This window comes from Euphorbia lathyris, chromosome 8 (assembly GCF_963576675.1).
Source record: "Euphorbia lathyris chromosome 8, ddEupLath1.1, whole genome shotgun sequence".
NCBI lineage: Eukaryota > Viridiplantae > Streptophyta > Magnoliopsida > Malpighiales > Euphorbiaceae > Euphorbia > Euphorbia lathyris.
The window spans coordinates 83379283-83451371 of record NC_088917.1 but is presented as its reverse complement, the minus strand read 5'-3'; the positions used below and the strand labels follow the sequence as shown (position 1 = coordinate 83451371).

The 72089-nt window shown below is 32.1% G+C and overlaps 2 protein-coding genes and 1 non-coding gene across 4 annotated transcripts; 1 reads left to right on the top strand and 2 right to left on the bottom strand.

Moving 5' to 3' along the window:
• Window positions 1–26365: 26365 nt before the first annotated feature.
• LOC136204953 (small nucleolar RNA R71) lies at window positions 26366–26472 on the top strand. The gene has a single exon (XR_010675763.1). It is a non-coding gene; the product is annotated as a small nucleolar RNA R71 (small nucleolar RNA).
• A 7959-nt stretch (window positions 26473–34431) lies between these two features.
• Window positions 34432–41385, bottom strand: LOC136204041 (receptor kinase-like protein Xa21). Its single transcript, XM_065995235.1, has 4 exons — window positions 40917–41385; window positions 36743–36907; window positions 34923–36605; window positions 34432–34839 (listed from the first exon to the last, which is right to left on the bottom strand). Exons 1-4 carry the CDS (start codon window positions 41383–41385, stop codon window positions 34484–34486), a joined length of 2673 nt encoding a protein of 890 aa, XP_065851307.1. The 3' UTR covers window positions 34432–34483.
• A 12296-nt stretch (window positions 41386–53681) lies between these two features.
• LOC136202433 (probable LRR receptor-like serine/threonine-protein kinase At3g47570) lies at window positions 53682–62698 on the bottom strand. Of its 2 annotated transcripts, XM_065993043.1 has the most exons (5): window positions 62173–62698; window positions 61831–61902; window positions 58888–59031; window positions 54226–56211; window positions 53682–54142 (listed from the first exon to the last, which is right to left on the bottom strand). In XM_065993043.1, the coding sequence occupies exons 1-5, from the start codon at window positions 62654–62656 to the stop codon at window positions 53787–53789; spliced, it is 3042 nt and encodes a 1013-aa protein (XP_065849115.1). In that variant the 5' UTR covers window positions 62657–62698; the 3' UTR covers window positions 53682–53786. The 2 variants fall into 2 exon arrangements, with proteins under 2 accessions (XP_065849115.1, XP_065849116.1); XM_065993044.1 differs by lacking the exon at window positions 61831–61902 and having other exon boundaries at window positions 62173–62697.
• Window positions 62699–72089: the final 9391 nt, after the last annotated feature.

Here is a 72089-nt window from a genome sequence, read left to right as displayed (position 1 = left end):
GTTATGATGACAGTCGAGAAAACAAAAAATGTCATAACATAACATTGTTAACAGAAGTAGAACAGTGAGAGATTAAGAGGGAAAGAAGAATGTTGATACTCTAGAGAGAGAGAGGTCGACGGTGAGAGAGAGAGAGAGAGAGATTGATTGTGTAAAGTCCCTTGATTAGGGTTTCATTAATACGAAGGTATATATATTACAGGTATTGTAAACCTAATTGACTACTTAATAGAATAGTAGAATCCTTCTATACTTCTACTAGTGTAATACAAGTATAAGTCTATAAGTGTTAGGATGATAATTATCCAGAAGATAATAAGTAAAGATAATACCAAATATTATCTCTAACACCCCCCCCCCCCACAAGCCAATGCCGATCTTGAAATAATAGTCTGGAGCGAAGGCGTTCAAACCGTAGAGTAGGCAATGGCTTGGTAAGAATGTCAGCCACCTGATCATCTGTTGGAATGAAACGAACATTGAGAAAACCATTGGATACTTGTTCACGTACAAAGTGATAGTCAAGTTCAATGTGCTTCGTTCACGCATGAAACACTAGATTTGATGTTAGATAGATGGCACCAACATTGTCACACCACAGTTGCACAGGTTTTGGCATCGGGAAACCTAAGTCATGTAGTAGTGACCGAATCTACAAGAGTTCAGCCGTGGCATTTCCAACTGCTTTATATTCACTTTCAGTAGACGATCTTGCTATCGTCGGCTGCTTGCGGGTTTGCCAGGAGATGATACTCTTGCCAAGATAGATACAGAAAGCTCCTGTTGATCGTCTATCATCAGGGCATCCACCCCAATCGCTATCCGAATAACAGTGAACATAATCAATAGATTTTGATGAAATCAAGATGCCATAATTTAAGGTGCCTTGGAGATAACGAAGAACTCTCTTGACACTTTTCCAATGTTCATCTGTCGGACAGTGAAGGAATTGGCATAGTTTGTTGACTGCAAACGCAATATCAGGTCGGGTGAGGAGAAGATATTGAAGAGCACCCACAATGCTCCGATATTCATCTCTAGAGGGGAGATTAGTGCCGAGAGATTTTGATAGCGTCGGGGTTGTTGCCATGGGTGTGGAAATTGATTTGGACTCCGCCATTTTCACTCTGTCCAAAATGTCAGATGCATATTTGGCTTGACAGAGATGAATACCTGCTTTTGAATAGCAAATTTCAATGCCAAGAAAGTATTCGGCCTTCCCTAAATTCCGAATTGGAAATTCCTTCTCAATCGAGGCAATTGTGCTAAGTATGTGATCTGGTGAATTGCCCGTGATAAGTATATCATCCACATAACATAGTATATATGTTTGTGTGTTGCCTTGACGATGAATAAATAGAGAGTTATCTACCATTGACATTTTGAAGCCGAGGGTTACGAGGAAATTACGTAATCGAGTGAACCATTCACGAGGTGCTTGTTTCAGCCCGTACAAGCTCTTACGAAGACGACACACAAAGTTGGGTTTGTCAGTGTCTCAGAAGCCTTGTGGTTGCTCCATGAAAATTGTTTCTGATAGATTTCCATGTAAAAATGCATTTGACACATCCATTTGATTGATGAACCATCCGTTAGCTGCAGCTATAGAAAGAACGGTTCGAATGGTGGTTGCCTTAACCACTGGACTAAACGTTTCTTTGTAATCAATTCCCGATTTTTGAGTGAAACCACGTGCTACAAGCCGAGCTTTGTATCTATCAATTGATCCATCGCTTTTTCTCTTTGTTCGAAACAACCAACGGGAGGTGATAACATGTCTACCAGAAGGTCGAGGAACAAGTTCCCAAGTTCCGTTGTCAAGTAAAGCCTTAATTTCTTCTGACATCGCGCTACGCCATTCGGATGATTTTTGTGCTTTACTGAAGCACGTTGGATCAACCATTCCGTCACTGTGTGAGGCAAGTAACGCTTCAAATCGTCCACGCGAGTTGAGAGTGGTGTCTCGCAATTGCATTCCATGCCGACGAGGCTGAATTGGCCTGCGGTGTCATCGAGTTGGATTTCGGGAAGGGCGAGGCAATGCACCCGAGCTCGAAGCAAGTTCAGTCGTGAGACCATGTTGCATAGGCAGCAGGTTACGTTGGCTGACGGCACGAAACACAAGCGGCATTGTCACGCAGAACTCTGCTGCAGCAGCGGGGCTGGTAGGCGACGTGTGCGTCGGTGACATTGCGGGATCCGCAGTGTTGCTGGTAACTGCAGAGCTGGTCACAGGAGCGGCGTGGATGTTTTCGACATCTTCAACAGGAGCCGCTGATTCCTGCACCAATTCAGCGTCCGTAGTGGGGCGCTCACAATCCAGCACATGACGCGGGGCAGAGTTATTCTGCGGGACAGGCGAACTCGACGTTGCTGCAGGGGCTAAAGCAGTGGGAGTGTCGCGAACAGGGATGGTAACAGATGGAAGGGAAGAAGAAACAGTGATATTTGGGCAAGGGGAAATAGAAGAATTACCTGGATACGGTCCAAGTAGCGATGGAAGCTCATGTGTGTCAGCAATAAAATCAGCGCTAGTAATGGGTGACGGTGTCGCGGTTCGCGTTGCCGGGAAGACGTCCTCCTGATGCCGTACAAATTTGCAGATATAAATTCTTTTGGTTGCGAGATCAAGACACAATTCTCCAGAATGATTAGATGACGGACCTAGATAGACACATAATTTAGAATGAAATTCGAATTTGTGTCGATTGTAAGGTCGAAGCAATGGAAAAATTCCACTTCCAAAAATGTGTATTGACGAATAAGAGGGTTGTTTTTTGTGAAGAAGAAAAAACGGTGATTTATCAGAAAGTACTTTGGTGGGAAGAATGTTTATCATGCGCATGCTATGAATCATGGCATAATTCCAAAGACACAAAGGTAAAGAAGCATTGGCTAATAAGGTTAGACAAGTATCAACAACATGTCTGATTTTTCGTTCAGCAATTCCGTTTTGTGCATGTGTATGAGGACATGCAATTTTGTGAATAATGCCATTTGTTTGTAAGAACAGTTGAAGTGCTTGAAATTCTCCCCCAAGATCAGAGTAGAAATTTTTAACTTTGGCATTGTACTGATTTCTAATCATGGCATAGAATTTTTGAAACGTAATAGCAACTTCACTTTTGTTCTTTAAACAAAATAACCATCCAAAACGAGTAAATTCATCAATGATAATAAAAAAATAACGATGTCCATTAAATGAAAGAACGGGAGCAGGGCCCCAAACATCTAAATGTAAATTTTCAAAGATAAAGGTGCTAGAGCGCACAATTGAAGGTAAAGAAGTTTTGGCTAATTTTCCTAAAGTACAAAATAAACAACTACTAACTGGTGCTGTTGACACAAGTTTATTATTCTTCAAAATTTTGCTAACTGTTTGATTTTGACAGTGCCCCAACCTTGCATGCCACCGTTCAAAAGACACCTTTTCCCCTACTAGCGCCTCTTTTAAGTTTGTTGGAAGCACATATAGTCCATCCTTACTCGGACCGCGTAATAGGATTTCCCCAGTTGCTTGATCCTTTACAAGAAAGTGATTAGGCCAAAATTCAAAGAAGCAAGAGTTATCTCTAGAAATTTTTTTGAACAGATAAAAGTGATTTGGTTAGCTTAGGCACAAGTAGAATATCATTGAGATTAAAATTATGAATATTAGAGTGACCTAAGTGAGAAATTTCCAAACCTTGTCCATTGCCGAACTGAACAGAATCAGACCCTGGGTAAGGATACATGATTTGAAGCTGATGTGGATTAGCCGTCATGTGATTTGTAGCTCCTGTGTCCGGATACCAAGGCTGAAGCGGACCACTGAATGGGTCCACAGAAGTTTGCCACGCTGCATATGCATGTGGTCCAGACCTATTTTGTGTTGCATATCCCTTATGACGTTTGCATTTGTCAGCCTAATGATCAAGATCTCCACAATTAAAACACTTTCCTCCCCTTCTCTTTTTGTTTCTTTTGACAGAAGCATTAGGTGAAACAGTCGAAACATGTGCTTCGAGAGAATTAGCACTCGGGGTAGGTAATAAAAATTCTGCCTTTTTGCTGTTGACTGAATCAAACCTTCAACCATTTTCAAGTTGCTCAATAGTTCATAAAAACTAATGTGCATGCTCTTTTGGGTGATAAGATTTTGAATGGTTGATTTAAAAGCCTCACCAACATTTTTGTATAACAAAGGTGGTATTAGATGCATGGGATATGGACTGCCAGACGCAACAAGATCATCCAGAATGGCTTTTAATTTGTGTATGTATTCAGTTATGGGCATGTCATTCTGTTCAAGTTCTTGTAATTCTATGCTTAATTGAAATTCCCTAGAATCAGTGATAATTCCATAGGCTTGCTCAAGGGCTGCCCAAATATCATGAGAATAGTAAAAGCAAGTGATTAGAGGATAGATCTCCTCAGTCAGAGAATGCAACAATAAACACATAACAGTATTCTCAAGATCATCCCAAACAGTGTAAGCAGGATTGAGTATCATATTGTCAGGACCAGACATAAAACTGCTTCGGTTTAGAAATTTTGGAGGTGGTGGATTGTTGCTAACAATGTGTTCAAAGTAGTGATGGGATTTCATGGTGGAAACAATGGCCATTCGCCAAGCTTTGTAATTATGTGGTGTTAATTTGATATGAGTAGCAGTATGAGTGGGAGCTGGTCGAGTCATGTGAACAGAATTTGTTGTGGAGTTAGAAGAAACGGGATTCATGGATGACGAGGGATGGTCATGATTAGGACGGGTGTAAAATGTTGGTCCAGGGTTAGTGATAAAAGAATCAGAACCATGGGTGTGTAGTGATGAAGGTATTTAGGAACTGTGGTAGGAGGGTGGAGGTCCAAAACCAGGTCTGATAATAGGTTGAGAGTGATTACCTGGTGGAGGGAAAAGTGGAGGAGCCGTATGATTCTGTCTGCTTCAGGGAATTGCACCAGAATCCTTGTTATCGAACAGGTAGGTTGATGTTATGGATGATTATTCCGGGGTCATGAATGGAGACTAGAATCTCCATCCGGATGATGGCCGAAGGGACGACGCAGAAGCCGTGGCCACCGTAAATTCGGTGCCAAACACCGACTGTTCACCGCCGGCAGAGGCAGCCGCAGATAGAGTTCCGGTTGAAAAATTTCCAACCGTTGTTCCGTCGTTCATGTTCGACAGAGACATGGCTGAGGCAGCCGGTTGAACATGTTCGGATTGAAATCTGATTGTTGTCTGTAGCGGAATTGAATCAGATATAGAGGGATCGATTGTTGCTCTTAATACCATGTTAACAGAAGTAGAACAGTGAGAGATTAAGAGGGAAAGACGAATGTCGATACTCTAGAGAGAGAGAGAGGTCAATGGTGAGAGAGAGAGAGAGAGAGAGAGAGATTGATTGTGTAAAGTCCCTTGATTAGGGTTTCATTAATACGAAGGTATATATACTATAGGTATTGTAAACCTAATTGACTACTGAATAGAACAGTAGAATCCTTCTATACTTCTACTAGTGTAATACAAGTATAAGTCTATAAGTGTTAGGAGGATAATTATCCAGAAGATAATAAGTAGAGATAATACCAAATATTATCTCTAACAAACATAACACCTCCATTTTAACTCAATATTTTGACAGATTATTTAAAAATCGTGTCATGAGAACATATATTCCATGAAAGTTGTTATTAGATAATCCGTATATAAGTAGTGGTCAGATGACAGGTTGCTATTTGGTCGCTGTCATGTGAGGCTATTACGGATGACAGAGCGCGACCGTCGTCTGATGCCTTATCATACAGATTTATATCGTGCGGGACGACGGTTTTTAACCGTCGTCTGAAGAGGGTTTTGACGTAGTGATAGATCCTTATTCCAGCTGCTGAAATTGACATACACAAAAGTAAATCGGATGAGGAAAAGAGAGAGTAAGGAACAATGAAAATCAATAGATACTTACCAGTACCGTGTTTCGAGCTCACTGATTGCATTAATCAACTATGGAGATAGAGAGAGATGAGAGGGATCAAGATTGTGTAACCTAAAAAATAGGATTTTGGATGAGATACAAGGTTTATATACGAGCTGAATTTTCAGTCAAACCATCCAGCGCCTAAATTTGGTATATGGCCGCGTAAGTGAAATTTCGTTCGCCGCTTTTTTGTTTTTCTTATATAATGACAGTCATTTATTGCAGGTGTTATTTTAAATCGGTTTGATTTACTTTTAAGGTTTATAATATGGAAAAATCGTTTAATTGTATTTGGTTTTGAAATTGATAGAATAAGAATTAGATTAGAATATGTAGAATGTTAGAAATCAATTCTGTTTTAAGGATGAATTTACAAGACACAAACGTTTAGTGCTTTAGAAAAGTGAATAAATGTATTCGTTTGCATTAAGCAAAGAAAACAACTTTAAACTTTGTATAAATTATATAAATGTAATAATCTAAACTCCTTCAATTAAAAGGCTTTGAACGCAACAATCCCCTAATCTGGTTAGATTGCTTCCTTAACCAAATTAATACTTTATCCAAGATATCAATTTGCCTATGTGTTAACAAAGTTTCCTTGTAAAGATCTCGAATTCAACTACGTTTTAATGAAAACACCAGAACTCACTTCGGATCATTTACCATAAGTGCTACATAAAAATCTATTGAATTGAATAAACTTTATTAGATGAAGTATGAATTTGATACAAGTTTACAGAGAAAAAGAAGCATGGAAGCTCTCGACGACTTTCAAGTGAACGGGTTGTCAATCCTTTCCTTGAACCTCGTTTAGAGTTTGTCAGGCTCCTGGGGCGAATCCTCTACTAAATCTTCTCGCTGAATCTTCGGAATAGTGACGGTTCCTTCGACTACCAAAATATAAACTAATATGAACAAATCTTAATCTAAATCTACATGCTACTGTGTTTGTATTTATTTGATAAACAACTTGTGTACGGCAAGATGCCTTTTACAAAATCAAACTCTAATCTCTGACTCATTTTTGAGTCAGAGTTTCTGCATAAACTCTGCACTAATCTTACAAATCTAACTCTCTCTTTCTATATTTCAACTCTCAATCAACTCTTTATTTATAGATGTTGAAGAGTCGTGATTGAAGTGTCGTGTCCGTTGTGAAGGGTCGTATCTGCTGCGAAGAGATGTTTCTATCCACCCAAACGAACGCGTTTCTTGGAATTTAAACATGTGAATTTAGTGCTGCAAAGGCTGTTGATCTTACCGAGAATGGAAATTCTCGATCGAGAATGAGGAAGTGATTTTTGGTCTTCGAAATGAAGGAGAGAGGCGCTGGACTTTAGCTTGTCGCGACCGATAATTTGGGATTCTCGGTCGCGACCCATAATTCTCTACCGAGAATTTGGATTCTCAACCGAGAATAGGAATTTTTCTCCCGTTTCTGACTTCGTTCTCGTCTTCCTCGTATCGGTGTGCTGATTTCTTCGTCTTTTGGCTCCTAACTTAGGGTTTTTCCTTCGTTTTTGACCTCTTTTCGTTCCTATTTGGATTTTACCAAATATTTAGGTACCTTGCATGAAAGAAACATATTCGGACGTAAAAGTACTCTAAATAGATATAAACAGCACGATTTCATAGCAAAATTGATGTAAATATTAATGATATTTTAGGTATATTTTGGGCTTAACAAATCTCCACACTTAATCTTTTGCTACTCCCGAGCAAAATTTCACTGAATTTATTCTTTAACTAATCTCTTTATGAAAATAAAACATATATCTTTGTATTCCTTTTTAAATTAGTTAAGCCGAAAAGATTAACTTCGCATGGCAAATTTATACGCAAAATATCAATCTAACTAGTATAAAGGCGATATATCATTCGTCTTGTATGTTTCAATTTAAAATTGAAGTATTCGGGACGATATAAGCACGCATGTTATTGAGTCTTTCGTCTCAAGGCATTTCAAAGCACAAAATTTCCTTTCCCAAAACTAAACTATTATATGAATTAAATACTTAGGTTAATTTATTTGCTTAGTTACACCCAAGATAAAGGTGGTCTCGATCGTAACTTTAAATGCTTTTTATTTGCTTTTGTGTTCGCTTAAGAGGTACCGACCATGCCATGGGTGGACGCAATCGTTACTTTAAACACGCTTAATTTATGCTTTTAGACGTTCCTTCCATACCTCGATTGTGATAAGGGTGGTCGCAATCGTGGCCAAAAGTAAACGGTACTTAATTTTCTTCCCTTTCATACCTCGATTGTGATAAGGTTGGTCTCAATCGTGGCCAAAAGTTAAGAATTCAATTAATTGATTAATTAATATGAATTATAAAATTAAAATTGTAAATTGGGAAAAAGAAAGATAGCACATTCATCCTATATTGACTTAAAATTCAACATGTATTATGGCTAAAGTTTCCTTAAAAACTTCAATTGGTGTTAATGTAAGACGAAATCAACCCGAGCTAAAAATTGTTAGTTCAATTTAATGCCTATAAACCTAATTGAAATTTTAAAATAAGATTTATTGTATCATGAATTTCATGATATAAAATAGAGATTGAAAATAAAGAATTGTTTACTTAAATACATTCACTCGAGACGTTTTTGATAAAATCGTTTCGGAGATTTATGAATAATTTGAAAAATATTGCCCGTATAGAAATATTATTTCTAACGATAATGATAACCTAAAAATAATCATAAGTTAAATATAGTTTAAACATATGAAAATATATGTTTTATAAAAAATAATGTTTAAATAAATTGTGTTGCAATATATGTTGCATTTGCATAAAACAAGTGTTGCATTTATAGATGTTGCTTAAAAATTTATTCGTATAAAAAAAATAAAATGATATATGCAATATCTCCTCCCACACTTAATTTGGACCATGTCCTCATTGGTGCAAAAATTAATAAAACACTAAAAATGTACGAAATAAAGCAAAAAGAAAATATAAAAATATGAAATGGATTTTATCCAACATAAAGAGAAATTGAAATTGTACCAAACGTAAGCAAAAATAACATAAGAGATAAATGAGCGGAGAAGAGATAAGATAAAACCTATGCTTGTGAAGGTGAACCCGATGGAGACGGTGTGTTCACAACGTTTTGACGACGGAAAAACGTTAATAACCGGCGTCATGTTGACGTGTGCTTGCTCCTCAAAGTATTTATATTTACATCCACCGCGGTAATTCTAGAACTCATCTCTTAGTTGCTTTCAACAATATCATATAACCGTTAATTCATTTGACGGGTGTGTGCATTTATTCGGTTCAAATTTGTTGCAAATCAACTTGATCATCAACATTGTGCTCTTTCAACATGCTCTTGTGCTTGTGTTTAGGCATCAACATGCTCCTCCTGCTTACTGTATTCATCCTCTGCATCTTCATGCATATCGTCATCCCCACCGAAATTCGCCGACTCAGTACCATCCTCATTAATACTATTTCCATGTGAACTTGAAGTACCAACATCGAACTAGCAAAATTAACCAACATTGGCTATCCACTAAATGAATGTGTAAAATTGTGGCATAATCCAACCACGGAAAATAAGTAGGAGCAAATGATGGAAAACCAGTCCAAAATACTCGTAGCATCCAAAACAAGACCCGTAATCAAAGTACGCATAGTAATGTGCTTATTGGTTGAAAATCGAAACATTGACTTAATTGTCAAAAAGTAATCCACTGCTATCTACCATGAAAACCAACGATCTTTAATGAGCGTGCTAGTAGCATTCTTGGGATTAAGTCCATCCAAACTAGGCAAATTATGTCCAAACCGAATTGGTTTGAAAATTGATGGCTTAACAATAAACTATTTTGTATGATATCCAAACCAAATACTCATCTCATCATCCCCAACTTCATAAAATGAACCAAAATCCCTAAATGTAATCCCTTCATTTTCTAGAGCATAGGAAAGAGTAACATTCTTATGTTTAGGTGTGGTGTATAATAATTTTGAATAAAATAGAAAATTGGTGTAACGGTAGAGAAAATAATAGGGTTAGGTTATGGAGTTTGTGGGATAGGTAAAAATGTGGTAAAAAAAAGTAAAAATGAGAGATATGTGGTGGAATTGATTGTGGAAGAAGAAAATGTGTTTTAAATAGAGTTTGTGGAATGTTTGTGCAAGTGGTAAGGTTATATAGGGGTAAATATATGTGTTAAGAATTAGTGTAGGAATAGGAAAAGATGAATTTTTGTCAAAAATCGGACTCAAACCCCCTACAGGTCGCGACACGTCATTTTTAGAGAGAAAATCTCACTGAAAATTACATGTTTCGCTGAAGTTACCGAGAATTATCAATTCTCGGCCGAGAATCTGTCCCTGGTGGGTGAATTTCGCGCACAATAACTCCGTTTTGTGTAATTTCTGAGCAATTATGTCCTGAAACTAGTTAAATTTGTACCTGTGCCTAAAATCACAAAGTTAAACATATTAAATACAAGGAAAACCAAAGGTTTGTCCTTATTAAGTGGAGAATAATGAGACATTAATACCATAATTAGAGTTAATGAATAATCAATGTTTATTAATTCACATAAGTTTAAATGAATAAGCATTGAATGGAAATTAATCTTCTAAGAGGTAATAAACGAATAGTGAACGTATATCAACTCGTAAATACAAGTAATCATTTAATCATATTAAAGTTGTTGAGCGATTTCCGCAAATGCACGGTATACGTTTGTAGTAATAAAAGATATCGAACCCACATGGAATGCTTTTTAACTAAAACTTATTTTAATTCAGTTTTATTCACGTCTTAGGTTTATCTTAAAGAAAATCGTTTAATTAATTGTATTGGTTCGGAATAATTAGGATTAGACGAGAGTATTATATTGAACTTAGAGAACAATTCTGTCTTGAGATTTTATTACAAGACAGACGCTTACGTATTTGGAATAAATCAAAGGTATAAAAACTTGTTTTTATTAAGCAAAGAAAGCAACTATAACTTTGGGAGTAAATTACACCAATGGTACCTAAATTTTACCCTAATTCACACTTTGGTACCTAGATTATATTTTTTCTCAAAAATATACCCGAAGTAATGATGACCGGACAATTAAGTATATTTTACCGGTTAATGGCCGATCAATGCGATTTTGATGAGTAAATTACACTGATGGTACCTGAACTTTACCCGAATTCATATTTTGGTACCTAGATTTCATTTTGTCCAAAAAAACACTTCAAGTAAAAATGACTCAATATTTTAGTATATTTGACCGATCAGTGATTGATCAACCCGAGTTTGACCATTTTAAATTAAAAATTGAGACCAATTATACACTAAATTAACATAAAATTATAATACTGTCATTTAGCTCATAAATGACAATATTATAATTTTATGTTAATTGAGTGTATGGTAAGTCCCAATGTTTAGTTCATGTTACCCGGTCACTAACCGATCAAATGAACTAAACCTTTCAGTCACCTTTACTTGTGTTATGTTTTTAGGATAAAATAAAATCTAGGTACTGAAGTGTGAATTATGGTAAAGTTCGGGTACCATTAATGTAATTAACTCATAAAACTCGCGTTGACCGGTCATAACCGGTAAAAATATACTAAATTGTCCGGTCATCGTTACTTCAGGTATATTTTTGGGACAAAATGTAATCTAGGTACCAAAGTGTAATCTATGAAAAGTTCAGGTACCATTGGTGTAGTTTACCCATAACTTTGGTATACAAGAATTTATGTAATTAGATGACTTTGAACCGTAGAAATCTCTCTGGATCGGAGCAGATTTCTACCTTAATCAAATTAGTATTTTATATCCGATAAGCCGCGATCACGATCATATCATCCATAAAAACTAATTCTTTCAAGTGTTCAACAAAGTTTCTTTGTGAATTTGATTGTATAGAACGTTTTAATAAAAACACCAATTTATCATTTTGAAAATCATTTTGTCAGAACAATATCAAAATAACAACAGTAAGAATGTACTGAATAAAGTAATTGTATTATTAGTGAATTGTTAATCTTCACAAGTTAACAGAGAGGAAGAAACATGGATAGCATTTTGACGAAATCTTTGAGATCCGGGTTGTCAATCTTTCCCTCAAACTCCGCAGGTTTGTTAGACCCTTTTGCGCTTCAGCTGTTAGTTCTTCTCGTTGAATCTTTGGAATAGAGATCGCTAGGTCCACTACCCGAATGAAAACTTGTCTCTGATCAACCTTTGAAACTAAACTAATACTACCGTGTTTATAACTAATCTAATAACAACTTGTGTACATCAAGTTTGTTTGTACAGAAATGAAATCTAACTTACTGACTCTTTCTGAATCAGAGTTTCTTCAACATAATAACAACTCTCTAATTTCTCTAACTTTTTCCAACTTAACCAACTTTGATTTCTGAAATGGATCACTTATTTATAGTTGGTGAAGGGTTGTAATAGAAGGGTCGTGTCCGCTGGTGAAGGGTCGCTTTTATCCAAATGAACAGACGCGTTTTCTGGATTTAAACATGTGAAAATTGTGCAGATTTCTTCGCTGTCTCATATGAGATTCTGAGAATCTCAACCGCGACAGGGGGTACGGGGGCGAGTTGACGAACATTGAATTTTTAGTGACTGAGATAAGTTTGTCGCGATTGAGATTTTGAGACTTAGGTTTTTCCCTCGTTTTTGCTCCGTTTTAGCTCCTATTTGGATTTAACCAAATAATTAAGTACCTTGCATCAAAGAAGTAAATAAAGACGTAAAAGTACTCTAAATGAATATAATTATCACGATTTCAATGTAAATTTAACGTATTTATATATGATATTTTAGGTATATTTTGGGCTTAACAAACTCCCACACTTAAGCTTTTGCTAGTCCCGAGCAAAATTTCACTGAATTTATCCTTTAATCAATCTCTTTATAGAAATAGAACATATTTCCATATATTCCTTTTTAAATTAGTTAAACCGAAAGAAAAACTTTTCTTGGTAAATTTATACGCATAGTATCAAACTAGCTGGTGTAAAAGAGATATATCATTCGTCTTGTATCTCAATTTTTATATTGAAGTATTCGGGACGGTGTAAGCACGCATGTTTTTGAATCTTTCGTCTCAAGGCATTTAAAAGCACAAAATTTCCTTTCCCAAACCTAAACTATTACAAATATATTATTAAGGACTTAAGTTTAATATATTTACTTAGTCACGCCCGTGATAAGGGTGGTCTCGTCCGTGACTTTATATGAATTAATTTGCTTTTGTGTTCGTTTAAGAGGTACCGACCATACCATGGGTGGACGCAATCGTTACTTAAAACTTTAAACACGTTTAATTTTGCTTTAATTTCTAACGTTCCTTTCATACCTCGATTGTGATAAGGTTGGTCTCAATCGTGGCCAAAAGTAAACGGTACTTAATGTTCTTCCCTTTCATACCTCGATTGTGATAAGGTTGGTCTCAATCGTGGCCAAAAGTAAACGGTACTTAATGTTCTTCCCTTTCATACCTCGATTGTGATAAGGTTGGTCTCAATCGTGGCCAAAAGTTAAGAATACGACTACTTGATCTAATTAACATGTAAATAAAATTGGGAAAGAAAAATAGCACATTCATCTTATGTTGACTTTGAAATTCAACATGTATTATGGCTAAAGTTTCCTTAAAAACTTCAATTGGTTTTTAATGTAAGACGAAAATCATACCGAGCTAAAAAGCTAAAGTTGTTAGTTCGATTTATGCCTATAAACCTAATTGAAAATTGAAAATAAGATTTATATTTATCATATATTGCATGATATAAAATAGAGATTTGAAACTAAAGAAATTTTACTTATATACATTTACTCGAGATGTTTTGATAAAAATCGTTTCGGAGATTTGTAAAAATATTTCAAAAATATTGCCCGTATAGAAATATTATTTCTAACGATAATGATAACCTTAAAATATGTTAAACATTATTTAAAAGTAGAATTATTGAAACATATGAAATATAGACTAAGCAAAAATTTACGTTTATGAAAAATTGTCATTATGTTTGAAAAATGTTGCACTTTATATAAAAATGTTGCATTTCTGTTTTGAAAATGTTGCATTATATACTTTACTTAAACTTGAATAACAACATGCATTTATACTTAAATAAATAGCATTCAATCTCATTCGTTGCATTCATTCGTACTTAAGATTAAAATGAATATGAAATATCTCCTCCCACACTTAATTTGGACCATGCACTCATTGGTGCAAAAATTGATAAAACACGAAAAATAGTACGAAATCAAACCATACGAATTAGAAGTAAAAATATAGTACGATAGCATCCAAACATAATAATAAAGATAATTGTACCAAACTTAACAAAACATAATAACGAAAATGAGTGAAAGATAGAAAGGATAAAACCTATCAAGGTGAACTCGGTGGGGAGGGCGTAGTCTCAACTCCTTAGCGTCGGAAGAAAGATAGCAACCGACGACGAGTAGATTTGTGCTCACGGCTCAAAGTAGTAATACTGGCATCCACCGTGTTTATCCTCGAACTCATTTCGGTATTGTTGGGAACGACTTCATCTAACCGCAAATTCATTTGACGGTTATTCTCGTTCATTTGTGTCAAAACACGTTGCCATCCAACTTGTTCTTCAATATTTGGTTCCTCATTTGCTTGCTCTTGGGTATTAACATCAACATTCTCCTCCTCCTCCTCTTCATCAGATTCCTCATCATTGTCCTCATCATCCTCTTGGGCACCTAAACCTTGAGAACTTGAAGCTTCACCACCCAAAGTAGCAAAAACACGTCTTATACGATCCTCATAGGATATAAATGTGGGTGGTCCCAATTTCTTCAACAAATTGGCCCTTTGAAGAGCCGTGATATCCAAGGAAGGTAAACCAACAAGAGGCATATTTTGATAATCCGCTAATTCGCCCCGAGCACCCAAAACAATGCCGGTAATTAAATTACCCATTGGTATCTTCCTATTACGGGAGGCGGAAGCTCGGACCAAATTAGTAAATATCATCTCAACACTATCAACGGTCAAATTCTTGAATATACTATCCAATACAAACAAATCATGGACTTGCACCTTTGAACTTTCAACCTGACCAAATAAAGAAAATGATAAAAATTTGTGAAAGAAAAAGATACAATTATCCTTAATTAACTTACTAGAAGTGTTCTTCGGATGAAAAACATCTAAGCCGGTTAAAGAGTGCCAAACCGTGTGTGCATTAAAAGTCTTTGGTTTGGAATAAAAATTCCGAGTAGGAAAACCAAACCATCGATTCATTGTCGCATACCTGACCTCAAAACGAACACCATTATTTCGAAAAGAAATAATACTACGGCGCGGGTCATAAGCGAGAGTGACTAAAAACTCCACTATATGCGATTCATCATGAGAAAAACGCATACTAGCAAATCTTTTCCAACCAAGAACTGTTAAAAATTCATCAATATGTTCGGTAAAAGAAAATACGTTTACCGTTTCGGTATCAAGGAAAGGCATGTCGATGAATTGTATCTGGCTATTGGAAAAACGGCGATATTTTCTGCCTTCTACTTCCGTAGCAATATCGAACGGCGCATCATATTGAACCCGTAATCTAGTGGCTTCGGTTGCTTTGGTTTTGTTAGCAACTTTCTTTTGTCTAGGCATTTTGGTGTGATTTTGGTGAACGAGAGTAAGAAATTTGAAAGAGATGAATGGTAAAGTAAAAGATAATGGTGGTGATTTAGGGAAGAAGAAGATGAATATGGTAAAGATATATGGGGAAGGTGAGTGAATCTTTGTGTTGGGAAGAGTAAAAGGTGATTGATTGGTGTAAATAGAGGTGATTTATATAGGTGTAAGTTATAGGTATTGATTAGGATAGATGAATATGTATGTAATTAGAGTAAAAATAGGAAAGAGTGCAAAAATCTGTCCAAATCCCGTCATTCAAGTCGCGTGTCGCGATTGAGATTTTGAAAATCTCAGTCGCGACAGCAAGTACTCCAGAGGGAGAAATTCTGCTGAAAATTTTATTTCTTACTGTCTCAACCGAGATTTCAGAATCTCAACTGAGATTCTGGAATTTCTGGGTAAAAATTGGACTGTTTTCGACAATTTTAACATGATTAATTCAATTCCTCTTGTAATTATGCATCATTAATGTGAAGGTAAGTTCCTGAAACTTAAACAAACAAAACTGAAACATTAAATTGAAGGAAAACCAAAGGTTTTGCCTTAATTAAAAGATAGTAATTATAAAAAGAGAATGGAACATTTTATTCATTATGAACAATAATTACAATAAATACCTTATGAAAAAACGAAACATCTATGTACATAAACACCAAACATATACACAATATATACAATTAAACAAAATAGATTTAAGCAGCATCCCTATGAACTGGAAAACGACGTGCATTGGCCCTGTCAATCTTCGCTTGAATGAAGATTTGCCTTTCTACAGGAGAAAGAAATGTTGGGCCAAAACAAAAAACTCATTTGACAAGTCCTTCGTTTTCCAAAACCTCGTAATCAAGAATAGGAAACGGTTCCTTATCAGTCCAGGGTACAGAAATGGTTCCCTTGGTACCCAAAATGATTCCACATATGATATTTCCAAACCCTACTTCCCGGTTCTTCGAACGTGAAGCGGCAACTAACCCCTCCATTAAAATCTTCGAGGAGTTCACTATGTTGCCTTGGAAAATATCTCCTAACACATAGAGATCGGTGTCTTTCACGACACTGCTTCTGACTCTACCAAATATACTATGACAGAGAAATTTGTGAAGATACAGCATGGAGTTAGAATTTATGGATTTGTTGTAGGCAAGACATGGATTGAATCGCCAAAATCCTGTTAGCATTCTCCATATATCAGTAGAAGTCATATCTCGTCCAGGATGGTGTTGAGTGGTGTCTCGGGGTGGAAGACCAAACCAATTATGAAGTTCAGGATATCCAAAAATGAATACCTTACCCTCACAATGAAAACTGAGACGAACACGCCTCTTATTCACGAAACGAACAGTAGATAGAAACTCTAAAATCCAATTTCCAATTATAGGAAACTTCATGGAAGCAAACTTGGTCCATCCCATATTTGTCAGATAGCGATTTATGTCGTCGCTTATCCCGAGTTCTTCGTTCAGGAACTCGTCCAGATACAGCATGCCACAAAATTGTGCATATCTAAACTGCAAATATCGTTTCCCTTCATCATGATTGTAGATTGGAAACCATGCTCCATAGCGTGAAGAGATATCAACACGCTCCCTTCGAGCAGAAATGTTCTTCCTAGCATTTTTTAGAGATTTGGTCATGTTTCTGAAATAAGATGGTGTCTGTAGGATTTTAGAAGAAAGAAATTCAGAAATCTGAAAGATATGAAATGTTATGAAGGAATTCTGAATTTACAGGAATATATAGGTGACATAAGTGAAAGGTTGTGTCTGTTTAAGAATAAAAGATGTCTTATTGATACCTTTTGGATTTAACCTACAGAACTTTTAAAAATGAGATGTCTGCAATATCCTATAGTTATTTCAAAAATGTATAAAATACTGAAAATCTCAACTGAGATTTCCGGATTCTCAACTGAGAATTTCCAAATCCGGATTCTCTACAGAGATTTCTAAATTTTAACAAAAACACTTAATACTCTAACAAATAAATTTCAAAACATGACTAAATTAGATTTTTATTTTACAAAACCTTATTTGTACACAAAACTAGAAATAAAAATAAATTATATAAAAATGAAAATAAAATAAAAATAAATTAAACTAAAAATAAATGAATAAAAATAAAAATTATGAACAAAAATAAGAAAAAAGAAAAATTAAAAATATGAAAACTAAATAAATTAATTTTCATAGAATTCGTCCACGAATTCAATTGCTTGAATTGGAGCTCCTTCGTAATAAATTTTGCATCGATTACCGTTAACCTTAAATCGATCTCCTTTGGAATTTTCTAGCTCTAAAGTTCCATAAGCAAATGTTTTAACAACCACAAATGGTCCATTGCATCTAGACTTGAGCTTACCTGGAAATAACTTTAATCTGCAATTAAAAAGCAAAACTTTATCTCCAACATTAAAGCTTTTAACTTTAATTCTGGCATCATGCTATTTTTTTACTTTTTCCTTATAAACCCTTGCATTTTCGTAGGATAAATAGCGTAATTCATACAACTCGTTTAAGTCGAACAAACGCTTTTTCCCTGCGCTTTGCAAATCATAATTAAGGGTTTTTATAGCCCAATATGCTTTATGTTCTAACTCTACTGGCAAATGACAAGTTTTTCCATAGACTAGCCTATAAGGTGTCATTCCTATAGGTGTTTTAAATGCAGTACGGTATGCCCATAATGCATCGTTAAGTTTATGTGCCCAGTCTCTTCTAGAAGACGAAACTGTTTTCTCAAGTATCCATTTGAGTTCTCTATTTGATATTTCCGCTTGACCATTCGTTTGAGGATGGTATGGCGTAGATAAACAGTGGTGTACTCCGTATTTTCTCATAAGCGACTCAAAGCTTCTATTTATGAAATGAGTACCTCCATCGCTTACCATAACTCTAGGGACTCCAAATCGACAGAATATTTCATTTAAAAACTTAACAACTACCTTAGAATCATTTGTCGGGGTTGCAATTGCTTCAACCCACTTTGAAACATAATCTACGGCTACTAATATATAATTTTTTCCAAAAGAAGGAGGAAAAGGACCCATGAAATCGATTCCCCACACGTCGAAGATTTCAACTTCCAACATGTTTGTGAGAGGCATCTCATCTTTCCTTCCTAAATTCTCGGTTCTTTGACATTTATCACAACAGATAATAAATGAGCGGACGTCTTTAAACAGGGTAGGCCAAAAGAATCCACATTCTAATATTCTAGCTACTGTTTTGCTTACGCTGTTATGACCTCCATAAGCGCTTGCATGACATTCCCACATTATAGAGTCATATTCAAACTCACTAACACATCTCCTAAGCATTCCATCGCCGCATGTTTCGAACAAAAATGGATCTTCCCAAAAATACCTCTTAACTTCCGAAAAGAATTTCTTCTGTTGCTGAGAATTTAATCCATCTGGTATAACATGAGCAGTTAAGTAATTGGCTATATCCGCATACCATGGTGCTATGACACTTTTTACTTGCATGGGATATTCATCGGGGAAATCATCTCGAATGCCTAACGTTTCACCGATGGGACCGTTCTCATCTTCAAGTCTTGATAGATGATCGGCAACAAGGTTTTCTATTCCCTTTTTATCTTTAATCTCTATGTCAAACTCTTGTAATAACAAGACCCATCTAATAAGACGTGGTTTTGCATCTTTCTTAGCAAATAAATATCTTAAAGCTGCATGATCGGTATAAATGATGACTTTAGATCCTAACAAGTATGATCTAAACTTATCACAGGCAAACACTACCGCTAGCATTTCTTTTTCAGTTGTGGTGTAATGTAACTGTGCACCGGACAATGTGTGACTCGCATAATATATAACATGAAGTTTATTATCCTTCCTTTGACCTAATACACATCCTACAACTAAGTCACTTGCATCGCACATAATTTCGAAAGGTAAATTCCAATCGGGTTTCGATATTATAGGTATACTTACTAAAGCTGTTTTTAGTGTTTCGAAAGCTTTAACGCAATCTTCATTAAAATCAAAGGTTGAGTCTTTCATGAGTAAATTAGTAAGTGGTTTGGAAATTACAGAAAAATTCTTTATAAATCTCATGTAAAAATCCGCATGACCTAAAAATGACATTACTCCCTTAACAGTAGTTGGTGGGGGTAATTTTTCTATAACTGAAGTCTTTACTCTATCCACTTCTAAACCTTTTTCAGATATCTTATGACCTAAAACAATTCATTCGTCTACCATGAAGTGACATTTTTCCCAATTTAATACTAAATTAGTTTCTTCACATCTAGACAATATTTTATCTAAGTTCTGTAAGCATGCATCGAAAGAATCTCCATAAACTGAAAAATCATCCATGAAAACTTCCATGATATCTTCAATGAAATCAGTAAATATTGCTGTCATACAACGTTGAAACGTTGCTGGTGCATTACATAGACCAAAGGGCATTCTCCTATATACAAATGTTCCATAAGGACATGTGAAGGTTGTTTTGTCTTGGTCATCCGGGTAGATGTAAATTTGAAAGAATTCGGAGTAACCATCTAGGAAACAATAAAATGCATGACCGGCTATCCTTTCGATCATTTGATCAATGAAAGGTAGCACTAGTACAGAAATGGCCTATGGCCATGGTCGTTTACCCTCATTAGTCACGGTTTTACGACCGTGGCCAAAGCCGGCGTGGCAAATGCTTGGCATCTTTAGCCACGGTTATTCGACCGTGACCAAAGGGGCATTAGGGTCGGTTTTTACATATAACTGACTCTAATGTCTTATGTTTTAGCCATGGTTGTTACGAAAAACCGTGGTTAAAAGGGGTCTTTAGCCACGGTCTTTCATAACAACCGACTCCAATGCCTTGATCATTAGAGTCGGTTGTAGAAGAACCGTGACTAATTATAAAAGCATTGGAGTCGGTTGTGGAAACAACTGACTCCAATGCTCTAATTATTAGAGTCGGTTGTTTTGCAACCGTGGCTAATGTTATTGTTTTTAACAATTTTACATCAGCAGATTCAAATTACACCTCCTCTATTTTTTTGTATTACTGTAATTAACGGTAAACAAGATTTGTTATCCTCGGTTATTTACTGTAATCTAATTGTCGCATTAAAATTATTATAATGATTTGGATTGAAGGGAGCTACTATACAATGCATCATTGCTCATTAAAAAAAACATTCAAATAAATATATACTGTAATTAATTCAAATTGAAACTGCTCTATTTTACATCAGCAGGTAAAAATGTTAGCCGTAAGATATGTAACTGTTAGCCATTTTGCTATATACTAATGGATGATGCAGACACTGACATATCAATAGCAGCCCCTAAATGCACATTTCATATTAAGAATCTTACCTCAACATTAATCTTTCAAAGAGCTCCAACGTCAATTCAATTAACTTCAGAGTCATCAAGATGACTTCCCAAATCATTAGTGCACCTGCAACAATTCAATTAACTTCACAAGTGACCAGCTGAATGACACAAATATTGCTAAAAGGATACACTACTAGGGACCACTGATGCTTTCACCTTCATGCAAACACTTGCTCCTGCTTGGAAAGTCGATTCAAAAGGTGGTCCATTTTTAAAATGTGGAACAAGTACTCCTCAATCTGCAATGAAACAAGCATGATAAACAGATAGCATATATGCAATGTGATATACATGGATTCTGAAGAGGAACATATCATTTTTTATTAAAAAAAATGTTCTTTCTAAATTCTTAAAAAAATGCCCTTACTTCCTAATAGCTTCAAATATGCAGCTTGTTAGTTGTTACAAGATCTTGTTTTTGCAAAAGCTTAAACAATAGGACAAAATAACAAACTTCCACCATCCAATCGCACCTTGATAGAACATTAAAGTTAAATACCTTTGGAAGGCGAACACGAAAATATGATCTCAACAGAAACTGGGTCCTGTCGAGATCCATCTGGTAAAGTTGAAGGATCTATATTCTCCGCTTCAGATATCTCCACATTTTGTTCCTGCAAAGACCCACTAAATATCCATAAAACTTGTACACAATTTCATACATCTACCCCGCATAATTTCCACTTAAAGTTCACATTATAAAAAAACAATCATCATAAAATCATCGCCAAAAGAACAGGAGTGTAATATCAAATTAACCTTCAAAAGCAATCACTCATTATTTTCATGTTCAATCATATCAAGCAATCAACGCAATTTAATGCAAAGACTCATCAACCCATTCAGTTCCAGTTGAAGTTCACATTATTGAATAAAAAGCATAGTTTACGTAACAAAAGCAACCCTTATAGATATTTACCTAAGGAACATTAGTTTCTCTGATATCTACCTAAGGAAATAACTAAACCAAACTATGCCCCTTAAATGGATCGAACTAGAACGAAAAAAGCTTTCCATCACCATGATCATTCCCAGAACCATGTCCATCAAAGCGAAGGTATCGATATTTTTTCGTGGTGAGATACTACTCCATATCATCAAGAAGCCTAGGAATTGTTGAAAAGAAAAGTACGTGCATGGGCCGTAGCAATAATTTAAATCTCGTGCACTAATCTTTAAATTACAAGTACGAGCCAGATTTTAGAGTTAAACCAATGGAGATTAGAAGTACAGACCACAAATACTTTAACATATGGCAAGGATTTATAAGGGATTAGGGTAAGTATAAAAGGACAAAGTGTAACATCCAAAATAGCATAAAGGGAAGTTGTGCCTCTACATTAATAAAAAGAAAACCACCAACTAAACAAATTAAGTAGCATAAGAATGTAATCATAATTAGATCATTTCAACTAATAATTATCTCTGTTCATATAGGAACTGAAGTAATAGGAAAAAAGTAACTTTTTAGAGCCTAAATATCTCATAGTTATTTATAAGGTTCAAGCAATCAGTAAGAACCTTTCTATATTGACTTCTCTGCTCAAAAATAACAAACAATCACAAGTTCTATGAACATCTAGAGCTCACAGACCTTTTCAGGCATTATAACACCCTTTGGAGGTTCGAGTATGTGTCTATGGCTTTTAGGACTAAGGTATCCGATATTTCTGCAACAGAAAGCGGTGAGCAATATCAAACCAGTCAGAAGTTTAGAGCTTCTTCCGTCTACCTACCCTTCAGTAATTATGTTATACAAAGCATATCAAATTCATCGATTTCTTAGTTTTCGGTCTAGGCTTAGAATAAGCTGCCTATCATAATTTGCCTAACATGGAAATTTTATTGACAAAAGACGGATTGATACCATTGATCCAAAATCAGCAATTCAACCTTCTGATCCATACTTAGTTCTTTAATTTTGACTCCCAGACGGATATAGCCGCTCCCTCTGCGAATCCTGTCAAAACAGAATTGCCTGATGAAAAAAATTAACTTTCTTGTACAATCAATATGAAAATAAGCAACAAGGTGTTGCATAATTACCCTAAAATGAGAGACTTTACAAAAATGAGAAACTCAATTCAAGATATGAAATGGACTTTATACTTAAAAAAGTGCACAAAGAAAGAAAGAAACCTGAAGCCACAAGTAAGTGAGGTTAAGGAAGCAGTTCACCATTGCCAAGGCCATCTTTTAAGTATCGACCAGCGTAATCCACTTCCCTAAAACAGATATATACTTATTAATCTAATTTGATACTAGAATTCCGTAGTTAAGAAGAAAAATCTAAATGAGCAATAGCAAACTGAGCAAGAAAAGCAAACCTTTTGGTCAAAATTGCCATTTGATTTTTCTCCAGCATTAAAGAAGCAAATTGAGGCTGAAGTAGGAAAATTTGATGAGAAATTTGGTCTGTTGAGGAGAAGAGGGTGATTGTGCTTAGGAAATAATATGGGCGTTGAAGGATGAGAAATACAGATTGATGTAAGGATAGTGCAGACCATGATTTGGGTTAAACAGAGATAGAGAAAGGGGAAGATTGAGCCCTTCTGAATATCAATTGGTCCCCTCAAATATAAATTAACAAAATTTCATTGTAAGCTAACCAAACATTAGATGTTAACAAATAACAAGCTGAAAGAAAAAACTAGTGTAAAACTACAGATTATCTATTAGGAAAGAATCAAAATTCGGAACAAAAAATTTAAGTCAAAGCTAGTGATAAAATCAGTATAACAAATAGCAAACAATGAAGTATATAGAATCAATTAAAAGATGGGTACCATAGAATTGAGAGAAACAAACCTGTCCTGTAGCCAAAATGACAGGATCTCTCATTAGTTCCTTGGATAAAGGGCATTTAAAATCCTCAGGGCAAGGCAACGATTCTAGCAATTTAAAATCCTAATAATAAAATATTAGAGACGGTTGTTTGAAAAAACCGACTCTAAAGACCTTCAATTGAATGTGCGTCTAAAAATATGGTCTTTAGTGTCGGTTTATTTAAATAGACGTAGCTAATAAGGCATTTTTAGAGTCGGTTCTTACTAGCGACCGACTCTAAAAACCTTTAGCCACGGTTTTTTAAACAACTGTGGCTAATAAGGCGTGGCCATAGGCCATTTCTGTACTAGCGTAGAGGAAAATGATCGTTCCTAGTTGCTTTGTTTAGGTTCCTATAGTCTATACAAACCCTCCATCCGGTGGTGGTTCGTGTAGGTATTAATTCACCTTCGTCATTCCTTACAACAGTTATGCCTCCCTTTTTAGGTACACAATGGATTGGACTAACCCATTCACTATCCGAGATCGGATAAATGATTCCATTGTCTAAAAGTTTAGTAATCTCATTTTTGACTCCTTCTTTCATGTTCGGATTTAAGCGTCTTTGCCTATCCGCTTTAGGTGGCTTATCTTCTTCTAAGTGAATTCTATGCATTACGATACTAGGATTAATTCCTTTTAAATCTGAAAATTGCCATCCCATACTTCCTATCCTATTTCTAACAACTTCTTTCAATTTTTCTTCTTGAACATTTGTTAATTTGTTAGAGATAATTATAGGTAGAGAATCGCCTTCGCCTAAGAAAGCGTACCTCAAATGACTGGGTAACTCTTTAAATTCTAATTTAGGGGGTATTACAACCGAAGGCGGAACTGGTCCATCTTCTCGAATCAAAGGCTCTGGGTCCTTATCTTCTAATTATGCACCCATTATAGGTTCTATTATTTCTTCTCTTTGAATAACGTCATTGACACATCCCTCAACTAAGTCAAGTTTCATACAAGCGATCCTCTATAGGATATTTCATCGCTTTGTTCATATTAAACTCGATCTTATCTTCTCCTATCCTTAAAACTACTTTCCCTTCCGACACATCAACTAGAGCATCTTCAATTAGAGGACAATTCACATCATATGCAAAATCTAATATAACAAAATCAGTAGGAAAAATAAATTTATCGACTTTGACTAAAACATCTTCAATTATACCATATGGTCTCTTAGTGGTTTGATCCGCTAATTGCAAAACCATATTGGTACGTTTAATATCTTCTTCTAAACCTAACTTGTTAAAAATAGATAATGGCATTAAGTTTATACTTGCTCTTAAATCACAAAGACTACTTGGGAATTCAATATCTCCCAATTTACACGGAATCGTAAAACATCCGGGATCTTTGAGTTTAGTGGGCAAAGTACTTGACACTATTGAACTACAGTCCTCAGTTAGCGAAATGGACGAAATTCTTTCCCAACTAATTTTCTTAGAAATTAAATCCTTCAAAAACTTACCATAGTTAGGAATTTGCGTAATCGCATCCATAAACGTTAAATTGATGTGCAAATTTTTAAGTTTATCCAAAAACGTTAAAAGTTATTTGTCATAGTCCTTATTTCGGACTTTGTGCGGAAAAGGTGGTTTAGGTACAAAATTTTTTGTACTTGAGTCAATTGGCGAACTTTTTGTATTTGATATATCTTCATTGGATTTTGGTAAATCAGTTCCTGGTAAAGTCGAATCTCCGGGCATTTCCAGGCCTAGATAATTTTTCCCCGAACGAAGGGTGATAGCCTTTACATGCTCTTTCGGATTTTCTTCCCTATGGTTGGGAAGACTTCCCTCTTTTCGGGATGGAATTGATTTAGCAAGTTAACCAATTTGGACCTCCAAATTATGGATGCTAGATGAGTGGTTTTTAATAAGCTGATCGAATTTATTTTCGATCTGTTTAAAACCATCGTCGTGATTACTTATTTTTCCACTGATAGCATCTATAAATTTGTCGATTTTAGAAGATAAAGTTCTAATCGTATCTCTTGATTGATTTTGATAATTATTAGTAAGATTTTGATTAGCATTTGCATTATTGTTATTGTTATCTTTCTAGTTAAAGTTAGGATGCTTCCTCCATCCGGAATTATAAGTATTAGAATAAGGATTATTAGTCTGGTTTTGCCCTTGGACAAAATTTACCTGTTCGACCTCACTCATGTTTTCATAATCCACATCCGTTTGGATTGGATTACCATTAGAATCACACGGTGCCATAAACCTATCAATTTTGTGCGATAAGGCAAAAAATTGGGCTTGTAACATCGCGACAGGATCAAGATTCACTATACCTTTAGCGGATGATGTGTTTGAGGATGATGGTTTCGCTACCGGTATATGTCCACGTTCCGCGGGCCACATACTGCTATTTACTGCCATTTCCTCCAAAAGTTCTCTTGCTTGGGCTGAAGTCTTCTTCATAAATAATCCTCCCGACATAGCATCTAATGAACCTCTAGTTATATGATTTAATCCATTGTAAAATGTTCACATTAAAAGTGCATCGGGTAAATGGTGGTGTGAGCATAAACGTTGAAGTTCTTTAAAACGTTCCCAAGCTTCATAAAGAGTTTCATTATCATTTTGAGAAAAAGATGTTAACTCTTTTATGACTCTTGCGGTTTTTGCTAAAGGAAAATATTTTGACAAAAATGCTTGGGCTAATTGTTCCCAAGTTTCAAAAGTTGTGGCTGGCATAGAAGTTAACCATTATTTGGCTCGATCCTTCAAAGTGAAAGGAAAGAGGTGAAGTTTGATTGCTTCGGCTGTCACGTCTGTTATTTTAAAAGTGTCACAAATTTCTAGGAAATTTGTCAAATGGGTGTTAGGATTTTCATTAGGTAACCCATAAAATGTTACATTATTTTGTAACATATTAAGCAAAGCGGGCTTAATTTTGAATTGGTTTGCAGCAATTCTGGGTCTAACTATACTATTGGTCACACCGGCCACACCTGGCCTAGCGTAATCCATAAGTGTTGGTGGATCTGCCATTTTTTCTGGCTCGGTATGTGTTTTTACTGGAGTCTTATTTTTGTTTTTCTTGTTTCTCTTGTTCTTTTTAATGGTTCTTTCAATTTCTGGGTCTATAGGGTCTGGTGGGGTGCCTGATCTTCGAGAACTGTGCATGAACTTGAAATCTTGCACGAACCGAAACTACCTTCAAAACAGAATTTGAAATAAATATGTTAATTAGTAAATTAAATAAATTGCGAAAATTAAAGTAAGTATATTAAAACCTAGATTCGAAATAAAACACGAAAAATCTAAATTTTTGTTAAAAATTTTGGCGTTTCCCGACAACGGCGCCAAAAACTTGTTGAGCGATTTCTGCAAGTGCACGGTATACGCTTGTAGTAATAAAAGATATCGAACCCACATGGAACGCTTTTTAACTAAAACTTATTTTAATTCAGTTTTATTCACGTCTTAGGTTTATTTTAAAGAAAATCGTTTAATTAATTGTATTGGTTCGGAATAATTAGGATTAGACGAGAGTATTATATTGAACTTAGAGAACAATTCTGTCTTGAGATTTTTATTACAAGACAGACGCTTACGTATTTGGAATAAATCAAAGGTATAAAACTTGTTTTTATTAAGCAAAGAAAGCAACTATAACTCTGGTAAGATTATGAACATGTAATAACACAAGAATTTATGCAATTAGATGGCTTTGAATCGTAGAAATCTCTCTGGATCGGAGCAGATTTCTACCTTAATCAAATTAGTATTTTATATCCGATAAGCCGCGATCACGATCATATCATCCGTAAAAACTAATTCTTTCAAGTGTTCAACAAAGTTTCTTTGTGAATTTGATTGTATAAACGTTTTAATAAAAACACCAATTAATCATTTTGAAAATCATTTTGTCAGAACAATATCAAAATAACAACAGTAAGAATGTACTGAATAAAGTAATTGTATTATTAGTGAATTGTTAATCTTCACAAGTTAACAGAGAGGAAGAAACATGGATAGCATTTTGACGAAATCTTTGAGATCCGGGTTGTCAATCTTTCCCTCAAACTCCGTAGGTTTGTCAGACCCTTTTGCACTTCAGCCGTAAGTTCTTCTCGTTGAATCTTCAGAATAGAGACCGCTAGGTCCACTACCAGAATGAAAACTTGTCTCTGATCAACATTTGAAACTAAACTAATACTACTGTGTTTATAACTAATCTAATAACAACTTGTGTACATCAAGTTTGTATGTACAGAAATGAAATCTAACTTTCTGACTCTTTTTGAATCAGAGTTTCTTCAACATAATAACAACTCTCTAATTTCTCTAACTTTTTCCAACTTAACCAACTTTGATTTCTGAAATGGATCACTTATTTATAGTTGGCGAAGGGTTGTAATTGAAGGGTCATGTCCGCTGGTGAAGGGTCGCTTTTAGCCAAACGAACAGACGCGTTTTCTGGATTTAAACATGTGAAAACTGTGCAGATTTCTTCGCTGTCTCATATGAGATTCTGAGAATCTCAACCGCGATAATGGGTACGGGGGCGAGCTGACGAACATTGAATTTTAAGTGACTGAGATTCGTTTGTCGCGATTGAGATTTTGAGAATCTCAATCGCGACAGGGGCATTTTCCCTTGTCTTTCGGCTGCTTCTCGTCTCCTTGAGCCGGTCTTCTGATTAACACGTATTTTTGGCACGTAACTTAGGTTTTTCCCTCGTTTTTGCTCCGTTTTAGCTCCTATTTGGATTTAACCAAATAATTAAGTACCTTGCATCAAAGAATTAAATAAAAACGTAAAAGTACTCTAAATGAATATAATTAGCACGATTTCAATGTAAATTTAACGTATTTATATATGATATTTTAGGTATATTTTGGGCTTAACAAAAGTTTAGGTATTTGCAATGTATGTGAAATAATTAAATTGACAAAGATGTATTCAAACATGATATATAGATTCATGTGAAAAGATATACTGTTTCATTTTGATAAGTGCATACTGATATAGGTTAATAATTTAGCATGGTTAACATAAATGAAACAACAACTAAAGAATTAATGAATCATATAAAATGAATATTCATTATTTTGTTAAATAGTTAATAATGATTATAACCTATTATCATTTAATATATATATAGACAGATTCATTTTAACATTAGATACAGATTTATGTGAAAAGTTATACCTTCCTAAATTAATCATTATATATATATATATATATATATATATATATATATATATTCATTCGAAGAACTTTGCATGGTAACACACATTAAAAATAACCAAAGAATCAAACTTGAGTTTTTATACTAAAAACGATACATATATTCATAACAAGACATAGAATCATCATATAAAATGAATGTTTATTAACTTGTTCAAGAGTTAATAATGATGATAACTAATTAGCATTTAATATATAAGTACAGATTCTTTGATAATGGTGTATAAAAGCAAACATACATAAACCATAACAAAAATGAACTTATGAAAATAAAGTAAAGTTGTATTGCATGAACATATATTTACAAACATTGACGAGAACATATATACAAGGAAAATGAAAAACAAACCTATGTACAAACTATATACACAATTTAAAATCAAACAGAACAAAACAAATTAAACTAAATTCTCATCCCTTTGATTTGGGATTCACATAGCATGGTAACGATCAATCTTCGCTTGCACGAAGATCTGTCTTTCTTCCGCAGAAAGAAATCGCGGGCCTTCATCTTGGTTGTAAATGGGAAATGGTGTGTCGTAGCGTTCTTACATATCAGGATGCATACAGTGTGCAACATCATTCTTTTTGGAAGATTTATGCTTGGTAGTCATGTGTTGGAAAGAGAAAAAAGTCTCTGGAACTTTTTGAAAGGTTTGAATAATTAGAGAAGGATATCAGACTTTATCTGAAAGAGATTAAAAGTATCGAAATCTGATCTTCTCTAATTATTTATAATGATGTTAGGATGAATTAATGTGTCTGTTGGTGGAGAAAAGGTGCAAATTCACACCATTTGAACATGAAGAAGCTTAATTTTTCGAAATATTCGGCAATGGTGCATGAACTGAAGAAGAAAAGAAAGAATACAGGTCTGAAATACGCCCGTGTCGCGACCGAGAATGGCGATTCTCGATCGCGACACGCTGATTTCCACCAGGAAATCACGCTTCGAAACCCCTAAAATGTTGATCTCGGTGGAGAATTTCGATTCTCGGTAAGTTCAGAAAAAAAAAATTTCTTCATTTCCTTTGAAATTTTGGAATCTTGAATTCTCAACTGAGAATTCACATTCTCGGTAAGTTCAGAAAATTTTCCTACCTTCCTGAGACAAACTGAGATTGCTGATTCTCAACTGAGAATCCGGAAATCTCATCTGAGAGTCCTGGAATTCATATATACACATTAATTTCCTGAAAACTAATTAAAAACAGGACTGAAATAAATTCTTATTGATTTTAAACTTGATATACACTAACCTAAAAACTAAAAAGTTTAAGAATAAAAAATTGTAATGTTGAAAATATATCAAGTTAATAATTTGTTGGTTTCAAACCAAAAATCATGACTTATGAAAAATGAAAATGTGTCTTTTGTGCCTCTTGGTGAATAAAATCTAAATTAGAAATTAAATATATAGAGGGGATTTTTGTTTTTCAAAATATGTGTGTCGTGGTCGAAAAATTGGAGTATCGAACGTGACATGTCTTGCCCCTTGGCAAGGAATGCTTTGCATTGGTCCTTCCTAAGTCTATAGAGAATTTTAAAATCTCAGTTGCGAATAAAAATTCTCAGTAAGTTTAGAAATTTATAAGACAGAAAAAGTAAAGATCTCAGTTGAGAATTAAAAATTCTCAGTAAGTTCAGAAATTTCTACAAGGCTGAAAAAAAAAATCAAAAATCTCAGTTGAGAATTAAAATTCTCAGTAAGTTCAGAAATTCCTACAAAACATCAAACAAAAGTCACTGTAAAGATTTTAATAATCTCTCTACAAACAGAAACTTAAATTTTGTGTACTTTTAATTCAATTGATATTTTTTTTTTAAATCTAAAGACACTTTCCTCATCAATTACAAATATTTAAGATACATAACATATCTTGAATATCTTTCAATGAAATTTTTTATTTCTAATCTAATTATTACTTCTAAACTAAAGACTAATGTATAAACTAAACTAAAATGAAATCTAAGAATTTAAAATATGAAAAACTAAAAACTAAAAAAAAAAATTGATAATCCTTAAGAATTCTTAAGGAGAATCAAAATCATGGACATAATCAATTACTTAGACCGGTTTTAAATAATGGTCCTGTCCATTTAACTTACCTAGGAATAATTTCAAGCAGGAATAAAAGAAAGTAGAACTGTACCCCCAACTTTGAAATTATTATTTTTTTTTCTTTTTTAGCATTTTTTAAGCGTTTTCTCAATTTAAGGATCTAATGATTTCGGTTGAATGCCCGAACTTCTAGTTCTGGCCACGAACAAAAAACTACGCACATGAACCGAAATTTTCAACACTAATTTAAAAGTATACAATTCCTTCCTGGCGGATAAGGTAATTTCATCCTACTTCTGATATATCTTGTCTGAAAAGATGTAGGCGTTTAAGGTAATGATAAAAAGGGAATTTATTTGGGTTTAGTGTAGGAATTGAATAAATTTCTTAACAAAGAGATATGATGTCTTGGGGAAGGTTTAAGTGTATAGAAAAGAGGTAAATGTGTTTGGGAAGAGGTAAATTTTCTGGAAAAATCATCTGTCACGTCTGACATCCTGTTTCATAAAATTTTCTTTTCCTTCTGATGTATCTGCATGCTTAATTTCTTTTCTGTAGACTCCTTCTGTGAATTTCATTGATAATCAAATCTGCAGGTTATCTTTGAAAAAACTTGAATTTGTTTATCTGCAAACATCTAATTGCAAACGTTAAGTAACAACGAGGATTTAGTCTTAGCGACCATCCTCAAAATAAATAATAAAAAAAACTATAAAAATAAATAAATATATTATAAACCAAGGTTCGAAATTAAACACGAAAAATATAAGTTTTTGTTAAAAATTTGGCGTTCCCCGGCAAAGGCGCCAAAAACTTGTTGAGCGATTTCCGCAAGTGCATGGTTTCGCTTGTAGTAATAAAAAGATATTGATCCCACATGGAACGTTTTTTAACGAAAACTTATTTTAAATCGGTTTGATTTACTTTTAAGGTTTATAATATGGAAAATCATTTAATTGGATTTGGTTTTGAAATTGATAGAATAAGAATTAGATTAGAATATGTAGAATGTTAGAAATCAATTCTGTTTTAAGAATGAATTTACAAGACAGAAACGTTTAGTGCTTTAGAAAAGTGAATAAATGTATTCGTTTGCATTAAGCAAAGAAAACAACTTTAAACTTTGTATAAATTATATAAATGTAATAACGTAAACTCCTTCAATTAAAAGGCTTTGAACGCAACAATCCCCTAATCTGGTTAGATTGCTTCCTTAACCAAATTAATACTTTATCCAAGATATCAATTTGCCAAAGTGTTCAACAAAGTTTCCTTGTAAAGATTTCGAATTCAACTACGTTTTAATAAAAACACCAGAACTCACTTCGGATCATTTACCATAAGTGCTACATAAAAATCTATTGAATTGAATAAACTTTATTAGATGAAGTATGAATTTGATACAAGTTTACAGAGAAAAAGAAGCATGGAAGCTTTCGACGACTTTCAAGTGAACGGGTTGTCAATCCTTTCCTTGAACCTCGTTTAGAGTTTGTCAGGCTCCTGGGGCGAATCCTCTACTAAATCTGCTCGCTGAATCTTCAGAATAGTGACGGTTCCTTTGACTACCAAAATGTAAACTAATATGAACAAATCTTAATCTAAATCTAAATGCTACTGTGTTTGTATTTATTTGATAAACAACTTGTGTACGGGAAGATGCCTTTTACAAAATCGAACTCTAATCTCTGACTCATTTCTAAGTCAGAGTTTCTGCATAAACTCTGCACTAATCTTACAAATCTAACTCTCTCTTTCTATATTTCAACTCTCAATCAACTCTCTATTTATAGATGTTGAAGAGTCGTGATTGAAGTGTCGTGTCCATTGTGAAGGGTCGTATGCACTGCGAAGAGACGTTTCTATCCACCCGAACGAACGCGTTTCTTGGAATTTAAACATGTGAATTTAGTGCTGCAAAGGCTGCTGATCTTACCGAGAATGGAAATTCTCGGCCGAGAATGAGAATGTGATTTTTGGTCTTCGAAATAAAGGAGAGAGGCGCTGGACTTTAGCGTGTCGCGACCGAGAATTTGGGATTCTCGGTCGTGACCCATAATTCTCTATCGAGAATTTGGATTCTCAACCGAAAATAGGAATTTTTCTCCCGTTTCTGACTTCGTTCTCATCTTCCTCGTATCGGTGTGCTGATTTCTTCGTCTTTTGGCTCCTAACTTAGGGTTTTTCCTTCGTTTTTGACCTCTTTTCTTTCCTATTTGGATTTTACCAAATATTTAGGTACCTTGCATGAAAGAAACATATTCGGACGTAAAAGTACTCTAAATAGATATAAACAGCATGATTTCATAGCAAAACTGATGTAAATATTAATGATATTTTAGGTATATTTTGGGCTTAACAGACGATACGAAAACAAATGTTTGTCATGTATCTTGTGTCATGTGAAAGGGAAAATAACATAGTGATGTTCTCAATTAACTTATGAGCTTATTCCGAGACATGAAATCAACACTTGATAAATTTTTCTAGCGTTATTTTCCGACTAGGTAAATTTATCTTCCCCCTTTTTTCAATTTGTTTATGTTAGATATGACTGGTAATTTTAATGAGAAGGGTGGTTTAGTGGATTTGATCAACATATCTGGTGAGTTTAAATAATAAAGGGTAATGCAAAAATACCCATAATGTTTACAACAAGAGCAATTTTACTCCTAATATCTAAAATGGTACAATTTTATGCCTAATGTTGGCAGCCAGGAGCAATTTTACCGTTGACAAATTTGGTCAATTTGAGAAATAATTCATCAAAGAAGTCTTCTCAATCATGAATCTTGTCATCAATGCTTCACATGTCAATCATTTTATCACTCATTAGTAGCAGATTACAAACATATGATTAGACGTAAAAAAAAAATAAAAAAATAAAATAAAAAATACTATATTTTGTACGAGCTGGAAAAAAATTATATATTTTACCGAATTTATAAATATTAGTCTCTAATTCAATTATTACATCACAAAAAATATGAAATCTTTCTTTAGAACCAACTGATATGTAATTGGTATAGAATAAGAAACAAAATATATGTGTTACATAATAATATATGAAATTGACCCAACTTGTCAACGTTAGGGGTGAAATTGCTCTTACCTGCTAACGTTATGGATAAAATTGTTTCTGACTGTAAACGTTATTGATATTTTTACATTTTATTCCAAATAATAATAAGGAAACACTTTGCAAGACTATGAACAAAAATATTGAAACCAAGAAATACCGAGTGTTTAAAATTCTGTTGATAGTATAAAGCTGATATTTATTTATGACAAATTGCTAGAATAAAAAAAATAAGTAAAGCATTAACACCATAAATTAATTTTAATATATGAATGATTACATACTTATTAAGTTAATTGAACATCATTGAGAAGCTTAACTTTGATCTTGTTGAGAGTAATTAGAACATCTTTGATACCAATCCTCTCCTTAGGTACATCTACACAACATTTTAAGGCTAAGTTCATAATTGAAGATGTGCAATCTATCTTAGCCAAATAATGTCGTTCGTTGACCCTAAGCAAATTGGGATCAACAAGTTGAGTGACTCCAGAAGGTACTGAATCTTTAACCCATTTCTTCATACTCATATCTTCGTTAAACATCTCATCCGTAGGCCTTTTTCTTGTGAAAGTTTCGATCAACAGAATACCAAAACTGTATATATCACCCTTTATAGAAACAAGTCCTTCTGATCCATACTCTGCATCAAAATTTGTTTTAATTAGTGTCGCACAATAAATTACTATTTCAAGTATAATATATATACAGAAAATCAAACATCACCTGGGGCCATGTATCCAATAGTTGCAAGATTTATAGTTTGTATGAAAGATTGATCTTCTCCGACGAGCTTCGCTATGCCAAAATCAGTTACATGAGCAACCACATCGTCATCTAGAAGGATATTACTAGGCTTCAAATCACAATGAACAATAGGAGTCATATAACCATGATGAATATATTCAACTGCTGATGCAACATCAATCATTATGTTCAATCTCTGAAAAATGTCCAAAAAGTAGTTGTGAGAATACAACCACTTTTCCAGGCTCCAATTAGGCATGAAGTCCATGACTAAAGCCTTAAATTCAGTGGTACAACAACTCGTGATTATTTTCACAAGGTTTCTATGTCGAATCTCACGCAGTACTTCACACTCCACATCAAAACTCCGGAATGCTCCTTCTAACTCCAAATTGAAAACCTTAACTGCAACGGACAAGCCATTTGAAAGATTCCCTCTATATACCGAACCAAAACTCCCCTTGCCAAGCAAATTCACCTCAACAAATTTATTTGTTGCCCGTTGAAGCTCATGAATAGAAATTCTTTGCCATATTGGTAAAGGTGGAAAATTCACTTGGTGAGTCAACAATCTTGTTTTCCTTTTCCAATGCCAAATTAGGACAACAATAACAATTCCAAGTGCCAAAGTTGTTAATACAATTGCAACCAGTGTTATCTTGGTTTTCTTTGAATGGTTCTCATTGCTAGTTCTGCATGGATTGACTTGGAATTTAGGTGCCCCACAAAGTCCTTTATTTCCTATAAATGATTGGGTTGTTAAGTTCATAAACGGCCCTCCATTAGGAATTTCTCCTTGTAGTTCATTGAAGGACACATTAAAATCCTTGATATATTTTAATTTCTCTAGGGAATTGGGTATTTTTCCTGAGAGATTATTGAATGACAAATCTATGAATTCCAAACTTATAGCATCACCAAATGATTCAGGAATGGAACCCTCCAATCTATTATTAGATAAAGAGAGACGCTTTAGAGTTTGAAGGAATTCAAAGATGGGTGGTATACTACCTGATAATTGATTTCTAGACAAATCAAGTAATGTAATAGCTCTCAAACTGCCAATATCTATTGGAAGATCACCGCTTAAGGAATTTGATGATAGCTTGAGTTCAAGCACATCTTTAAGCCTCCAAAAAGTTGATGGAATAGTAGAATTGAGTTTGTTAGAATCCAAATAGAGCTTTCTAAGAGAACTGAGATTACCCAAACAAGACGGGATATTTCTAGAGAGCTTATTACCCCCAAAATATATGTCACTCAATCTCTGTAAACCACATAATTCAGTAGGTATGGACCCTTGGATTCTATTTAACTCAATATCTAATATTTGAAACTTCGTCATTTTTCTAATTGTCCTAGAAATGAATCCTTTTAAATTGTTATCTCCTAGATTCAATGAAATCAAGCTAGTTAAGTTTCCAATTTCCTTGGGAATGGTTCCTATTAGTCTAGAACCATACATTTTAAAATATTCGAGGGAAGAAGATAGGTTTCCTATGGAAATTGGTAGAGTAGCCTTCAATGGATTGTTACCCAAGTCTAAAAATGTCAACTTTTTGCAATTCGTCAATGAGGAAAATAAAGTCAGTAAAGGTTGACTATTGAGTTGATTGTTCCATAAATTGAGAAATTGAAGCTTTCTTAAATTTCCAAGAGCAACTGGAATAATGCCAGAGAACATGTTTAAATCCAAGTCAATCTCAGTGAGTTTAGAGGCATTAGAGAGAGATATGGGAATAGGACCATGGAATTATTGTCTCCAATATAAATTCTCTCAAGGTTGGGAAGATAGAGACCAAAACTTGGAGGAAGACTGCCTGAGAGATTATTAGTATCTAACACTAAATTCTTTAATGTTGTAATTTTAAAAATGTTGGAAGGAAGCATTCCATCAAGGTTGTTAACTCCGAGATATAGTTCCTCCAGGTAAGCAATGTTACCCATTTCAAAGGGAATGCTGCCTGCAGTCACAATTCATTTGAAAAATTCTAAATTAAAATTGTGTTTATAAAAAAATTCAACTAAAATTGGAAGGAAGATATATATTTAAACCCAATAACAAATTTAACATCTCATAGAAGTACAAATATATATTTGTCATTTTTCAACATGGTTTCTCCAAAGTTAAGAATTTTGGTTCATTGTATTATCCAAGAGTTATGTATGTTTCCTAAGAAATATGTTGTTTCTTAAGAGTCATGTTGTTTTGTCCAAGAGTTATTTATACTGCCTAAGAGGTGTGTTGTTTATTAAGACCCATGTTTTTTCTAGTAATTGAAATCTTCCTCCATACTTCCAAACTTCAATTTTCTATCCAACTAGATTTCTTATTGATGAATGAACTTTACAATACACAAGGTTACTTGAATAACTTTTTAATAATAAAACAATTTTTACTAATGTAAAATTTTGCAATTCAATTGTATATAAAGTATATAATTTAAATGAAAAAGAAATATGATAAACTTGGTCTCTCATAGACTTAAAATGGCTGCAAATTGGATTTTCTATTAACTAGAATTATAAAAAAAAATTGGGTAATTAATTTATTAGTCCCTATATTTTGACAAAACACACTGTTTAGTCCCTGTATTTTCAAAAACACATGGTAAGGTCCCTAACCTTTTTATCAATGAACTGTTTGAAGACTATGAAAATTAATTATGAAGCTTGCGGACTTGGATGATTAAAAAGATGTTTGAAGACTAGAAAACTAATTATGAAATTTGATTCTAAGAATTTTTTTTTTTTTTTTTCTGAAGGGAAATGAGATTTCTCATTAAATAAAATACAAAGCATCAGAATAGAATACAATGCAGATTCCAGAAAAAGGAGGAATTGTAAAAGAAGTAAAAGGATTAGCATTGGAAAGGGCATTTCTAGCTAAAGTATGAGCTACCATGTTCGCTAACTATGGACGAAAAGACACGCTAATATCATGTCGGTTTTGAAAAAGTAATTGACAATCTTTTATAATATTTCCGAAATCCGAGAGATCCTCCTTGGATGAGTGGAAACTATCCACAACTGTCTTGGCATCTGACACGATCATTACTGACTGAAAACCCAACTCCAGAATTCTAAGAAGTTTTGATTTAGTAAATTTAACTCTAACATTTTCAAGAAATATCAATTTTAGCTTATATTACCAAAATTTTTAAAATATTAGTTTAACTATTATTTAAACATATTAGTCTGTCCAAACAAGTTTATCAATGAACTGAAATAGTTTCGTGCATTTTCTATTGGCTACTTGTAACTATATTAGTAATACGGTAAACGTTTTAGACACTTTTACAATTTTTTTTATGATTAACTTATGTGTCGGACTTAATTATTAACATTTTAACAGGTCTTTTGTAACTATGTGAGTAAGGCCCTGTTCTTTATCACTTAATTTCAGTAACAATCAGTTCAGTTCAGTTAAGTTAAGTTCAGTTCAGTTCAGTTCAGCATTCAGTTTCAGCATTCAGTTTCAGTATTCAGTAATTTATCCTTATTTATTATATTATAATTATTTATATATAATTTATTATAATAATAATTATTATTTAATTTATTATTATTTATTATTATTATTATTTATAGTTTATCATTATCTATAAATTAGATAAAAATTAAGAAATGATAGTCAAGAAATGATAGTTTATTAAAGTATATATCGTTTAATAAAAAAAATTAAAACTAAAGTATGCTTCCATATTTAAAAATTAGGAATTGCACTCAAATTTATTGAATTTATCAATGTTAGGGATAAAATTGCACCATTTTAGATGTTAGGGGTAAAATTACCCATGACCCATAACGTTAGGGATATTTTTACACTTTAACCCTTAATTAGAATAAAAAGTTAAGAGTTTGTATTCATATAAAAATTTGTATTTAATTTCATAGGCTTTAAATTATATGTAAATTTGTGTTTGTATGTAATTTGTATTTTTAATTTAAATTAGACTCATTTTTATTTAATTTTATAGGCTTTTATCGAGCCAAAATTTTATCAAGCCGAGCTTTTATTTGATATTCAATTTAGTTTTATCTTTAATAATATATTTATTTATTTATTATTGATATTATTAAATTTATTGGAACCATCATTATTATTATTATAAGTTTATTAATGTCCACTATTATCAATTAAATTATTTTAAAGTCTAATATCATCATTAGTGTTTAGTTCGGTTCAGTTCGGTAGTATTCAGTTAAGTTCAGTAGTATTCAATTAAATTCAGTTCAGTTCAGTTCAGTATTCAGCAGTATTCAGTTCAGTTCAGTTCAGTTCAATTCAGTTCAGTTCAGTTCAGTTCAGTTTTTTTCAGCAATAAAGAACAGAGCCTAACACATTAAATATTTTCAAAATAATTGATGTCTGATGTGATAGTTAAATAACAGTCAAACAAGTCTTTTCAAATTTTTGATAATGTATGGTTAAAATTGAACTTGCTTGGAAATATTTTAGGGGTTCAATTTGAATCATTTTTTAAATTTGACATTATCCCAGCAAATTAATTATGTAGGGCTTCTTCCATAGTTAATGTAGTAGTTGGTGACAGGATGTTGATATTACTACTTGTGGCTTGCTATTTAGGAAATTAATTAGTACCGTTGAAAATGAAACAGAAAATAGTTTCAGTACTGTTTGGTAAAGAGTTTTTTGGGGTAAAATTAGAAGTTTGAGCCATTTTATAGGTTTTGATTAGTCAATTTTTTATTTTTTTTGTTACAATGGAGGAGCTAACCTTAAGAAAACATCAAATACAGACCGATCTTTAAAGAATGGTCATTCTGGGAAGCCCATACCCACAAAAATTAGAAAAAAGAATGTCATGAATGCTTGCAGGAAGCGCATCACACTCGTGAAGACCTAAACTCAAACTCTCTGCGTAGTTTGCCATCCAATCAGATACCTCGTTCCCTCGTAGGATATGAACGAGCCGCACCTCCCAATCTCTATCATATAGATCACGACACGTCATAATAAGCCAAGAAAAACGATGTCGTTGAACCACCTCATGACTAACAAGCCGAATTACTACCAAAGAGTCCATTTCGAATACTACCATGCGGACCTCTTGGAAAGTCCTCGTGTTGCACCCCTAAACTTTAGAGTCCCTTTGGGGACATCCGATGATTAGTTTGTTTGGTGAATAGATGTTTGAAAGAGCTTGTTGGATCTAAAAAGCTAATTTTGAAAATACTCATCTTATGAGTTTTTTCAATTAGCTTATTCATTGTTCCATCTCTTTTGAATAACATTTTTACCCCTGTTTATTACCATCTAACTCCAAATAAAGACTTTATCATGTCCTTATTTATCATTACGCAAACAACTATTAATAATCAGTTAAGTTTTACCAAACAATTTTACATAATCAGCTAGTCAAATCAGCTAACCAAGAAGATAATCAACTATCAACTAACAGCTAACGATTATTTGCCAAACAGGCCTCAATTTAATTATTTAAGGCTTACTTTGTAAAAAAACTCATAAAAAACACTTTAATCTTAATATTTTCAAACAAGATCAATTTTAAAAGTTTCAAAAGTTTAAATGGACTAGTTTAACGGTTATATGATTAACATATCAAATAAATTTATAGATAAACTGACATCGCTTTGTACATTTTCTATGAGATTATTTCTAATTATTTTAATAACATAATAAAATTTTATTGTTAATGGTATAAAGCAATCAATCAGTGATAAAGTAACATTGAAATTTCATTCCTATTTTGCTTTTATTTATGTTTTATCCAATTTAAATCGATTTATGAGACGTTGTAAACAAGTTTATAAGCAAAATAACACATTTTGTATATTTTCTGTTAATTATTTCTAGTTATTTTAGTAACACACTAAAAATATGTTATCCGATTGCTTATATTGGCTATTTTTTATTTATTTATTTATTATTTTGAACCTGAAAAATGATATTCATATATAAATGGGATTGGCATACTCAACAATAACGTTTGACAGTCATTCCGGCACTACAGTTGACAAAAAAATCGCTAGCATTGGAACAGGCCTGCCTAGCTACCAAATGTGCAGCCCTATTCGCTAAACGAGGAATAAAAGACAATGTAAAAGAAGAGTTGGATTTCAAAATAGCTCGGCAATCATGAATAAGCGATCCAAACTCCAAGATATCTTGTTTACAAGACTGAATTGCATGAACAACAAGCTTAGCATCACATTCAAATTCAACATTCGTATACGTCATAGTAGCAAGCCAAATCAGGCTCGTGCGTAGAGCAAGTGCCTCAATCACCCGTGGTTCTCTTATACCTGGAATGAAGCTACTACTACAAAATAGGAATGCTCCCACTTCATCTCCCATTACTGCGCCCATATCACAACTCTTTATTTCCTTGAAAATGGCGCAGTGAATATTGCACTCTGAACCGGCGGCCGGCGGCTTCCATTTCTGATTTGCCATCGTTTGCAATGAGAGCCTGCTGTACGGGAACACTGATGTTTGTGCTGCTGTTTGGGATATGGCACTGATGTTCGACCGAATTCGCTGGTGTTCCGGGAGCTGGCGCTGCTGTTCCGCGAAAAAACAAAATTAATTCATTTATTTATTTTTGTTTTTGATCAATTTAAGTCGAGTCATCAATTATACACTAGCGCAAAAAAAAAAAAAAAACAAAATTAATTCATTAATCATAAGAAAAAAAATGTCAGCCGAGAGAATTGTGTGGAAATAAAGAGGAAACATCCACATTGTGATAAGCGGATAATATTCATATGGTTGTAATGAAAGATGATGTTGTTAGTCTTTATTTTGTATTATAGTTATTTAAAGGACAAATTAGCCTAATTCAAGAGGTTCATTTATATATCTAATTCACTTTATTTCTATCTCACCAAATTAGACACTTTTATTTATTTTAGACAAAATTATCGCTAGTTCTATTCGATCGATCCATCTGCTCCTGCTCCAGCTTCTTCTTCTTTCGCTTCGTCCGCTTATTCTTCTTCTTTTTTGTTTCAACTTTTTCTTCGGTTCATATTCTTCAATTTCTGATACCAATCATTAACGGTTTTTGAAATTATTGAAGTATTATGTTCAATTTCCCGTAGAAGATGTTGAGAGTCTGGGGAAGAAGGTGAAAGGTATTTTTGTCCAAAGTGGATGAAAGTATCTAATTTGATGAGATGAAAACAAAGTGAGTCAAATATATTAATGGACCTCTTCAAATCAGCTAGATTAATAATTAGCCCTAAAAAAATGTATTGGTGAGTTTTTGAATAAATGTCCCATTAGCTAGATTTCAAAATGTTAATAGAAGAAAAATAAAAAATTTGGCGTTGTATTATTATAGAAATTGCTGGGAAACTCATTTGAGTGAGGTGTAAATATATATGTGGTATTTTATCAAATATATATATATAGTAAAATCTTTATAAATTAATAATTTTGGGATCATGAAATTTTATTAATTTATAGAGGTTATTAATTTATCGAGTATAAAATTAGTGATCTGGTCCAAATCGGGACCAGAAGAAATTATTATTTTAAAGAGGTTATTAATTTATCGAGTATTAATTTATGAAGGTTTGACTGTATATATATAGGGGTGAAGATCTAGTGTGACAAGGGGTTAGGATATGAAAAGGAGCTTATTGTGTTACATAACAAAACTACGTAGTTTTGATTATAATTAAAAAGGGCAATGTGGCAAATTTGTAAATAAAATGAAAGAGAGGATAGAGAAAATTGTTTTATTTCTTTTCTTTAAAATACATTTTCCCAATATCTCTAACATCGTTTTTCAAAATTTTTTATACTATTAGACTCGTCTAAATTAGACGGTCATTTTAAGACCCCTGAAGCTCAAGTAAAAAAAATTCCGGTGAACGGAATCCGGGTGGACGTTTTTCGGCGAGACAAAAAGTTCCAAAAAATTCTCAAAAAAATCCAGAAAATGTAAAACATTATTCTAAGAAACTTTAATTCTTGGGTCGAAGCATAATTTCTTACGGTTTAGTCCCAATAAAACATTTTTCTTAATTTTATCCATTTTACATGCTTCAACAATTTATTGGGTTATAACTGTAAGGAATCTCGTTTTGAGCCAAGAATTAAAATTTTTTAAAATGATGTTTTAAATATTTTGAAATTTTTTGATAATTTTCTGGGCACGTTTTTTGTCCTACTTACATTGTTCAAAATCAGTGTACCATTTGTTCCAACATAATACTTATATTGTTCCAACAGAAAATTGTTTTATTTCTTTTCTTTAAAATACATTTTTCTGACATTTCTAACCTCATTTTTCGAAAAATTTTATACTATTAGACTTGTCTAAATTAGACGGTCATTTTAAGATCCCTGAAGTTCAAGTAAAAAAAATTCCGGTGAACGGACCGGGTGGGCATTTTCTGGTGAGAAAAAAAGTGTTCAAAAAATTCTCAAAAAATTTCAAAAAATGTGAAACATTATTCTAAGAAATTTTAATTCTTGGGTCGAAGAGGGATTTCTTATGGTTTAATCCCAATAAAACTTGTTCCTTAATTTTATGCATTTTACATGATTGAACAATTTATTGGGTTAAAACTATAAGGAATCACGCTTTGAGCCAAGAATTAAAATTTCTTAAAATGATGTTTTACATGTTTTGGAATTTTTTGATAATTTTCTGGGCACATTTTTTTTTCTACTTACATTGTTCCAAATCAGTGTACCATTTGTTCCAGCATAATACTTATATTGTTCCAACAGAAAAATGTTTTATTTCTTTTCTTTAAAATACATTTTCTTGATATTTCTAACCTCGTTTTTCAAAAAATTTTATACTATTAGACTCGTCTAAATTAGACGGTCATTTTAAGATCCCTGAAGCTCAAGTAAAAAAAATTCCGGTGAACGGAATCCGGGTGGGCGTTTTCTGGCGAGCAAAAAGGTGCCCATAAAATTCTCAAAAAATTTCAGAAAATGTAAAATATTATTCTAAGAAACTTTAATTCTTGGGCCAAAGTGGGATTTCTTACGGTTTTGACTTAATAAATTGTTGAAGGATGTAAAATGGATAAAATTAAGGAAAACGTTTTATTGGGACTAAACCGTAAGAAATCCTACTTTGACTCAAGAATTAAAGTTTCTGAAAATAATGTTTTACATTGTTTGGAAGGTTTTGAGAATTTTCTGGGTAATTTCGGGTTTTTTTATCGGAAAACGCTCATCTAACCGCCGGATTCCGTTGATTTGGGACTAAACCGTAAGGAATCTCATTTTGAGTGAATTAAAGTTTCTTAGAATAACGTTTTACATTTTTTGGAATTTTTTGAGAATTTTCTGGACATTTTTTTCTCACAGAAAAACATATCGTCGGATTCCATTCACCGGAAATTTTTTTACCCAAGCTTCTGGGATCTTAAAATGACCATCTAATTAAGACGAGTCCAACGGTATAAATTTTTTTGAAAAACAAGGTTGAAAAAGTTGGGAAAATGCATTTTGAAGAAAAAAATAAAATAATTTTTTCTTTCCTTTTATTTACAAATTTGCCACCTCATTTTGGTTAGTTACAAAATTGGTCATTGTCACATCGATCTCATCTCTCTCTCTATATATATATATAGTCACATTTAATAGAAAATGTATGTGGAGGTGATAGGTTTGATTCAAAATCTAATAATTAGTTATTTTGATTTATTAGTTATGAAAAAATATTTAATATATTTTAATAAATAAAGTTACTAAAATTAATATGTAATAAATAACTTAAGGGTTACCGTAACTAATAGCTACTAAATAGGTTAGTAGTTACTAAATATTGGTCTATATATAGGCTAATTGTTTATGATTTAAAAAGAACCAAGAACCAATATCAATAATAAAATAGAAATTAAGTGGAGATGTAGATCCTTTAATTTTATTAGTTTCCCTATTTATTTTATTTCTTTATTTCTATCTAAAAAACCCAACAAAGTGACATAAATTAGGGATGACAAGGGGTAGGTTACTTGTAGATAATGTAAATCTCAAACTCTTCGTACTCGTTTCATTACTTTAACGGTATACTTTATGAATTCCATTCTCATCCCATTTAAATCGCGAGTAACCGCAAGTAGCTTTACGCATTAAAAATCAATAGATAAAATAAAAATATTACAAAGAATAAATTTAATAATTATCTGCAAATTAACAATTCAAAATTAAAATTAAAATCCTAAATCCCCCAATTATCAATAAATTAAGCAAATATATGACGGGTACCGAATAACATGTACCTAGGAGTCTTCTCATACCTGTCTCATACTTATTTATACAGAGTACACATAATCTCATTAGGATCGGATAGTGTTGGGTACCCACTAGTGCATTCCCCATTACCATCATTAACATAAATTGTACATCTTTCATGGATACTTAAATTAAGGGGGTAATACATCATTTCATAATTAAATAACAGTTAAATCAGCTTATTCAAATTTTAGGTAACATAAGACTATGTTTAAAAACGTTATGATTAAATTTACAAAATTTCATATTTAGAGCTAAATTTGTACTTCTTAAAAATGTTAAGATCAAAATTGATCCTTATTAATAATAAAATAAAATAAAAAAACATTTGCAATCAAATATATAGTCACTATATTAGTCTTAAAACTCTAGTACTCCTTTACCCCATTCGTTAAGCAAACTTGACCAATGTAAAAGTATATGGAAAAACAATTAAAAATATTTAATTTAATGTACTAAATATTAATAAATTACAATATAATTAATGAAAAGTTTATAAAACATATATTAAGACAACTAAAACTAAGGTTAAATGTTGAAAAATATTGTGTTAGAAAATAAAATATTTTTTGGTGTTTGACATAATATCAAAAAACAAAAAAAGTAATGGATGACTATTATTTTGAAATGGATACGAAAAAAATCAAGTAAGGTTACAAAAGTTTATGAAAATGTTTTATTCTCTTCAAAGGTATAAAACATTTCACTTTCTAACAAACACCGAAAATCAGAAAAATATTTTTTTTGCCAACAAACGGCACCTAAATTATCTTTATTTTAGACCGACTCAAAATCATTGAATCTACAAACATAATTCTAATTGTTTTTTTTTTTCAAAAGAATTCTAATTGGTTTTTTTTTTCAAAAGAATTCTAATTGGTTTTTTTTTTTTCAAAAGAATTCTAATTGGTTTTAAACCATAGATTAAATACGTTTTCCAGAAAACACACTTTCATTCTTTGTGGTAAGTATGAATTTGAAAAACCGACAAAAAGAAAGATATAAATTTTATTGGGTAAATTACATCCATGACCACTGAACTTTACCATTTTAACATAGTGGTTACTGAACTTCAATTTTTAACAGTATGATCACCGAACTTTACACTTTTTAATACCGGTGGCCGCTCAACACCTCAAAACGACCGTTTACGGCGTCAAAATAAAAAATTAGAAGAGTTAATGATATTTTAAGGAACTTTAATTCTTGAAAATTTTCATTTTGAGGTTATTTAGGCGTTGTTAGTTTAGGAGAGAGAACGAAAGATCCAAAATATGTGATTTTGGAAAATAAAAAATGTGGTTTCATGGTAAATGTGGTTCTGAACAACTTTAATTCTTAAATATTTTCATTTTGAGATCGTTAACGGTTATTTTAAGGTGTTAGTTAAAATTGAGTGGCAACCGATGTTAAAAAGTGTAAAGTTCAGTGGCCATACCGTTCAGAATTGAAATTTAATGACCATAATATTAAAATGGGTAAAGTGCAGTTGTCATAGGTGTAATTTACCCAAATTTTATTTGAATGTAGTATAATTTGATTTTTTTGTTCAAAATTGATGAATAGAATTTTCCAACTACTCAATTGGGTTGATTTTTCTTATGTTTCTGAAAGAGATGCTTGAGACTAGAAAATTAATTTCTTCTCCCTAATCTGACAGTGCTAAGAGTAAATTATACTAGTGCTACTTAAACTTTAGTTCACGCGCATTAGTACTTAGATTATTTTTTATCAAAAATATACCTGAAGTAACGATGATCGGTCAATACGAGTTTGACTAGTAAATTATACTAATGGTATCTGAACTTTATCCTAATTCACATTTTGGTACCTAGATTTCATTTTGTTTAAAAAATACACCTCAAATAAAAATGACTCAACATTTTAACGGATAAATAAAGTTTAGAATAACTTGAAATATGTCAATGTATTCTATGTCATGAGATCTTTTTAACAGTATATTATAAACTCAAAACGGACAAGTGATGAATGAGAAATGGATGTTCAAAATGAACCACTTGAAATGGTTTGAAAAGAAATGAGAATTTTAACTATTTTATAAGCAAATGGCTTTTACAAGCATTTAACCAATTACTAGGGGAAAAGATTTCTCACATACAGGGGTGCAGTCGAAGTACTATTAGGTTAGGGGCGCACTCACACGACATGGGCGCTGCGAATGTCACACCGAAACGAAACCCCTTGGATCTGCTTACTTTTCCTAAAATTATATTTTAATTAGAAAAAAATCATTTATAAAACACATTTATTTATTTTTTTAACAAATTTTTTATTGTAATAAATTAACAAAAAAACCGGGGTTGCACCGGTTCCTGGTTCGACTACTGGGCACTGGTGGAATCCCGGTTACGTCGGTTTGTTGATGGGTTCAACAAATTGGTACAGTTCGGACGGAACTCTTTACTAGTTCCTAGTTGAACCCGTTGATCCGGTACGAGCCTAATAACATTGGCGAAAAGACAAATTCAAGTTAAGTGTTTAATTTTGTCCCTTTTATCAATTAATTCATCAATTATACATTCTGAACCCATAGAACGGTGCAAAAGACTAAAGTCAAGTCAATTTAAAAAAAAAAAAAAATCTCAGTTTACCAAGTCTTACCAAAGACTTAATGGAGTCAATTGTGATGAAATTCTAGGAAGTTTCATTACCACATAATTTCCTATCCAATTAATTGTAGTTTCATTTTGAGCTGATGATCATAACTCATTTAGCCACTGTTTAATCTATAAAATAAATGGATTGGATTGATTCATTTATAAGTTGGGTTATAAATAGATTGATACACCTAATTCATATAATAAATGTATTGAATTTCGAGTTAATTGGGTTGATTTATTAATTCATTTAATAATTTATGAAAAACGAAAAAAAAAGAGAAAACATGAAAAATGGAAATCTGAAAAATGAAAAAACGTGAAAATATGAAAAACATAACCGTAAAAATTAGAAAAAAAATAAAAAAACTGATATATATATATGAATATACATTAAAAGTGAAATAATCTCACGTATGACTTTTAATTGGATTTGGTAGATATGTAATATGTATAGCCTAATCCCAATTCAAATTAATAATATAAAGTTTTTGTTTTTATTTATATAAAACCTTAAGCTAATAAGATCAATTTTTCTTTTTCTTCTTTTTTTATAAAAATTGGGACGATGCATTATCCTGAAACCTGACATCCACTCTAGGTTGGCACCCCATGAACGCGAAAAAGCAAAACCCGAAAGGAATCAGTAAATAAAAATATAGAGTTAAACAAGAGGGGGAGCAAAAGAATGAAACAATAAAGAATAAAAGGTAAAACTACAAAAACAAAGAATTAACGAAATCTAAAGTGATCGATGTTGCAAACATCATCAGACAACAACGAAGCAGAAAATGCAGGGGCCGAATTCCACCAAGAAATGGTCGGGGAGGAAACACCAAAACGAGCTAAGGCATCAGTGACCCATTTGCCTTCCCTGAAGATATGTGAAACAATAATAGTCATCTGTGAACACTGGTTCAGACATTTCATCCAATCCTAGTGAACAGACCACAGAACCTGAGATAAGCCTGCTTTGAGCTTATTGGTGACCAACAGAGAGTTTGATTCAATCCATAAGTGCTATCAGTTCTTCTCCCTCGCGATATCTACTACAAAAATTGCGGCTTTTAATTCGACAAGAAAGGCAACCAGAGAAGGGATTGGGAAAACAAAGCTACCACGAGAAAATCCCCTACTCGTGCGGAAAACTCCACCGACATCCGCAGGTCCAAGAGCACCCAGAGTTGAACCGTCAACATTAACTTTAAGGCAGCCGTGTGGCGGACTGATGCGCCTAGCAGCGTCGGACCACTAAGCTCACTAAGTGTACCTCGTCGTTATCAAGTAATAAAATCTGGACAAGTCCAGGTATTGAATCCACAGGATTTATTCCTGCAAGTATCAAGCTACTCGGTCTCTAGTGTTATCTAGGCTTTGGGGGGTTTGATATTGATTTGATTAAGTTAAGCTACTCCTAATTAAATTACTCTACTCCTAGCTAAGTTATTCTACTCCTAGGTGATCTTTTACTAATGTAATTGCTCGAAGGGACATGGAATGATACGATAATAATGAAGATAGATTGTGCAGATAACTGATTTAAAACCTAATCTAAGTCACTTGTGTCCGAGGCGATTAACCCTACTTATCCTTCTGAGGTTCCTAGTTCGTGATTCCCTTGTAAGGCCGAAACTAGCTCTAATGCTCAGCAATTTGGGCTTAATCATCTATAGGGTCGTCAATCCTATAAGCACTGACTAGGTCAGATTCAGCTCGCAATATGTGTCAACTTAATATTTGGATTATTGAATGAGTTAAACCAATCAGACAAAGCGTAAGACAAAGATAAAAGCAATAAACCAATTGAAGAAAACAAAACTATAATATTATTAAAGATGGAAAGTATTGTCACAGAGATACAATTAGTCTAGGTGATAAGCCCAAAATATACCAAAAATATCATTAATAATTACGTCAGTTTTGTAGTGAAATTGTGCTAATTATATTCAATTAGAGTACTTTTACGTCTATATATGTTTCTTTGATGAAAGTGAATGTATATAAGTAAATTTCTTTATTCTTGATCTTATTTTATATCATGCAAATTCATGATAAATATAAATCTTATTTTCAATTTTCAATTAGGTTTATAGGCATAAATCGAACTAACAATTTTAGCTTTTTAGCTCGGTTTGACTTCGTCTTACATCAAAAACAAATTGAAGTTTTTAAGGAAACTTTAGCCGTAATACATGTTGAATTTTAAGTCAATATAGGATGAATGCACTATTTTTCTTTCCCATTTTAAATTTTGCTTTTTTATAACTCGTGTTAATTAAATCAAGTTATCGTATTCTTAACTTTTAGCAACGATTGAGACCAACCTTATCACAATCGAGGTATGAAAGGGGAGAAAAAGTAAATAAATGGTACTTTTGGCCACAATTGCGAGAACCCTTATCACAATCGAGATATGAAAGGAACGTTAAAAATAAAGCAAAAATTAAACGTGTTAAGTTTAAAGTAACGATTGCGTCCACCCATGGTATGGTCGATACCTAGTGAACACAAAAGCAATTTAATTAATATTAAGTCATAGTCGAGACCACCCTTATCACGGATGTGACTAGCAAATAAATTAAACCTAAGTCCTTATTTAATTCATATTTCATATAATAGATTAGGTTTGGGAAATGAAATTTTGTGCTTTGAAATGCCTTGAGACGAAAGACTCAAAAACATGCGTGCTTACACTGTCCCGAATACTTCAATATAAAAATTGAAATACAAGACGAATGATATATCGCTTTTACATTAGCTAGTTTGATGTTTTGCGTATAAATTTACCATGCAAGTTAATCTTTCAGTTTAACTAATTTAAAAAGGAATACATGGATATATGTTTTATTTTCATAAAGAGATTGGTTAAAGAATAAATTCAGTGAAATTTTACTCGGTTAATAATTACCTAAAATATCATTAATAATTACGTCGGTTTTGTAGTGAAATCATGCTAATTATATTCAATTAGAGTACTTTTACGTCTATATATGTTTCTTTGATGCAAAGTACTTAATTATTTGGTTAAATCCAAATAGGAGCTAAATGAAGGAAAATAGGCAAACGTTTGGCAGCGGAAATATAAAAATTTTAACCTATTTCCATTAAACCAAGATCCGTTAATCGTTATTTCATATAAAGATGGATAGAAGGAAATACCTTTTGGAGTTCTATCTACCATTGCAATCGTAGTGCCCACAACTCTTACTCCGAGTTCTCGAGCACAAAACAAAAACACAATTCAAAATCAAATTAGAACTCAACCGTATAAAACAACCAAAGTAGATTGTCTCTAATTAATCAACACAAGATCAAGGAAAAAGAGAAAAAGATGAAATCAATTGAATCGGTAGGAAGCGGTGGATTATTTCGTCCTCAACAAGGGGTGTCAAAATTCTCTCTCCCGGGATTGTCTGTCTTGGTCGAAATTTACCAATAGGGGGGTTATAAATACTCTCTTGTATCTAAACCCTAGTTAGATAAAATTAGGTTACTGAATAAGAATTTAATTCGGAATATAATTCTTATTTATTATTTACAATTATATCTTAAATATAAAGATAACAATAATAACCTTATAGGATAATAATAGGAGCAATTTAATCTCATTAAACTTCCTAACTTATTTATCCTTTAATTAATTTAATTCACAATTATAATCTAATTAGAATTGTTTAAAAATCAAATTAATTATTCATGTATTTCACTACATAAAATCGCCCCCCTCATTTACTGGGCCTTAGTGGACTCAGTTGGGCTTCCATCAATTAATTAACATCTGTTTCTCTTTTGGGTTCCAAGTCTTATGTGTGACCCATTAGGTTCTTATTGCTTCTAGCCGTATGCAACTATTAAATTAATTTTCTCAGAATTATATTTAATCTTTGCATAACGGAATGAGTACGCGAAATGTGATTAGCAAATCCGAAACATTCCCCCAGAGCTATAAGAAGACAGGTTGATTCTGTCGTTGACCTTTCCATATTAGTTACAGTATAATTCGAACCTTTATCAACTACATCCTTGAACTGAATCTTATGACTATGGATAATGTCAAGTCACATATAGCGAGACGTTTGTTTTACTTGTACAGGCCGAGTTAACTCCAATTAGATAGGTTAAGTGAATCTGTATTTCAAGTCTTAAGCTATCTGCTCGCTGAATCTTCAGAATAGTGACAGTTCCTTTGACTACCAAAATGTAAACTAATATGAACAAATCTTAATCTAAATCTAAATGCTACTGTGTTTGTATTTATTTGATAAACAACTTGTGTACGGCAAGATGCCTTTTACAAAATCGAACTCTAATCTTTGACTCATTTCTGAGTCAGAGTTTCTGCATAAACTCTGCACTAATCTTACAAATCTAACTCTCTCTTTCTATATTTCAACTCTCAATCAACTCTCTATTTATAGATGTTGAAGAGTCGTGATTGAAGTGTCGTGTCCATTGTGAAGGGTCGTATGCGCTGCGAAGAGACGTTTCTATCCACCCGAACGAACGCGTTTCTTGGAATTTAAACATGTGAATTTAGTGCTGCAAAGGCTGCTGATCTTACCGAGAATGAGAATGTGATTTTTGGTCTTCGAAATAAAGGAGAGAGGCACTGGACTTTAGCGTGTCGCGACCGAGAATTTGAGATTCTCGATCGTGACCCATAAATCTCTATCGAGAATTTGGATTCTCAACCGAAAATAGGAATTTTTCTCCCGTTTCTGACTTCGTTCTCATCTTCCTCGTATCGGTGTGCTGATTTCTTCGTCTTTTGGCTCCTAACTTAGGGTTTTTCCTTCGTTTTTGACCTCTTTTCGTTCCTATTTGGATTTTACCAAATATTTAGGTACCTTGCATGAAAGAAACATATTCGGACGTAAAAGTACTCTAAATAGATATAAACAGCATGATTTCATAGCAAAACTGATGTAAATATTAATGATATTTTAGGTATATTTTGGGCTTAACAGACGATACGAAAACAAATGTTTGTCATGTATCTTGTGTCATGTGAAAGGGAAAATAACATAGTGATGTTCTCAATTAACTTATGAGCTTATTCCGAGACATGAAATCAACACTTGATAAATTTTTCTAGCGCTATTTTCCGACTAGGTAAATTTATCTTCCCCCTTTTTTCAATTTGTTTATGTTAGATATGACTGGTAATTTTAATGAGAAGGGTGGTTTAGTGAATTTGATCAACATATCCGGTGAGTTTAAATAATAAAGGGTAATGCAAAAATACCCATAATGTTTACAACAAGAGCAATTTTACTCCTAATATCTAAAATGGTACAATTTTATGCCTAATGTTGGCAGCCAGGAGCAATTTTACCGTTGACAAATTTGATCAATTTGAGAAATAATTCATCAAAGAAGTCTTCTCAATCATGAATCTTGTCATCAATGCTTCACATGTCAATCATTTTATCACTCATTAGTAGCAGATTACAAACATATGATTAGACGTAAAAAAAAATAAAAAAATAAAATAAAAAATACTATATTTTGTACGAGCTGGAAAAAAATTATATATTTTACCGAATTTATAAATATTAGTCTCTAATTCAATTATTACATCACAAAAAATATGAAATCTTTCTTTAGAACCAACTGATATGTAATTGGTATAGAATAAGAAACAAAATATATGTGTTACATAATAATATATGAAATTGACCCAACTTGTCAACGTTAGGGGTGAAATTGCTCTTACCTGCTAACGTTATGGATAAAATTGTTTCTGACTGTAAACGTTATTGATATTTTTACATTTTATTCCAAATAATAATAAGGAAACACTTTGCAAGACTATGAACAAAAATATTGAAACCAAGAAATACCGAGTGTTTAAAATTCTGTTGATACTATAAAGCTGATATTTATTTATGACAAATTGCTAGAATAAAAAAAATAAGTAAAGCATTAACACCATAAATTAATTTTAATATATGAATGATTACATACTTATTAAGTTAATTGAACATCATTGAGAAGCTTAACTTTGATCTTGTTGAGAGTAATTAGAACATCTTTGATACCAATCCTCTCCTTAGGTACATCTACACAACATTTTAAGGCTAAGTTCATAATTGAAGATGTGCAATCTATCTTAGCCAAATAATGTCGTTCGTTGACCCTAAGCAAATTGGGATCAACAAGTTGAGTGACTCCAGAAGGTACTGAATCTTTAACCCATTTCTTCATACTCATATCTTCGTTAAACATCTCATCCGTAGGCCTTTTTCTTGTGAAAGTTTCGATCAACAGAATACCAAAACTGTATATATCACCCTTTATAGAAACAAGTCCTTCTGATCCATACTCTGCATCAAAATTTGTTTTAATTAGTGTCGCACAATAAATTACTATTTCAAGTATAATATATATACAGAAAATCAAACATCACCTGGGGCCATGTATCCAATAGTTGCAAGATTTATAGTTTGTATGAAAGATTGATCTTCTCCGACGAGCTTCGCTATGCCAAAATCAGTTACATGAGCAACCACATCGTCATCTAGAAGGATATTACTAGGCTTCAAATCACAATGAACAATAGGAGTCATATAACCATGATGAATATATTCAACTGCTGATGCAACATCAATCATTATGTTCAATCTCTGAAAAATGTCCAAAAAGTAGTTGTGAGAATACAACCACTTTTCCAGGCTCCAATTAGGCATGAAGTCCATGACTAAAGCCTTAAATTCAGTGGTACAACAACTCGTGATTATTTTCACAAGGTTTCTATGTCGAATCTCACGCAGTACTTCACACTCCACATCAAAACTCCGGAATGCTCCTTCTAACTCCAAATTGAAAACCTTAACTGCAACGGACAAGCCATTTGAAAGATTCCCTCTATATACCGAACCAAAACTCCCCTTGCCAAGCAAATTCACCTCATCAAATTTATTTGTTGCCCGTTGAAGCTCATGAATAGAAATTCTTTGCCATATTGGTAAAGGTGGAAAATTCACTTGGTGAGTCAACAATCTTGTTTTCCTTTTCCAATGCCAAATTAGGACAACAATAACAATTCCAAGTGCCAAAGTTGTTAATACAATTGCAACCAGTGTTATCTTGATTTTCTTTGAATGGTTCTCATTGCTAGTTCTGCATGGATTGACTTGGAATTTAGGTGCCCCACAAAGTCCTTTATTTCCTATAAATGATTGGGTTGTTAAGTTCATAAACGGCCCTCCATTAGGAATTTCTCCTTGTAGTTCATTGAAGGACACATTAAAATCCTTGATATATTTTAATTTCTCTAGGGAATTGGGTATTTTTCCTGAGAGATTATTGAATGACAAATCTATAAATTCCAAACTTATAGCATCACCAAATGATTCAGGAATGGAACCCTCCAATCTATTATTAGATAAAGAGAGACGCTTTAGAGTTTGAAGGCATTCAAAGATGGGTGGTATACTACCTGATAATTGATTTCTAGACAAATCAAGTAATGTAATAGCTCTCAAACTGCCAATATCTATTGGAAGATCACCGCTTAAGGAATTTGATGATAGCTTGAGTTCAAGCACATCTTTAAGCCTCCAAAAAGTTGATGGAATAGTAGAATTGAGTTTGTTAGAATCCAAATAGAGCTTTCTAAGAGAACTGAGATTACCCAAACAAGACGGGATATTTCTAGAGAGCTTATTACCCCCAAAATATATGTCACTCAATCTCTGTAAACCACATAATTCAGTAGGTATGGACCCTTGGATTCTATTTAACTCAATATCTAATATTTGAAGCTTCCTCATTTTTCTAATTGTCCTAGGAATGAATCCTTTTAAATTGTTATCTCCTAGATTCAATGAAATCAAGCTAGTTAAGTTTCCAATTTCCTTGGGAATGGTTCCTATTAGTCCAGAACCATACATTTTAAAATATTCGAGGGAAGAAGATAGGTTTCCTATGAAAATTGGTAGAGTAGCCTTCAATGGATTGTTACCCAAGTCTAAAAATGTCAACTTTTTGCAATTCGTCAATGAGGAAAATAAAGTCAGTAAAGGTTGACTATTGAGTTGATTGTTCCATAAATTGAGAAATTGAAGCTTTCTTAAATTTCCAAGAGCAACTGGAATAATGCCAGAGAACATGTTTAAATCCAAGTCAATCTCAGTGAGTTTAGAGGCATTAGAGAGAGATATGGGAATAGGACCATGGAAATTATTGTCTCCAATATAAATTCCCTCAAGGTTGGGAAGATAGAGACCAAAACTTGGAGGAAGACTGCCTGAGAGATTATTAGTATCTAACACTAAATTCTTTAATGTTGTAATTTTAAAAATGTTGGAAGGAAGCATTCCATCAAGGTTGTTAACTCCGAGATATAGTTCCTCCAGGTAAGCAATGTTACCCATTTCAAAGGGAATGCTGCCTGCCGTCACAATTCATTTGAAAAATTCTAAATTAAAATTGTGTTTATAAAAAAATTCAACTAAAATTTGAAGGAAGATATATATTTAAACCCAATAACAAATTTAACATCTCATAGAAGTACAAATATATATTTGTCATTTTTCAACATGGTTTCTCCAAAGTTAAGAATTTTGGTTCATTGTATTATCCAAGAGTTATGTATGTTTCCTAAGAGTTATGTTGTTTCTTAAGAGTCATGTTGTTTTGTCCAAGAGTTATATATACTGCCTAAGAGGTGTGTTGTTTATTAAGACCCATGTTTTTTCTAGTAATTGAAATCTTCCTCCCTACTTCCAAACTTCAATTTTCTATCCAACTAGATTTCTTATTGATGAATGAACTTTACAATACACAAGGTTACTTGAATAACTTTTTAATAATAAAACAATTTTTACTAATGTAAAATTTTGCAATTCAATTGTATATAAAGTATATAATTTAAATGAAAAAGAAATATGATAAACTTGGTCTCTCATAGACTTAAAATGGCTGCAAATTGGATTTTCTATTAACTAGAATTATACAAAAAAAAAATGGGTAATTAATTTATTAGTCCCTATATTTTGACAAAACACACTGTTTAGTCCCTGTATTGTCAAAAACACATGGTAAGGTCCCTAACCTTTTTATCAATGAACTGTTTAGTCCTTCCGTCTGTTTGTTATATTTTTTTTACCGTTTATGACTTCAGAAATGACTAAATTACCCTTTACTATTTACCTTCAAACTTTAGAAGAGAAAGTCTAATTTAAAAGAAGTTATTTGTATGGAGAACAAGAAAAAGAAAAGACCCAATGCATACGAATTTGAACGATTAAGAAGAAAATCAAGAAGAAGAACATTCAAAGTTGATTTCAGATGCATTAGAGTTTAAAGGAAATGAAAAGAAGATCGCAAATCCAAATTGACTAACAAAATCTTCATGAGAGTCTAACGGCAGGGACTAAACAGTTCACCGAGAAAAATGTTAGGGACTAAACAGTTCATTGAGAAAAAAGTTAGGGACTTTATCATGTGTTTTTGAAAATACAAGGACTAAACCGTGTGTTTTGTCAAAATATAGGGACTAATAAATTAACTACCCAAAAAAATTTAATAAGAAATGAATTAAGAAGAAGAAAGTGCAATTTGCCAATAGAAATTCTTTGAAGTTTATTCAGTTGTTTCTTTTCGTGTTCTGTAACTTAAATATATGAAAGAGTCAAAAAGTAATTTGTGTCCTCCAAATTTATAATTTTATAATTGCTTACATGTTATGTAATGGTTAATTTGTGTCTACATCCATGACATAGCCACAACCAACAATTTACAATATAATTATGAAAATCGGTTTAATGCATATATACATACCTAAATTTGGCAAGTTTTATCTAATAGCACCCTAAACTTTTAAAATAACATATCACATATTTATAGTTGACTTTAAAAACATATGACACACTTATAGTTAGTTTTAAAAATCTATCACACACCTATAGTTGGCTCATTCGGACCTCAATGCATATATACACACCTAAATTTGGCAAGTTTTATCTAATAGCACCCTAAACTTTTAAAATAACATATCACACATTTATAGTTGACTTTAAAAACCTATGACACACTTATAGTTAGTTTTAAAAATCTATCACACACTTATAGTTGGCTCATTCGGACCTCATGCACACAAAATCGTTGATTTTTCGTCTTTGACAGATGAGGTGGCATACCGAACGAATTCACGCGCTTTTCTTTTTTTCTATAACACGTATACCAACTTGTTCGTTAAAGACAAAAGATCAATGATTTTGTGTGTAGGAGGTCCGAATGAACTAACTATAAGTGTGTAATAGGTTTTTAAAGCCAACTATAAGTGTGTGATAGGTTATTTTAAAAGTTCAGGGTGTCAATAGACAAAATGTGCCAAGTTTAAGGGTATAAATAGACATTAAACCTATGAAAATCACACTAAACTAAGAACTTTCCTAGAAAATATATATAAAAAATTACTACAACTCTCTACCTAATGCTCATATAAGAAAACACATTTATAGTCACTAAATCTTAGCACTCAAGACAACTTGATGTCCAATTTGTTAGACTTAGTCCTTACTCCATATTTGTAAAATTTAGTCTTCAAAATTTTGATCTTTTGCACTTACGGTACATATTAACAAATTGGTTCAAATTGGTTAGTTAAGTTCCATTGATAATATGTAACTGCTAAGTAGGTATCAAGATTCAATACTTTGATATAAAATATATTTTCAATTGTCTCGATAATTTCATCATAATGAAGAATCAAACTAGATTCTAAAACATTTTATTACTAATAGAAATTTTGTGCTGGTAAATGAAAACCACCTCAACCAGATCAGAATAAAAAACCTGATAACAAAGTATTATTAAACGAAGTCCTTACTCCGTATGGTTAATATCTCCAAATTTTTGTAAATTGACAATAGACTTCTGAATTTCAACTTTTTCAAAGTACAGTGGGATAGTTAACTTTTTTAGACAGGTCTAGGGAGTAAAAGGTGTAATTAACTTTTAAGTATGTAAATGCAAGTACGTATAAAGATTTAACAGTTTCATATAAAATAGTAAAGATTGAATTTAGATTAATTCTAAAACATCTACGAGTACGGATAAATACCTGTCAATTTGTTTTCTCCGAAGTCAAGAGTCCTTAATGCGGTAAGATTTCCAATAGATGAAGGAATTTGACCACCAATGGAATTTCTTACCATGGCTAATGTCTCCAAATTTATAAGATTACCAATGCACTTTGGAATTTCTCCTATAAAAATCAAAGGATAAATTTGTAACTGATTAATTTAATTCATTTGTTAGTTATATATATATACACACACATGAGATTATAAGTAGAATATGTAACTGTAAATAGATGTTATCTATATGGAGTTATAGTTTATGTATAGAGTTACTTTATGTATAATTTAAAATATTTATTCAATTTTTCTGTTCATAGTCATAGAACTATGCTATTTGCAACATTCCAATTGAATCTTTCATAGGAGAATTAACTGTTCGACCAAATTTGGCTCAGTTCTACGATAAATTATTAAAGCAATCGGATCTTCTAATATATATGGAGGACTGTCCATATAAAAATTGATATATAAATAAATAAAATGATTTTTTAACTTGTCAATGTGTATACAACACGTATAAATTTTTCTATAGAAAATCCTTCATTTGAGTCGGAGAATCTGATTCCTCTAATAATGTATGCAATTTCATTAAATTTAAAATTATTCATTCTTAATCCTTAAGACTATAGAAATTTAATTTTATTGATTTCTACAAAAACATTTTATAGCTTTAGGAACTTTTGGTGAAGATAAAATATCCTTATCCACTTACTTTGCCTAGCCAACAACTAAAAAAATTGTAGCAACCAAATATAACAGATATATGCTTCTTTGATTAGCTTCTATTTTCCATTAATGTGCTATATTTTCTTTTCTAGATTCCGAATGAAAATTCAAAATCTGTTTAGGTCAATTAGTCTATTTTTAATATACTTATGTATAAAAGAACCTTCCTTGAAGGAGATTCATATTGTATGTCACTTTTTTTTTATAAAAAAAAAATTCACATTAAGTCCCTTGGTTGTCAAATTAGCTAATTATAAACATTAGTTAATATAAATTCACTTATTTTATTTGTGTTTAAAATTATATTTTTTTTTTTACAAATTGAAAATAAGATTCACTCATTTTATTTTTTCTCAATAATATCATATCACACGTATAAAAAAAATTATTTTTAAACTATTATAAATGAAAATCAAAATACATTTGAATTATGAGGGACTTAACAAAAACAAAAATAAAAATTTCAAGAACTTAATACATCAAAATCATAATGATTATAGATCTTATGATGCTTTTCAGGGCTGATCCTGAGATTTTAGAGGCCCGAGGGCGAATTACCAAATGGGACCCTAATAAATAAGCGGAAATTAAAAAAAAATAAGTAGAAAAGTAAAGTATATAAAAGAAGATTACTTAAAAATGACACTTTTCTTGTTACATTTAATAAAATATCTAATAAAAACATTTTATATTGCTTTAAGTACCCAATTTCTTATACAAAATGATGTCTATGAACATTTCTAGAAGTAAATTTCTTAAATTTAATAAATTATGAAATAGTTCTAATAGATTTTATGCTCTTTACAATACAAAGCATGATAACGGAAAAGTGAAAAACCAAATTTGAAAATCACATCATTTAACGAGGTTTAGCACCTAAGTTCTTGAAATTGGAAGATTTTGATACATTTTTCCGAAACTTCTTTTGAAGACCGAGTCAATCAGAATCTGATAGAATTTCTCAAAGACAACAAAAAAGATTATTAGTAATTGGAAGTTTCACAGTGAGGTGATTAGAAAACAAAATTGATTATATAGCTGATGAATTGAAATGAACTGCGGATGTAGGATAATATTACTGTTTAATATTCTTTGGGATTGGAGTGTGATTAAAAAAGGGAGAGATAAATTATAAATTTTTGTTGGGATTGATAGGTGGGAAAGATAATTATAGAAATACTTTGAGATAAATTAAGGAATTGATGCCCAAAGTTTTTATTAGGAAATTTGGAAAGAATCCGAGATAAATTAGGGAATTTAGAAAGACTATTTAATAACTGATGCCAACGTTTTTTATTTGGAAAAACTAATTTGGAAAGAATCTAAAGTCAACGTCAACTATATTTTTTTTTAATTTAATCAAGTATAATTTAATAGGTACTAATGCATCACTATAATTAGGGCCCTTCTCATCCTTGGGCCCTGGGCAGGCGCCCCTACTGTCCATGCTCAGGGACGGGGCTGATGATTTTTTCCATATTAATAGTCTCCAATGAAATCTCAAGAAATGTTATCTGTGTCTAATAAGATTTATAAAAAATGATTTTTTTATATAGAAAGCACAATATTTAATCAAGCAAATGTTTAGTGTCTAAACATAACTTGAAGATAGATGAATTTGGTTGAGAATAAATACATTTGTTACCATATAATTAATATTTTTTTACATGTCAATTCAATATGTTAATCCATGTCATTTGAATTAATTTAATATAAATATCAAAAATTTACCAAATTAGTCATATATTTTATATAATGTAAATTTCTTCTAAATCCCAATAAAATGGGCTCTTATTCATATTTATTAAACACACGAATTATTATTTTTAAATATCATAAAACTCAACTTTTATTTCTATAATATATACCAAAAGGAATTAAAAACTTCAATTTCATATATATGTTAGTGTTTTAGGTTAATTTCATTATGTTTTATTTTACTATGTTTTTTTTGTACCGAATTATACTTTTAATTTTAATTAAATTTTATATAAGTTTCACTAAATTACACATGCAATTCAGTAGGTTCACATGAATTTAAAATAGAAAATTGTAAGAGACAAAAGTTAATGCACGAATATGAGCAAATGTATTTGATGAAAGATTGCTGTTAGATTATCTATGGAAAAATCCAACCATCGAAGTGATGACACTAATTATGAGTAATATAAACAATTATTTATAGTAGATATATTGACCTTCAATATTATTGATTCCCAAATAAAGATGATGGAGTTTTGATAAGTTGCATATTTGTAAGGGAATGCTACCTGTAACGATACATGAAAATTAATATATGAAATTATTCCCATCATTAAAACATTATTTATGTCAATGGAGATTAAAAAGACGGTCATTTCATCCTATTGGGTAAAAAAATTCATCTTTTGTTAATGAAGTTTAAAATTGAACAATCTAGTAGACCTTAGGTTTAAGATTGCACCGTTGTACATTGAGACTAAATCTCCAAATTAAGCTTAAGATTGAAATGTTTTTACAACATGAAAAAAGGTAACAAATAAGGGAAAGAAGAAATTAACCTCCAAAGTGATTAGTGTCGAGACCAAGTAACTGAAGTTGGGAGAAAGATCCAATCCAAGAGGGGATAGTCCCAGTGAAAAGATTATATGCCAAGAGAAAAAACTTCAATCGGCGTAAATTGGAAAGTTCAACCGGCAAAGAGCCATGGAATGAGTTATTGAATAAAGAGAATGTGCCTAGGAATGAAAGGTTCCCAATTTGTGGAGGAACGGTTCCTGTTAATCTGGTGTTTTCAAGTAGTATCTTCGTAACTCTGCGATGACGAGTTCCACAAGTAATACCAATCCAATTGCACACTGATGTATCTTTAGACCAGTTTGATGCTAATAGATTTTGAGGATCATTAGTGATACGAGCTTTCAAGGCAAGCAACGCATCCTCATCAGCATTGATATTACTTATGGCTTTGCTTTCATCTATGCATTTCAGTAAACACATGAAACACAAAATAATTATGACTGAAAAAGAATTTATTTTCTCCATGACTCACTCAATATTGAGAAAGGTGTTGAGGAGTTGTTATAAAATAAAAGTATTTGAAACTACATATATATATATATATATAGTTCCAATTTGAAGCAGTAAGTACAAAAAAAAAAAAAAAATAATAATAAATAAAATAAAAACTCCTTAATGTCTATTATTCCCTTACCCCACTTCTTAGCAAACTTGACCACTGAAATTTCTATGAAAAACAATTAAAAGTATTATATTTAATAATTAAAAAAAAGTATTATAAATATTAATGAAACAGGTAAAGGCTATGCTTATTTTGTTTTTGACAAAGTAAGCCTTACTTTGTGTGTTTTCACCATTGGATTAATTTTATACTCCATCATCCAATGGTGAAAACATATCAAGTAATGGTACTTTGTCAAAAACAAAGTAACCATAGAAGGCATATATTATTTTAACTATGTATACTATTCATTCGTATACTACGTTGTAATATCAATTAAAAGAAAAGAAATTTTGGCAGTAACGAAATTAGATTAACATAATTAATTTTTTATAGATGAATTATCCATAGGTAACTATCTATTCAGTATGTGTGGTGAAGCTCTTAGCCTAGTGGTTGAGAGCTTACCTATGCCTTGGGAGGTCATGGGTTCGAATCACATCCAGGTTTGGTGGGGATTTTTCTTTCTTCTTTAATGTAAGCGCATTGTGCGCAAATTTTTTTTTTTAAAAAAAAAAAAATATTTGTTTTTGTTAGTTATTTATTTGACAAAAAAAAAACATTATCAAGTTCTGATTTTTTATTTTTTATTCATTAAGGTCTTTATTTTATATTTTTTGATCATATATAGCACTAATGACCAAAAATAATAATTTTGAATATAAAATTCGGTTAATAAATAGTTTTTCATTTTACCTGCATTTAAAATATGCATTTTTCACGGTTTTAGAGCAGTTGAAAATAGATTTTTATGTGTGTAACATGACTATAGGCAAACTATAAAACCTTATTTCAAACGGTAAAAAATATAATTTCAAACACAAATGAAATTACATATATATTTTTTACTAAATTAAATGTTTAGAACTAACTAATTTCGTAAGTAAGGTCTTAATGCAATAAAAAAACAAAAATCGGAAACTTAATGTATCCAAATAAAATATTAGTGGCTTAATGAACTAAAAACTGAAAAATTAAAGGCCTCATATAATGTTTTTTGCCTAATTATTTTTATGTGTTAATTGCAAATGCGTTTTTGTTCAAATATTCCTCCCATGCAGTAATAATTGTTGTTGTTTACTTGATTAATAATTACTAAAAATCTACGAAACTGTTTCAATTTATTGAGAAATTTGTTTGGAAAGTCTGATATGACAGTTAAATAACAGTTAAGCAAGTCTTACAAATTTTCGATACCACGTGATCAAAATTGATCTTGTTTAAAAACATTCGATGTAAGTTTACATTCGGTTTAATTGTTAGAGTTAGATTTGACATTTATTCCCGTTAAAATTAATTATATTTCTTAAATATTTGTGACTTAATCTTATCTACTTGTAAGAGATGCAGCATTCGAGTTTAATTATGTAGGGCTTCTTAAATTAATTATCATAAAGTAGTTTGGTAGCCAGCCATCTACAAAGTTTTGAATTTTCTATTAGCTGGTCATTTAAGCAAACTGTACATCCTTGAAAAATGAAAATTGGGGCTATGAAAATTAATTATGAAGCTTGCGGACTTGGATGATTAAAAAGATGTTTGAAGACTAGAAAACTAATTATGAAATTTGATTCTAAGAATTTTTTTTTTTTTTTTTCTGAAGGGAAATGAGATTTCTCATTAAATAAAATACAAAGCATCAGAATAGAATACAATGCAGATTCCAGAAAAAGGAGGAATTGTAAAAGAAGTAAAAGGATTAGCATTGGAAATGGCATTTTTAGCTAAAGTATGAGCTACCATGTTCGCTAACTATGGACGAAAAGACACGCTAATATCATGTCGGTTTTGAAAAAGTAATTGACAATCTTTTATAATATTTCCGAAATCCGAGAGATCCTCCTTGGATGAGTGGAAACTATCCACAACTGTCTTGGCATCTGACACGATCATTACTGACTGAAAACCTAACTCCAGAATTCTAAGAAGTTTTGATTTAGTAAATTTAACTCCAGAATTCTAAGAGTTTGTATTCATATAAAAATTTGTATTTGATTTCATAGGCTTTAAACTATATGTAAATTTGTGTTTGGATATAATTTGTATTTTTAATTTAAATTAGACTCATTTTTATTTAATTTTATAGGTTTTTATCGAGCCAAAATTTTATCAAGCCGAGCTTTTATTTGATATTCAATTTAGTTTTATCTTTAATAATATATTTATTTATTTATTATTGATATTATTAAATTTATTAGAACCATCATTATTATTATTATAAGTTTATTAATGTCCACTATTATCAATTAAATTATTTTAAAGTCTAATATCATCATTAGTGTTTAGTTCGGTTCAGTTCGGTAGTATTCAGTTAAGTTCAGTAGTATTCAATTAAATTCAGTTCAGTTCAGTATTCAGCAGTATTCAGTTCAATTCAGTTCAGTTCAGTTCAATTCAGTTCAGTTCAGTTCAGTTCAGTTTTTTTCAGCAATAAAGAACAAAGCCTAACACATTAAATATTTTCAAAATAATTGATGTCTGATGTGATAGTTAAATAACAGTCAAACAAGTCTTTTCAAATTTTTGATAATGTATGGTTAAAATTGAACTTGCTTGGAAATATTTTAGGGGTTCAATTTGAATCATTTTTTAAATTAGGATTAAATCTGAACTTTACCAAATATATTGGGTGAAATTTGACATTATCCCAGCAAATTAATTATGTAGGGCTTCTTCCATAGTTAATGTAGTAGTTGGTGACAGGATGTTGATATTACTACTTGTGGCTTGCTATTTAGGAAATTAATTAGTACCGTTGAAAATGAAACAGAAAATAGTTTCAGTACTGTTTGGTAAAGAGTTTTTTGGGGTAAAATTAGAAGTTTGAGCCATTTTATAGGTTTTGATTAGTCAATTTTTTATTTTTTTTTTGTTACAATGGAGGAGCTAACCTTAAGAAAACATCAAATACAGACCGATCTTTAAAGAATGGTCATTCTGGGAAGCCCATACCCACAAAAATTAGAAAAAAGAATGTCATGAATGCTTGCAGGAAGCGCATCACACTCGTGAAGACCTAAACTCAAACTCTCTGCGTAGTTTGCCATCCAGTCAGATACCCCGTTCCCTCGTAGGATATGAACGAGCCGCACCTCCCAATCTCTATCATATAGATCACGACACGTCATAATAAGTCAAGAAAAACGATGTCGTTGAACCACCTCATGACTAACAAGCCGAATTACTACCAAAGAGTCCATTTCGAATACTACCATGCGGACCTCTTGGAAAGTCCTCGTGTTGCACCCCTAAACTTTAGAGTCCCTTTGGGACATCCGATGATTAGTTTGTTTGGTGAATAGATGTTTGAAAGAGCTTGTTGGATCTAAAAAGCTAATTTTGAAAATACTCATCTTATGAGTTTTTTCAATTAGCTTATTCATTGTTCCATCTCTTTTGAATAACATTTTTACCCCTGTTTATTACCATCTAACTCCAAATAAAGACTTTATCATGTCCTTATTTATCATTACGCAAACAACTATTAATAATCAGTTAAGTTTTACCAAACAATTTTACATAATCAGCTAGTCAAATCAGCTAACCAAAAAGATAATCAGCTATCAACTAACAGCTAACGATTATTTGCCAAACAGGCCTCAATTTAACTATTTAAGGCTTACTTTGTAAAAAACTCATAAAAAACACTTTAATCTTAATATTTTCAAACAAGATCAATTTTAAAAGTTTCAAAAGTTTAAATGGACTAGTTTAACGGTTATATGATTAACATATCGGACATTTCAAATAAATTTATAGATAAACTGACATCGCTTTGTACATTTTCTATGAGATTATTTCTAATTATTTTAATAACATAATAAAATTTTATTGTTAATGGTATAAAGCAATCAATCAGTGATAAAGTAACATTGAAATTTCATTCCTATTTTGCTTTTATTTATGTTTTATCCAATTTGAATCGATTTATGAGACGTTCTAAACAAGTTTATAAGCAAAATAACACATTTTGTATATTTTCTGTTAATTATTTCTAGTTATTTTAGTAACACACTAAAAATATGTTATCCGATTGCTTATATTTGGCTATTTTTTATTTATTTATTTATTATTTTGAACCTGAAAAATGATATTCATATATAAGTGGGATTGACATACTCAACAATAACGTTTGACAGCCATTCCGGCACTACAGTTGACAAAAAAATCGCTAGCATTGGAACAGGCCTGCCTAGCTACCAAATGTGCAGCCCTATTCGCTAAACGAGGAATAAAAGACAATGTAAAAGAAGAGTTGGATTTCAAAATAGCTCGGCAATCATGAATAAGCGATCCAAACTCCAAGATATCTTGTTTACAAGACTGAATTGCATCAACAACAAGCTTAGCATCACATTCAAATTCAACATTCGTATACGTCATAGTAGCAAGCCAAATCAGGCTCGTGCGTAGAGCAAGTGCCTCAATCACCCGTGGTTCTCTTATACCTGGAATGAAGCTACTACTACAAAATAGGAATGCTCCCACTTCATCTCCGATTACTGCGCCCATATCACAACTCTTTATTTCCTTGAAAATGGCGCCGTGAATATTGCACTCTGAACCGGCGGCCGGCGGCTTCCATTTCTGATTTGCCATCGTTTGCAATGAGAGCCTGCTGTACAGGAACACTGATGTTTGTGCTGCTGTTTGGGATATGGCACTGATGTTCGACCGAATTCGCTGGTGTTCCCGGAGCTGGCGCTGCTGTTCCGCGAAAAAACAAAATTAATTCATTTATTTATTTTTGTTTCTGATCAATTTAAGTCGAGTCATCAATTATACACTAGCGCAAAAAAAAAAAAAAACAAAATTAATTCATTAATCATAAGAAAAAAAATGTCAGCCGAGAGAATTGTGTGGAAATAAAGAGGAAACATCCACATTGTGATAAGCGGATAATATTCATATGGTTGTAATGAAAGATGATGTTGTTAGTCTTTATTTTGTATTATAGTTATTTAAAGGACAAATTAGCCTAATTCAACAGGTTCATTTATATATCTAATTCACTTTAGTTCTATCTCATCAAATTAGACACTTTTATCTATTTTAGACAAAATTATCGCTAGTTCTATTCGATCGATCCATCTGCTCCTGCTCCAGCTTCTTCTTCTTCTTTCGCTTCGTCCGCTTATTCTTCTTCTTTTTGTTTCAACTTTTTCTTAGGTTCATATTCTTCAATTTCTGATACCAATCATTAACGGTTTTTGAAATTATTGAAGTATTATGTTCAATTTTCCGTAGAAGATGTTGAGAGTCTGGGGAAGAAGGTGAAAGGTATTTTTGTCCAAAGTGGATGAAAGTATCTAATTTGATGAGATGAAAACAAAGTGAGTCAAATATATTAACGGACCTCTTCAAATCAGCTAGATTAATAATTAGCCCTAAAAAAATGTATTGGTGAGTTTTTGAATAAATGTCCCATTAGCTAGATTTCAAAATGTTAATAGAAGAAAAATAAAAAATTTGGCGTTGTATTATTATAGAAATTGCTGGGAAACTCATTTGAGTGAGGTGTAAATATATATGTGGTATTTTATCAAATATATATATATATAGTAAAACCTTTATAAATTAATAATGTTGGGATCATGAAATTTTATTAATTTATAGAGGTTATTAATTTATCGAGTATAAAATTAGTGATCTGGTCCAAATCGGGACCAGAAGAAATTATTATTTTAAAGAGGTTATTAATTTATCGAGTATTAATTTATGAAGGTTTGCCTGTATATATATAGGGGTGAAGATCTAGTGTGACAAGGGGTTAGGATATGACAATGAGCTTATTGTGTTACATAACAAAACTACGTAGTTTTGATTATAATTAAAAAGGGCAATGTGGCAAATTTGTAAATAAAATGAAAGAGAGGATAGAGAAAATTGTTTTATTTCTTTTCTTTAAAATACATTTTCCCAATATCTCTAACATCGTTTTTCAAAATTTTTTATACTATTAGACTCGTCTAAATTAGACGGTCATTTTAAGACCCCTGAAGCTCAAGTAAAAAAAATTCTGGTGAACGGAATCCGGGTGGACTTTTTTTGGCGAGACAAAAAGTTCCAAAAAATTCTCAAAAAAATCCAGAAAATGTAAAACATTATTCTAAGAAACTTTAATTCTTGGGTCGAAGCATAATTTCTTACGGTTTAGTCCCAATAAAACATTTTTCTTAATTTTATCCATTTTACAAGCTTCAACAATTTATTGGGTTATAACCGTAAGGAATCTCGTTTTGAGCCAAGAATTAAAATTTTTTAAAATGATGTTTTAAATATTTTGAAATTTTTTAATAATTTTCTGGGCACGTTTTTTGTCCTACTTACATTGTTCAAAATCAGTGTACCATTTGTTCCACCATAATACTTATATTGTTCCAACAGAAAATTGTTTTATTTCTTTTCTTTAAAATACATTTTTCTGACATTTCTAACCTCATTTTTCGAAAAATTTTATACTATTAGACTTGTCTAAATTAGACGGTCATTTTAAGATCCCTGAAGTTCAAGTAAAAAAAATTCCGGTGAACGGAATCCGAGTGGGCATTTTCTGGTGAGAAAAAAAGTGTTCAAAAAATTCTCAAAAAATTTCAAAAAATGTGAAACATTATTCTAAAAAATTTTAATTCTTGGGTCGAAGCGGGATTTCTTATGGTTTAATCCCAATAAAACTTGTTCCTTAATTTTATGCATTTTACATGATTGAACAATTTATTGGGTTAAAACTATAAGGAATCACGCTTTGAGCCAAGAATTAAAATTTCTTAAAATGATGTTTTACATGTTTTGGAATTTTTTGATAATTTTCTGGGCACATTTTTTTTTCTACTTACATTGTTCCAAATCAGTGTACCATTTGTTCCAACATAATACTTATATTGTTCCAACAGAAAAATGTTTTATTTCTTTTCTTTAAAATACATTTTCTTGATATTTCTAACCTCGTTTTTCAAAAAATTTTATACTATTAGACTCGTCTAAATTAGACGGTCATTTTAAGATCCCTGAAGCTCAAGTAAAAAAAATTCCGGTGAACGGAATCCGGGTGGGCGTTTTCTGGCGAGCAATAAGGTGCCCATAAAATTCTCAAAAAATTTCAGAAAATGTAAAATATTATTCTAAGAAACTTTAATTCTTGGGCCAAAGTGGGATTTCTTACGGTTTTGACCTAATAAATTATTGAAGGATGTAAAATGGATAAAATTAAGGAAAACGTTTTATTGGGACTAAACCGTAAGAAATCCTACTTTGACTCAAGAATTAAAGTTTCTCAAAATAATGTTTTACATTGTTTGGAAGGTTTTGAGAATTTTCTGGGTACTTTCGGGTTTTTTTATCGGAAAACGCTCATCTAACCGCCGGATTCCGTTGATTTGGGACTAAACCGTAAGGAATCTCATTTTGAGTGAATTAAAGTTTCTTAGAATAACGTTTTACATTTTCTGGAATTTTTTGAGAATTTTCTGGACATTTTTTTCTCACAGAAAAACATATCGTCGGATTCCATTCACCGGAAATTTTTTTACCCAAGCTTCTGGGATCTTAAAATGACCATCTAATTAAGACGAGTCCAACGGTATAAATTTTTTTGAAAAACAAGGTTGAAAAAGTTGGGAAAATGCATTTTGAAGAAAAAAATAAAATAATTTTTTCTTTCCTTTTATTTACAAATTTGCCACCTCATTTTGGTTAGTTACAAAATTGGTCATTGTCACATCGATCTCATCTCTCTCTATATATATATATAGTCACATTTAATAGAAAATGTACGTGGAGGTGATAGGTTTGATTCAAAATCTAATAATTAGTTATTTTGATTTATTAGTTATGAAAAAATATTTAATATATTTTAATAAATAAAGTTACTAAAATTAATATGTAATAAATAACTTAAGGGTTACCGTAACTAATAGCTACTAAATAGGTTAGTAGTTACTAAATATTGGTCTATATATAGGCTAATTGTTTATGATTTAAAAAGAACCAAGAACCAATATCAATAATAAAATAGAAATTAAGTGGAGATGTAGATCCTTTAATTTTATTAGTTTCCCTATTTATTTTATTTCTTTATTTCTATCTAAAAAACCCAACAAAGTGACATAAATTAGGGATGACAAGGGGTAGGTTACTTGTAGATAATGTAAATCTCAAACTCTTCGTACTCGTTTCATTACTTTAACGGTATACTTTATGAATTCCATTCTCATCCCATTTAAATCGCGGGTAACCGCAAGTAGCTTTACGCATTAAAAATCAATAGATAAAATAAAAATATTACAAAGAATAAATTTAATAATTATCTGCAAATTAACAATTCAAAATTAAAATTAAAATCCTAAATCCCCCAATTATCAATAAATTAAGCAAATATATGACGGGTACCGAATAACATGTACCTAGGAGTCTTCTCATACCTGTCTCATACTTATTTATACAGAGTACACATAATCTCATTAGGATCGGATAGTGTTGGGTACCCACTAGTGCATTCCCCATTACCATCATTAACATAAATTGTACATCTTTCATGGATACTTAAATTAAGGGGGTAATACATCATTTCATAATTAAATAACAGTTAAATCAGCTTATTCAAATTTTAGGTAACATAAGACTATGTTTAAAAACGTTATGATTAAATTTACAAAATTTCATATTTAGAGCTAAATTTGTACTTCTTAAAAATGTTAGGATCAAAATTGATCCTTATTAGTAATAAAATAAAATAAAAAAACATTTGCAATCAAATATATAGTCACTATATTAGTCTTAAAACTCTAGTACTCCTTTACCCCATTCGTTAAGCAAACTTGACCAATGTAAAAGTATATGGAAAAACAATTAAAAATATTTAATTTAATGTACTAAATATTAATAAATTACAATATAATTAATGAAAAGTTTATAAAACATATATTAAGACAACTAAAACTAAGGTTAAATGTTGAAAAATATTGTGTTAGAAAATAAAATATTTTTTGATGTTTGACATAATATCGAAAAACAAAAAAAAGTAATGGATGACTATTATTTTGAAATGGATACGAAAAAAATCAAGTAAGGTTACAAAAGTTTATGAAAATGTTTTATTCTCTTCAAAGGTATAAAACATTTCACTTTCTAACAAACACCGAAAATCAGAAAAATATTTTTTTGCCAACAAACGGCACCTAAATTATCTTTATTTTAGACCGACTCAAAATCATTGAATCTACAAACATAATTCTAATT

Coding starts and splice junctions, on each gene's coding strand:
- LOC136202433 (XM_065993043.1), bottom strand. CDS start 62,656: ATGGAGAAAATAAATTCTTTTTCAGTCATAATTATTTTGTGTTTCATG. Junction 56,212..58,887: donor CGGAGAAAACAAATTGACAG/GTATTTATCCGT, acceptor TTGTGACGGCAG/GCAGCATTCCCTTTGAAATG. Junction 54,143..54,225: donor TATTGGATACATGGCCCCAG/GTGATGTTTGAT, acceptor ATTTTGATGCAG/AGTATGGATCAGAAGGACTT.
- LOC136204041 (XM_065995235.1), bottom strand. CDS start 41,385: ATGGCAAATCAGAAATGGAAGCCGCCGGCCGCCGGTTCAGAGTGCAAT. Junction 36,908..40,916: donor TGCCGGAATGACTGTCAAAC/GTTATTGTTGAG, acceptor TTGTGACTGCAG/GCAGCATTCCCTTTGAAATG. Junction 34,840..34,922: donor TATTGGATACATGGCCCCAG/GTGATGTTTGAT, acceptor ATTTTGATGCAG/AGTATGGATCAGAAGGACTT.